The sequence below is a fragment of the Acinonyx jubatus genome, chromosome D1 (assembly GCF_027475565.1).
Source record: "Acinonyx jubatus isolate Ajub_Pintada_27869175 chromosome D1, VMU_Ajub_asm_v1.0, whole genome shotgun sequence".
Taxonomy (NCBI): Eukaryota; Metazoa; Chordata; class Mammalia; order Carnivora; family Felidae; genus Acinonyx; species Acinonyx jubatus.
The window spans coordinates 11659678-11720940 of record NC_069390.1 but is presented as its reverse complement, the minus strand read 5'-3'; the positions used below and the strand labels follow the sequence as shown (position 1 = coordinate 11720940).

General features: G+C 42.3%; 3 protein-coding genes across 3 annotated transcripts; all 3 read right to left on the bottom strand.

The window, feature by feature from the left end:
* Positions 1 to 1157: 1157 nt before the first annotated feature.
* Positions 1158 to 5409, bottom strand: MPEG1 (macrophage expressed 1). The gene has a single exon (XM_015085010.3). It carries the CDS (start codon positions 5267 to 5269, stop codon positions 3116 to 3118), a length of 2154 nt encoding a protein of 717 aa, XP_014940496.2. The 5' UTR covers positions 5270 to 5409; the 3' UTR covers positions 1158 to 3115.
* Positions 5410 to 22415: 17006 nt separating this feature from the next.
* On the bottom strand, positions 22416 to 23568 carry LOC106986786 (olfactory receptor 5A1-like). The gene has a single exon (XM_015084994.3). It carries the CDS (start codon positions 23512 to 23514, stop codon positions 22552 to 22554), a length of 963 nt encoding a protein of 320 aa, XP_014940480.1. The 5' UTR covers positions 23515 to 23568; the 3' UTR covers positions 22416 to 22551.
* A 24461-nt stretch (positions 23569 to 48029) lies between these two features.
* On the bottom strand, positions 48030 to 49338 carry LOC106986787 (olfactory receptor 1440-like). Its single transcript, XM_015084996.3, has one exon. The coding sequence runs from the start codon at positions 49104 to 49106 to the stop codon at positions 48159 to 48161; it is 948 nt and encodes a 315-aa protein (XP_014940482.1). The 5' UTR covers positions 49107 to 49338; the 3' UTR covers positions 48030 to 48158.
* Between the last annotated feature and the right edge of the window lie 11925 nt (positions 49339 to 61263).

Sequence of the window (61263 nt, the reverse complement as noted above, 5' to 3'; positions counted from 1 at the left end):
TTGTGAAGTCCTTGGTGTTGCTCTGTGAGAGGACATCGCCACCTGGTGCTCATGAGGTGTATGTGCAGAACAATAAATGGCAAATGAACAACCACAAATTGCTGTTCCCCTTCTGCTTTTTGTAGGTCAGGGCGCCTATGAGGCATTTGGGGCACCTCTCCGAGTCTGGGAGCAACCACAAGTCCTTCCACTGATGGGGGCAGGGGATTCCCTTCTTTCTCGGCAGCCCCCCCATATCTTTTCCACCCACACATTTGACCAAGGGACCTGACCTGACTGCTTGTTCCTCTCAAGAAAGAGACCGCACGGCAGGGGAAATGCAAGCAAATCTGTGGGGGAAAGACCGGCTTAAAAAACATGAATGTTTGCTTTTTACAGTGCCCTCCGCCCATATAGCATAGGTTTCAATAGTTGACAGGCTGTTGTGTCAAATACATGTGTAGTATTAATCATCCTGATGCTCACACAGACACAAACACAAAATGCAAACACAAAGCTGCCTTTGTCACCCACATGTGTCTCTATTTCTGAGAGTCTGGGGAGTGTGGTTTGGGTGGAAGCCGGGGTGAGCCTTCCCTCAACGCCCAGTCTGAGCTCACAGATCAGGAAAACAGCCTGTGAACTCCCCTCTCCAGGTGCTGACTTGGCAAAAGGATGATTGCAAACTGCAAAGCCCTGCGTTCTCATTTCCTGTGGATGAGCAGCCGGACAGTGTTCCTTAGGTCCACATTAAAAAAAAAAATTTTTTTTTTAATGTTTACTTATTTCTGAGAGACAGAGCATGAGTGAAGGAGGGGCAGAGAGAGAGGGAGACACAGAATCCGAAGTGGGCTCCAGGCTCTGAGCTGTCAGCACAGAGCCCAACACGGGGCTCGAACTCACAAACCATGAGATGATGACCTGAGCCAAAGTCAGTCTCTCAACCACTGAGCCACCCAGGCGCCCCTAGGTCCACATTTTTAATGCATGGTTATGTGCAATTCTGTGAGAAACAGAAGTTTGTGAAGAACTTTTATTTCCAAGGGCAGTTAGCACAAAGTCTGGCAGCCTGTAGCTGGACCGTTGTCTCTCAGGCTCCGTAATCTTCAAGGGGTTCATGGGGAATTTGCAGAAAAGTGGTTAGCTCAGCTGAAATTTACCCACAAAACACCCACAGGTTTAAGAGAATATTTTAATGCTTAAGAGGCAGGGTTCAGAGAAGAGGATGTAGAAATCAGTGCCTGTGGCTGGCGGTGGGGGGTAGGGCTCACCTTCTGTGTTTCGCTTGGTATTCACAGTGGGAGGCGGACAAAGAACCTCCTTCCCATCTTCCCACAGGCTGGGATCTTCAGGCTCCTCAGGATTTATGTGAACCTAAGCTCTCGACTGTGAATGTTAACGAGGTGAGGACAGATTATCCTTCATGGAAATGAGCTCATTAATGACATTGGATTTGGTGAAGAGTTGTGTAACTATTAAAAAGGTTGTGGAGAAGGGGCTGGCTCTGTCAGTAGAGCACGTGACCCTTGGTCTCAGCATCATGAGTTGGAGTCCCACATCTAGGGTAGAGTTTACTTAATAAAAAAGAAAATTAGAAAAAAAGATGTTGCGGAGAAGTATTAATAGACTCACCCTATTCATTATAATTCAGTAAGATTGGTATTAAAATTGGGCAAAGCCCCAAATGCCAGGTAACAGGCATGCATCCCTCTAGATGCCTGAGGGAAGTCAGCCTGGGACTGAAATACATGTGTCACAGAGGGTGCTGGGTGCCTTTTTTTTGCTTCATTTAAAAACAGGGATTTGATCATATCAGTCCCTTTTCTGCTGGAAAAACAAAAAACAAAAAACAAAAGTAGGATACATAATTGGTAGTTTCTACTCTGTTTTGGTTTTAGGGAGGAAATAATACTTGGGTGTGGGCTTACTTTGACTTTTTTGCATTTTTCCTTATCTCCCACCCCTAGAGAAATGCAGACTTTTTGTTGGAATGTGGTGTGTATGTGTGTGTGTGTGTGTGTGTGTGTGTCTATGGCTCTGTGTGTGTTTGGGGTGTGTGTGTGTTTGGGGGAGTTGGGAGTGGGGTTGTGTTTGGGGTGTGTGTGTGTGCTAGGAGGCCGGGGGAGGGGGGTTGTGGAGGTATGTGCACGTGTGTATTTGGGGATGTGTACACGTGATACAAGGACAGGAAGGGGAAGGACCACTCATGGAAAAAGAAAGGACGGTACTCTGGTAACAGAGACTGAGAAAATGGAATGCTTGTTTTACCCAAATCTGCAGCTCCATAAGCCAGGTAGGTGGTTATGGGTAAGAATTCCAGTTACCCTGAGCACCAGGATCTTTTCCAATTTTCACCCTTTCTTTCTTCATGCCTTTTCTCCAAACCATCCCTTTTCCCTTGACCTCCTAATAGAAGATTATAAATTAAAATCTGTTTTTGAGGACTTCATGACACTAGTCTGAAGGCCAAGAGTGGTCTGGTCGGAGTAAGTCTGAATTGTGGTTGGAAAGTTGGAAAACATGGACTTAGGAGAGACAACATCTTTCTGTTTAGATACAGTTGTAAGGACCCAGTCCATCAGTACAGAGCCCTCTATGCTGAAAATCAGAGGCCACATGGGACCTCCTGGGTCTTCCAGGGGATCATTCAGCCTCCAGGAGCATGGAATCCAGAGACATTAAAAACAAAACAAAAAAACCAAAACAGAACAGAGGGAGGGTAACACGTACAGGCAGAAATTCTTATAGCTCGTGAATTGGAAACTGTGGCTGACCTCAGATTAAACGCTGGTCTCCAAATCCAAATATTAACATGCTCCCTCCTCTCTTTTCACATATATTCAGATGAAGATAATCCATGATGCACACAGAGAAAAGACACCCTCTTTGTGTTTTAGCCCCTACCCCTGATGACTTTTGCTTAAAAAGTCACATGTGCTCTCCTCCCCCACCCCAACCCCTGTCCACAGAGCTCTCTGTTCATTTCCTGGCCCAGGGCCCTAAGGAAGTCACAAAGTTATACCTGCCTTTTGTTGCACCTGCTGCTGCAGTCCTCAGGCAGAAGTGGAGAAAGAAGGAAGGAGAGGCATGCTTGTGGTTCTGGCCAGAGATGAGAGAAATGTTTCCTGGGAGAAATTTAGGCTGGACTCTGCTCCTGCTCTCGGTCAGGGACATCTCCAGGTGCTGCCGTGCCCGCAGCCAAACTCTGCGTCTCGTCCTCCAATGCCTGGTATCCCCTCTTCTTGTATTTCCGGGTGCCGTAGATGGCCAGGGTGATGGTGGCTGCCAGGGCAGCAGTGACTGCCACTGTGACCCCAGCTGCCGCCCCTCCCGACAGACCGCTGCTGTCCCCATGGATGACCCTCATGGCCCTGCGTAGCTCTAACGGCTCCCCCAGCCTCCACTGGTGGGTCTGGGAATCCTTAATCCAGGAGCTTGCAGTCTCGCTATTGGTCACCATGACAGTGTTGGTGGCAGCCTGACTCATGAGGGGTGGCCTGGTGTAAGGTGGGAGTCTGGCAGGGGGCAGAGACCCTCCTGTGAACAGCCCAGCCTTGACACAGTAGGACACTTGGCACCCATCACTGATGAGGGCGAGATGTTGGCTGAAGCCCCCGGGACACTTTCTTAGAGAAGGTGACTCTAAATCTCTGGATATGGCAGCATTCACCAAGGGGTTCCCCACTGCACAGCTGAAGAACCCGCCAAAGGGGACTGAAAACCTATAGCCCAACTCATAGTCCTGAGAGGCACATACCTTGAGATTTTCAAAAAGTCTCAGTGGAAAATAGCCAGCAGGGCATGACTGTGCATTCGTCAAAGGGTTTATGCTCTTACCACTGAAGAGGCCCCCGAAAAGCAGTCCTGAGTTTTCTGGTATCTGCCCACTGGCCACACACCAAAAAGCCCTAAATTCAGCCTTTGCCACCCGGAACACATCTTCGCACACAGTCTTGCAGAAGATGAGGAGGGTGCACTTCCTCAGACACTCCAGGTGGTTGTAACCCTCCTCATGGATCTGGGACAGCAGGTGGACTGGGGAGTAGCCAGAGGGGCATGAGAAATCACCAGTGAGCGGATTCTTCTGCTCCAGGTTTTGGCAGAGTTGGACAAACTCCTTCCCAGAGAGCTGGGTGCATTCTTGATAAACTCCTCCGAAGGAGAAATTGGTCATTTTTCCCTCGCAAGAGCCATCATCAGTGTTGGCTTGGAAATTGAAGTTGGGTGAATTGACATCTGTGCACCCAGGGTAGGTGTTGAATGTGTAATAGTGTCTCACGGCAGCCTCCACCGTCCTCGACAGCTTCTTCACGAGTGGCCCCGGCAACTCGGGCAGCGTGTTGGGGGTGATGAAGAAATGCAGAGGCAGGCCGGCACGGTCGATGGCCACCAGGTGGTTAGTGATGCCCTGCTGCCAGGCCTGGAGGGTGATGCCTGGGTAAAAAGGAAGCCCTCCGATGCTCTGCACCATGGAGTTGGTTCGGTTGGAGAGGTAGCTCTTGGTGAGGGTGTTCTGCGAAGTGTAGTTCTCCTCAAATTTGAAGTTCACGACGTTCTGGAAGGCAGCACCGGCGGACGCGGTCAGGGCAGTACGGCTGCTCAGGCTGTCCTGCAGGAACGAGGCTCTGATGTGGTCCTCCTGGATGAGAGCAGCCCCAGCATCCATGCTGGTGATGACGTGGGTGCCGTAGTTGAGGACCAGCAGTTCTGCCAGGTAGGTGGCCATCCGTGTCTGGTTGTTCTCCAGGCGGTCAGAGATGTCCATGAGCTCTTTCTTAAAGCCCCAGCTGAGTTCTGAAGCTGGGTTGATTTTGACTGTGTAGATCAGGTTTCTCACCTGCACCCGGGTTGTTATGGCTTGGTCTTTCACTTGAAGGGTCTTCATCTTCTGGAAATCAGAGGAGAACTTGCCGTTGACCTTGGAATAAAGGGAGATCTCCAGGTTGATGGAGTAGGAGGTGCTGCTCTGGTAATTCACCCAGGACTCCAGGACTTCGGAGTTCATCTCCAGATTGGTCTGTTTCTGGGCGATGCTGATGACTTGGTCGGGGATGATGTACTGTCCATCCTCCGTGGTCCTGCAGCTCCTGTAAGTCAGGTCCATCACCCGTCCCATGTCCACATTCCGCAGGTTATCCCAGCCACCTCCTGGTAAGACTTCCAGAACAGGTAGTTTTAAGGTATTCTTGCATTTTTGAAATCTGGTCTCATCTGTCTCACCCAGAGACTTATCCGTTTTAGCCCACGCTGCCAGTGCCCACAAGAGGATAGCACCCCTGAGGCTGTTCATGGCTCAGAAGCCCCTGCCACACGCCAGCCCTAAGGAGCGGCCAGCGAGCTTGGTGCAAACCGAACAGATGGGAAAGAAGGCAGTTGCTGAAACAAAACACATACAGCAGCTCCCCTAAAGCCACCAGTTCCTCTTTGGGCTGATCTAATTGCAAAATGGGGAAATGAGAATCAAATGGAATACTAAGGTCCATCAGGACTTTGAGAAAATCATGTTGTCCTAGCTTTATCCTTACCAGTTAACCACCCTCACTGCCCCCACAGCCCCCAGTCCCAGGCTAGTTACTCTGCAGCCATGGTGGGTTCTCAGAAAAAGTGCGACCGCATGTCTTAGTGCTTCCTCTGTGGGAGATTTCCGGCTTTGAAAGAAAGCTCTCGTTTTGCTTTTTGCTCACTCTCTTGATGTTTTAGTTTCCTGAACTGCTCTCCCCTGGGACTCCAATACTAGTTTCCTTTTACTGTAAATGCAGAGGTGAATGGTAGCATCATCCTTGCTGAGACACACTGCCTCCGCCTTACCTAGGCAAGTAGCTGTAGGTCAAGGCTGAGGGCTGGGTTTCCCATTCACCTGAGGGTAAAGGCAATTCACACACAAGAAAAGACTGAAAATCTTGGACACAAGGACTGTGGAGTTCTACTGTTACAAGCCTAGTAGTATAGGCTTTGGAGGTGCTATTTCCTGAAGCAGAGCTGAAGGGACCTGAAGCGGATTCCGTGAACCTCCATCTGCATTGTCCTCAGCATTCAGAGTGAAGGCAAGTGGTCCCCACACTGTGTTGTTTCCTTTCAGGTAGAAATGTTAAAACAAAGAGAAAATCTATACTATAATCTAGATTTTGACCTATCAAAAGCAGACAGTGGCCAAGAAACATATGTGTATGTATTTACACACTTCTACATCCTCTGTGTGTGTATCGTTAGCAATAAGTTGGTACCTGTTGTTATAGTTTTACTTTTTCATTCTGCTGTTAAGTTCATGTGCTCAGTATACGTGCATAAAAAAGAATGTGGCTCTTTTTAAAAAAATTTTTTTTTCAACGTTTATTTATTTTTGGGACAGAGAGAGACAGAGCATGAACAGGGGAGGGGCAGAGAGAGAGAGGGAGACACAGAATCGGAAACAGGCTCCAGGCTCTGAGCCATCAGCCCAGAGCCTGACGAGGGGCTCGAACTCACGGACCGCGAGATCGTGACCTGGCTGAAGTCAGACGCTTAACCGACTGCGCCACCCAGGCGCCCCGAATGTGGCTCTTTATTACTCATTTTTTTAAAGCAACAATTCATTCATTCTATCATTAGGAGAACATAATTTCATGAATTTCCTTTTGTGTGCTAATACTATGTCTGTTAGACTCCATACTTTGGAACAGTGTTTCCAGACCCACTGATCTGGTAGCAGGATTAATCAAAGCCCAGCTCCATTACTTCTTTGAGACCAGTAAGGTGCCTCTTAGCACATTCAGTGGTAGCCAAAGGATCCAAGGGAACTAAGGAAGCTCACAATTGGACCCTCGTGGCCCCCAAAATCATATCACAAACCAGATGCAGTGCTGAGGTTGAGAACATCATGTTTCAGGGCACCTGGGTGGCTGTTGGTTGAGTGTCTGACTCTTGATTTCTGCTCAGGTCATGATCCCAAGGCTGTGGGATCGAGTGATGAGTTGGGCTCTGCACTGAGCATAGAGCCTGCTTGAGATTCTCAATCTTTCTCTCTCTCTCTCTCTCTCCTTCTACTCCTCCGCCTCTTGCTCTCTCTCTCTCTCTCTCTCATTCTCTCTCAAAATAAAAATAAATAAATAAATTTAAAAAGTATTGGGAAAAAAGAAAAAAAGAAAATGTCATATTTCAGTTTACAGGTATCACTACACTATCACCTGTACATGTCCTGGGAAAGGTTTCAGGGAAATGAATGACCATAATATTGCCGCTGATGCAGTGACAGGTGTCTTCAGATAGAATGAGGCCAGTGGTCTAGGTTCACAGGTTGAACTTCACTAGTTATTATTAAAACCTTGGTGATGCTCTGGGTTTATTCATGCCTAGGTTATCATACTTGGAGGAATTTACTTATATCCAAGAGGGATTAATGTATGAATGAGTGTCTGGTTTATATTTGGTCAGAGAAGAAAGCTTGTTCATGGGATGTCCTGGCTAATTTATAAATGAATTAGTTATAAATTTGTAGCTCAGTAGGGCGATCCTAGGACTAGAAAAATTAGAGCTGAGTGCCCTCAAGCATTTCTGGTAAGTCTGTTGAAATTCCCACACACTCCTCTCCAGACTGTCATGGGGCTAGTTCATCATCATGAGAAAACCCTCACATGTTACACGGTTTTGGAGACACGCTGACAATTTGTTACGTTCTGTTTGCCCAGTGATAGATCCTGTTGAGTTTTCACTCTTCTGCGATGAGAATACAAGCAAGGTGAATATAGATAATTCTCTATTCAGGTGTTCCTATATCTCGGAACACTCAGCCATCATGTGTTTGAACTGTCTTCTTCATTTCTACCATAGCAGAAAGTGGAAAATAGCTAAAAGAGCTGATAAGAGTGAAATTAGATTGCATCCCTATCACAAAATATTTTACAGCCATCATCATCATATTTTCAAAAACTTTCAGTAACATAAGAAATTCTTGTGCCGGGGGTGCCTAGGTGGCTCAGTCGGCTGAGCGTCCAACTCTTAATTTTGGTTCAGGTCATGATCTCACAGGGATTGAGCACTGCATCTGGCTCTATGCTGAGCATGCTGAGCCTGCTTGGGATTCTCCCTCTCTCTCTCCCTCTCCCTCTCTGCCCCTCCCCTGCTCATACTCTCTCTCTCAAAATAAATGAATAAACTTAAAAAAAAAAAGACATTCTTATGCCGTAAAGTGAAGTGATAAAAGCATAACAGACTTTCAGTGTGATCTCCACTATGTACATAGATACCATTTGAGAGATAATACATTAACCCATTGACAGCGATGATATCTTGCTGGTAAGTTTTATAGATTATGTAAAAATTTCCTTCTTACTTTTCTGTGTTTTTTGAGTTTTCAAAAATGAGCATAGCTTCACGTATTTGGTACATTTTTAGTGAGAATCTACCAAGTTCCAAACACAGGGATGGGTATTGAATAATTGTTGCTTTTGTACTCAGGAAAATAAGCAGCAAGGACTCATTTAAGAAACAAAAGATACTGATTATTTTTTTGGAATCTCTATATACCTGTAATGATCTAAAGCCTATGACTCTTTGCCGTGTTCGAGGAAGTTCTCTTTTCTGTTCACGGGGAAACAATGAAAAGAGAAGTGTAAAAGATGGGAATTCCAATACAGCCTGAATTTGCATGCTACCTTCAAGAATAGCTGCTCATGGTGGTCAGGTGGGAGGAAGTGGCCACGAGACTTGGACGACAGGGGTTCACCCATTCCTTTCTTGCTTTACTCTGCTCACCAGCAACTTCCTCTGCTTTTGCCTGTGCTGAAATGCATATGCAATCGCGGAAACTCTCCAGATCGCTGCTCTCCAGGGCCTACAAACACAACTTTGGTCTATAGAAGAAAAAGGAAACTTTTCTACAAAGGCTGGCATCTCTGTGCAGAAGAGAGATTTCACTTCCCCCAGAAAGAGGTAAGAGGGAAGTCCCACGTCTGCTTTCTTTCTCAGTTTGAGCACGTGCAACTTTCTGAGCCAAACCATGATTCATGTCTGAGCTTCAGTTCTGTGTGGGCTTGGAGCTGGTCCAGGTGTTTCCGACCTCTGCATTTCACCTGTGGTCTGACACGGGCAGGAAATTCTGGCTGTGTTTGCAGGGACCAATCCATTTCTTATTTTTAGCAGGGAGCCAGGAAACCAGCCAAATGGTCACCAAATGAACGGATCAGGGAACAATAACTTTTATACATTCTAGAATAAACTTGGTTCTGGAAAATCCAGGAGGTATCAGTTAACACAGTGACATTTTCTTTCCTGAACAGTTGATTGCTAACTTGATGTTTTGAGAGTTGCCTTGTCATCTCCTTCCCCTCTGGGACTGTTCTCACCAGCATTGTTTGTGGTCTGACCCCAAAATAAGAACACTGTGGTTCCTCAAATCCTTTTAATCTGGTTGATAAAAACAGAAGGCTCGTGTGAAATTCTGCATATTCCCACTGAAAGCTAGGCCAGGATTTGGCAGCCTATGCCATTTTCCTTCTTTTCTGTGTTGACACTCTTCCCTCCACTCTTCCGATTTTTCTAGTGCTTTTTATCCTCATCAACTATTCCCTTTCTGCTCTTTTTTCTTTGCCATTTCCATATGTAGGTTTGAGGGACACAGTCTGTGATGTAAGATGACATTTCCACTGCATTAAGAAGATACAAATTCTGACTCCGTCTTCAGGCTGTGCTTCCTTATTTCACATCATGGCAGACACCAGTCAGCAGTCACACCATCCATTCTTGCTGATCTCTGAGGCTGCCTCTGAATCCTTCCCTGCACAGTTTTCCAGGACATTCGAATGGAAGCTTGTTTCATCCACCCATTAAACAAACACTTATTGAGCATCTATTTGTCAAGCAATCTTTGTAGGCACCATATTTGGAGTAGCCAATGCCAAATTTGATGCTCTTTTAAGAGTCTGGGTGACCGAGTGAGCCCTTAGAGGTCCCCGCCCCTTTCCATCTCCTCTCCAAGCTAAGCTCTGCAGAGACAGAGCAGTTAGGACCAGCCCATTCTCCCTTCCCATCTGCCCTCGGGGTTCCTAATGACATCAGCCTAATATGAAGAGTACTCTTGTATTCTCCTTCAGCTGAAAGCAGCTTCACACAAAGGGCTTTGCACATAACAGGGCTGGAACACAGTGGGATTTCTCTGTGTCCTCAATTCTTAGTTCTCAACTCTTTCCTGTCATGTAACTTCCTCCTTGAGGAATATCTGAACAAAAGAAGTAACTGAGTGGCATTTGACCTGAGTCAACTGCTGGCAGATTTTATATTTCTCTATTTGTCTCATTACTTGTTAACACAAAACCAGTCTACCATTCAATCTTTCCCTCTTTAACCACACAATCTTCAAGTGACTTTGAACAGAGACATTTTTCTTTTTAGTTGAAATAATCATGAACAGGTTAAGGTAAAACAGGCAAGTTAGGTGAGGTGGTTCTTCCAGAATTATGTGGACTTGGGAGTTTGGGTCCTCCATTGAAATATTCCTATTGTCTCTCTACTATTTTTTTGGTGATCTAAATGTGACATTAAGAGCATGGGCTGTGTTGTGGGTCCATTCAATCTTTAGACTTTGTTGGGGTTTGTATAGTCACTCAAAGTACCTTCTGGATTGACAAACATGGATGTGAAACAGAGTTTTCAGACTTGAAATGTAGGCAACACCCTGGCTCCATATGTGACTGGGCAAGTTTGGGAGCCTCCCTAAGCCTCCATCACCTCTACTACGAAACAGAAACAGTAGCATCTACCTGTGTGTAACAGATGAAGTTGTAAAATCATCCATGTAAAGTAATCGTCCATATAAAGTTCCCTATGACCTAGGTAGGAGCTCAGTATGTATCTGCTTTCAGCTTTGTTGAGCTTGCTGCCATGTTCAGGTTGACACTGTAGTTCAAACCTTTCACACGGAAATAGGAGAAAAGAAATGTTAAAGCATCTCAGGAGCCTGACTTTCTTCTACTCATCCATTTAACAGCATGGGAAGTCATATTGACTCAGAGGGATTGCCTGAATATATTTTATTAATATCCTAAACAAAGACATGCATCACTTTAAGGAAAGCAATCTAGTAGCCATGCCAATCTGGATTAATGACACAGGTAATTAGAAGTGATTGGTTGCTTTGTCAAAGAATTCATCCTAGGGATCTTTTAGAATGGGGTTGACAAACTTTTTCTGTAAATGGCTAGTGAGTAAAAAATTTTAGGTTTTGCAACCAAATGACCTCTGTGGTAACTACTCAATTCTGCCCTTGTAGTTCAAAAGTAGATGATACATAAATGCATGGAAATGCTGTGTTCCAATAAATCTTTATTTACAAAAACAGGGGTGGGGGCTGGATTTTGGCTGTGGTCTGTAGTTTACTGATGCCCAATTTAGAGTCATAGAATCCCATAATTGGAAAGGACCTGCTCTCCCAGCCAAGGTTTGAGTCTTCTCCAATACAGTCTTACAATCCAATACAATGCAAACTCTGCTTAGATGCCTCCAGGGCAGAGTGGTTCCCTACCTACTATTTACAGACAGTTCTGATTCTGATTCTCAGAAAGCTTTTTCTTCAACTGAACCCAGATTGATCCATTTGACCCTTTGGTGACTGAGATCAGACTTTTGTGTTATGGTCATCTTGACAGTGATGCTGTATACCAGATCCAAGCAAGGGAAGGTGGTTGACTTATATGCTCACCATCCTGAAAGTCCTGTGGGAGTATGGCTAAGTCTATTCTGTTTACTGACTAATCAGAATGGGTGAAGACCATAGTTTGAGGGTCCTAGAGACCTCCTATTGGCCCAGTTATTCCTTTATTGGTGGATCATGGAGAATTTCAGGGTTTCTGGGGCAGGGACCACAGAAGATAGGGTACTTGGCAGGTTTGGAGAAGCATCTGTTAACCTACAAGAGGAATATATTTCAATATTTTAACAACCTAACCACACGAATACCAGTCTTCCCTAGAAGAGCATCTGACACATAGTAGGTCAGTAAATATTTGTTGGAAAAATAAGTGAATAAAAAAACAAGTATAGTAAGAAACTTGCAGTCTTAGAACTCTATTCATGAGATTCCGGAACAGTCATTGGCAGAGACCTACAGGCTCTGAGATGATGGAGCAAACAGGTCAAGACATCCCATTTAGGAGGGAAATCCAATGTAAGAGTCCACATCCCAGCAATTATTTTATGCCAGCATTTTGAGGCCTGTCAACACTGGGACTAGACAGACACCAAAGGACAAATACTGTATGATTTCACTTACATGAGGTTCCTGGAATAAGCAGATTCATAGAGACAGAAAGTAGAATAGGGTTTACTAGGGATTGGGGCAGGGAAGGTTGAAGGGTGGAAATATGTAAGAATTTTTTTTTTAATGTTTATGTTTATTTCTGAGACAGAGACAGACAGAGCACAAACTAGGGAGGGGCAGAGAGACAGGGAGACACAGAATCCGAAGCAGGCTCCAGGCTCCGAGCTGTCAGCACAGAGCCCGATGCGGGGCTCCAACTAGTCTACCACGAGATCATGACCTGAACCGAAGTTGGATGCTCAACCGACTGAGGCAACCAGGTGCCCTAGAAATTTCTAACCATGTATGTTTATTAGCGGGTGTCGTGGAGGCAAACTCAAAGTACAGAGCTGTCTTTTGACATGCTATATTGTATCTGGAGACCCTAAACACTACTGGACCCCAAAGGACTTTGGCTCCTTCTTCACTTTTGAGCTCAGCTAAAGCACTGGGCCATGGCCATGGGATATGGCTTCTCCAGTAGTTGGCCAGAAAATCTGGAAAATGCAACTCAGAAGTACAGAGGACTTCATTCCATGTGCCAGTGAACATGAATGCATTAGTGACAAGAGATAGGTGGGAATCTGACAAATCACTTTCTCTTCCTTCCACTGGACTGTTTGGAGGACAGGGGGCTTCATGTGGTCTGTCTAAAGATATATGCATGATTAAACAATTGTGTCTTTCCTTAAGCTGTGATCAGCTCAGTAACATACCCCCTTAGTTTGCTTTGTCTCCATCTCTCCCTTAGTTTCCTTGCCCCTTTACCTTGGCTGCCCTAGGATTGTACCTCCCAATGAAACGTTAATTAATGTAGAGCATTAATGTTTTTATTTTGTTTTTGAGAGAGAAAGAGAGAGACAGAGCCAGGGCATAAGTTGGGGAGGGGCAGAGAGAGTGGGAGACACAGAAGCAGAAGCAGGTTTCAGGCTCTGAGCTGTCAGCACAGAGCCTGATGCGGGGCTCAAACCTATGAACTGTGAGATCATGACCTGAGCCAAAACCGGATGCTTAACCAACTGAGCCACCCAGGCACCCCTGTCACTGTATACTTTAATGACCTTTTTGTTTGGCCTCTAGTCATCCTCTAGTTACCTCTAGGAAACTGTGAACTCTTTATGGGAAGACACTGTGTCCTTTTGCTTCTTGTTGTATTACAGGATCTAGTGCAGTATCTGATACATAGCAGGTGCTCAACCAATATTTGTTACTATCGGATGAGTAAATAAATAAATAAATAAAGCAGACAAAGGTGACAATAATTCTCAAACACGTCTCTGGAAAATCAGGCCACAAATGGCTGGGAATGAGTATTCAAGCCAGAGCAACATTATTATAGGACTTTTATTTCACTTTATACCAATATTTTTGAGCACTTACTCTGGACCTACTGTGTGCTATTAGTTCTTACTGTAAAATAATTTGGTGTTCTGATCTACAATTATATCCTGGGTGAATCTGGGATTGTGTGAGCCTAGTGTCCTACATAACAAATGAATTCTGAAAGCCCGAGGGGATGCTTGTATGGGCCAAGAGCTGTTGCCTTATTTATGTCTGAGCTGCTGTTTAGAGCTTGGGCCCTGTAGGGTTGAACCCATGTGAACTTCCATACTCCCCTTCACCCCCATCCCTGCCAAGTACCTGCAGCTAGTGAGGCTAGCCTGAAGGTATCAGGTCTCCCCACTCCCCTCTCCCTTTCCCCTCTCTTTGATCCTTATACACAGTGCACAAGCAGGGCCTGACTGGAGAGTGGGCAGGAAGGAGAAACTATCAGAACTGACCTGCCCCAATTCTGATGATAATTCTATCATGCTGACAGTCAGGACAAGGACTAAGGAAGGGAGAAGCAGAAGAGGAAAGAGAAACAGGTCAGCAGAATGCAAAACAAAAGACAGAATGGGGTTTATTTAAAATTTCTAGTTATCACACAGCCAAATCTGAGCTTGACTAATGAGAGCCGGGTCCTTGGTTCTGGGGCTTCCCAGGTCTTGAGAAGGTCTTTCTGTCCCTCCTTTCTCCTGGTCCTCTCTTGAAGCTACGATTTTCATGCCTACCTGGGAAACTAGGGCACCGTGGAGCAGCAAAAGTGGCACAGGGCTAGATCCGGAGTTTGGATTCTGTTCCTCATCTGCTGCTAACCTGCTGGTGGCCTCAGACAAGTCATTTCCCCTCTCTGAATCTCTGTTTCTGCATCTATAAAGTAACGGTTTGTGGAGTTCCTTTGCCACATCTGAATGACGCATAGTCCATGGCTCTGCAATTCAATTACCGTGCTTGGGCTGAAAGCCACAGTGGTGATCTTTGACTAATAAATGTTGGGAATATTCGGTCCCATATGGGTCACGGCTTGTACATTTGCCTCCTTGTTGTTCCTGCTGCTACTTCCTCTTGCTGCTGGCTTGTTTCCTCGTGTGGTTTGTAACTTATGACTCCTGAACTGCTTTCCCTCTGGGGCTTGCTGAGGGAGGCCAGTTTGCTCTGGCTTGGGAAGGAGTCTCTCCCAGGCGGTTTTCAGTCTGTCTCTGCTGAGGCCTGATACTCCTACTGGACCGGCGTCTAGGTTCATTTCTCGGTTTGCCATCTGTGTGAAGGCAGTCCCCACATTTGTGTGAACACAGGCCCAGGCTTCTGGTATCTTTTGGAAGATGGCAAGCATCACGACGATTTTCACAGGCAAGCGGGTGGCAGTCTCACAGGTGGTGGGGGAGACAGACCGCATCTCTTGGTTCCCAGCACTGCCTCCCCACCCCCTTGAACATTGTGCACCAACCCAGTGGCCTGGATCACCTCTCACAGTCCTTAATGCCCCAGTACCCCTGCTCGGAGGTGGGCAGCTGGGTCAGAAAGCCCCTTAGCCACAGCTCTTCTCCTCCTGCTAACTGCTCTGATTCCGAGTTCTCTTTCTGGCACTCAAATATTTCCCTTTCTTGGTTTTGAACTTGAATCTTTCTGTTTGGAGAAATGTATCTTTGCCTGTGTACCTAAGGGGGGGCGGAATGCCACCCAGGTTGACTCAGCTTGGCCAGCCACCTTCTGCCCCGTCGTGGCTATTCTGAGTGGTTGATTCCCCACAGACAGAGTGGGTGGCCACGCACGAACTGTGGTATCAGGCCCTGGGAAGCAAATTTGCCTGCTATCACACCCCTCCTCCCCGTGACAGAACTCCTTCACCCAAGTCCTTTCTCCAGAAGGAACAACGCTGTTTCCCCTGGAAGAGCACAGGGTCCAGGTGTGCCCTGCCTTTCCCTCTCCCCGCACCCCCGCAAAGATGAAGGACGGCTGGTCTCACAAAGTGACCACAACAGAACTTTTGCTTAGAGTGGGGAGAGGGAAGGAGAGCTGGTCACTGCACAAGTAGGATGGAGAGAAGGAAAGATGAGGCGCCCTGGGGTCCAGGGTAGAGAAAGGCCTGAGACCAACTTTACTGGTAGCAGGATGTTAACATCCGGTAGCCATCTCTGCCCCCCTTCCCTTCACTTCCCTTCACTTCCCTTCGCCTCCCTGGTGTGTGTATTTATAAGTTATGTGATTGTGTATGAGTGTGCGTGTGAGAGAGTATTGTGAGTGTGTGTGTATGTGTGAATGTATGTGAGTGTGCATGTGTGAGTGTATATGTTTGTGTGAGAGCGTGTGAGTGTGTGTGAGTGTGTGTGTGGAGAGAAAAGTGCATGGTCGAGGCACCAGGAGTCAGGAGACTTAAGCTTGAAAATCAGTCTTGTTATCGCCTCTCTTCCTTGGCCTCTCACCTCTTCATTCACAAAGTTAGAGGACTGTATTAAGTTCATGGATTAAAAAAAGTTGTTTTTTTCTAACGCTAATTCATTTTTGAGAGGCAGAGAGAGACAGAGCACAAGGAGGGGTAGAGAGAGAGAGAGACACACACACACACAGAATCTGAAGCAGGCTCCAGGCTCTGAGCTGTCAAAACAGAGCCCAGCGTGGGACTCGAACCGACAAACTGTGAGATCATGACTTGAGCTGAAGTCAGACACTCAACCCACTGAGCTCCCCAGGTGCCCCTTAAATCCACAAATTATAAATATAATATTACCAATGGAAACATACTTTCAAATGCAAGTTTACATGGAAGCTAATGTTTAAAACATGTACAAGGGGTGCCTGGGTGGCTCAGTGGGTTAAGCATCTGACTTTGGCTCACGTCATGATCTCGCGGTTCATGAGTTTGAGCCCCACATCGGGGTCTGTGCTGACAGTGCAGAGCCTGCTTGGGATTCTCTCTCTCCCTCTCTCTTTCTCTCTCTCTCTGCCCCTCCCCTACTTGTGCACTCTCTCTCTCTCTTTGTCTCAAAATAAATAAATAAACTTAAAAAAATAATAAAACATGTAAAAAAAAAAAAAAGAAAGAAAGAAAGAAAGAAAGGAGCTGCCTTGATGGATTGTGGATTGAACAAGGGCCAGGGCCCAGAGCTCAGTGGCTTCATCTCCTCCCCACCTCTTGGAAAAGGCCTGTGCAGGATCCCTGGGATCCCCTGGAACATGGTTTGCAAACAGCCAGGCCACACGTCTCTTCTCCAATTTCTTGCACTGAGGCATTATAATTATGATGGGAAGGAGGAAGGTATCCCTGGCCCCGAAATTCCTGCAGCAGAGCTGAAGTGGTGTGATTTCCCCGAAAACAGGACTCAGAGCTGCCAGACCGAAGCCCACACCTCGGTCTCCCTTAGAGCAAGCTTCTACCTCCTGGCTGAGAAGCTGCTGACAGGCAGCTGCCAGCTGTTGTGGAACCACAGGGAAGGGCTGTGGGGCTGGAAAAGGGACGCTTTTCACACCCTACAGCTGTGAGCCATTAGCAAAGGACTCCACCCCCCCAGAGCTTCAAGTCTTTGTTTGTGAAAAACGGGGAGTGGAATGGGTTAGTCACTGGTAGGTCACTTACAGCTCTCTAAAGGCTTTCTGGGATGTGGCCTGAGTATTAGCATCCTCACAAAAATTTATTGTGCACACAGGGTGTGTCAGGCATGGAGACTGTAGTCAAATCGGAAGACAGACATGGAACAGTGATGAAGGGTATGGAAAGGAAGCATGGAGTGCTAAGAGAACATACTAGCGGGCCTCAACTTGGACTAGGGGGTCAGGGTGGTCCTCCAAGACAGAGAGAGAGATACAGAGAGGCAGAGAGAGACAGAGACAGAGGCAAAACTGGGAGAATGATGGGGAGAAGTCCAGGAGGACGACAGAGGAGGGGGATGGGTGGGACTGGAGCAGAAGTCAGAGAGATCAGCAGCCTACGTGACCAATCCACTTCCAAACACACCAACCTGGTGTGTAAAGCAAAGTCTTGGGCATTTTTTCTTTTTTTCTTTTTAAATGTTTATTTATTTTTGAGAGAGAGAGAGAGAGAGAGAGCACAATCAGGGAAGGGGCAGAGAGAGAAGGAGACATAGAATCCGAAGCAGGCTCCAGGCTCCGAGCTGTCAGCACAGAGCCTGATGCAGGGCTTGAACTCATGGACCATGAGATCATGACCTGAGCCAAAGTCAGATGCTTGACTGACTCAGCCACCCAGGCGCCCCAACTCTTGGACATTTTTATATTCTCTTTTGCTCCCAAATATTTGAGCAAGCAGTTTGCAAAGATATATAAAATACGCATGGTAATAAAGAATGGTAAGAGACACAAGTTTGGGATGCAGAGGAGAGCAGGAATAAGAATAAAAGTGCATGCCAGATGACTTAAATTCTTCCTACACATGGGTCGCAGATTTTGCTCAGAATTTCTTAGCAGCCAAGGTAGCCAGAGTTCATGTTTCCTTGTTCAGTGATACAGTTCACCCTGTTGATGGGAATACAGAAAAATTGTTGCTAGGAAGGCGGTTGTTAGTCTATTTCTTCTAGAGTCCTCCAGTATAAATAATTCATTGTGGGTGATGATACAATGTTGTCTCTCTTCTTAACTGGCTTAATCCAGGACTAGATTTTAAAACATCAATCTTCCTCCTTTATCATCCCCTGACCCCAATGTCTTGATATTGCTCTCAAGACTGTTCTTCCTCCCCTGAGACCACAGCACAGATGAATATTTCTTTATCTGAACCTAGATGCAAATGCTCTAAGTTGGGAGGGAGCCTCATCACTACTTATACCTTTGAAAGGCATTACAAATTTATTATTAATTCCATTCTGTTTTTGTTTTAATATTTTAGTTTCTCCCTTGTTTCATGGTCACGTGTGATAATTCCGTTTATAAAACTGTTCCACCTAGAAATCCATTTTTGAAGAATGCTGTTCCAAATGAAGGTCATCACTCCTGGTATATAACATAAGTGATGATCTTACCAAAACTAGGCCTAACTATTTAACAGAAGTCAGTTCTCCTTTCTTCTTTTGCACTTAAATTATGCGTGACTTGAGAAAATAGTCAGTTTTTGACAGAATTTGTCTTAGTTTTCTGGGCAATGCCAAGCATACATATGAGAAGGTGTATTTTCAATTAATGGTCTTTAGTGTCATGTAGGTATGTACTTAGGATCTCCCTAACTTGTTAGTGTGTGCCTTTGGGTATGTTACTTGACCTCCTTCCTGAGCCTTACATATTTTATTTCCTGGATAAAAATGGTTAAGACCCCTATCTCATATGTGGTTGTGAGAACTGCTGAGAGTGTGTATAAAGAGTCTTTAGGTAGTATATAGTATATTGTATGTGAATGAAAACAATAAACAATCTTATCCAGTAGGATCATTTTAAGGATTAACAGAATACATATAAAGAGGTTATCAGGTAGGAAAAAAATTAAGTTTTGTTAATATCATCTTTCATCAAGGGTATGAAGAGATAGATGCCCTAGGAGGTTGCTGGCAGGAGCCTTAGAGAGAATTTGGCAGTGTCTATTAAAAGTTAAAAATATACAAACCCTTCTATATTAAAAAGGAGCCATACACTACTAGGTACTTATCCAAAGGATATAAAAATGCTGATTCAAAGGGGCACATGCACCCTGATGTTTATAGCAGCGCTATCAACAATAGCCCAATTACGGAAAGAGTCCAAATGTTCATCGACCAATGAATGGACAAAGAAGATGTGTGTGTGTGTGTGTGTGTGTGTGTGTGTGTGTGTATGTATACATATACATATATATACATATATGTATATATATATATATAATGGAATATTACTGGGAGATCAAAAGAATGAAATCTTGCCATTTGCAATAATGTGGTTGGAACTAGAGTGTATTATGCTAAGTGAAAGAAGTCAGTCAAAGAAAGACAAATACCATGTGATTTCACTTATATGTGGAATTTAAGAAACAAAACAGATGAACATAGGGAAAGGGAAGGAAAAATAAGACAAAAACCAAAAGGGAGGCAAACCATAAGAGATTCTTAAATACGGAGAATGAACTGAGGGTTGCTGGAGGGGAGGTGGATGGAATAGAGGTTGATGGGGCTAAATGGGTGATGGAGGGCACTTTTGGGGATGAGCACTGGGTGTCATATGTAAGAGATAATCAATGGGTTCTACCCTTGAAGCCAATACTACATCGTATGTTAACTAATTTGAATTTAAATTATATATATATATATATATATATATATATATATATATATAGTATGTGTGTATGTATAACATATATATGCACAAACCCTATTAATAGCAATTCAACTTCTCTGTTTCTACCAGAAAAATTGGGTATTAGCACGAAGAGGTATATACAACTCATATATTGCAACACTGTTAGTAATAAACTAGCAAAAACTGGAAACCACCTAAATGCCCATCAATGCACAATAAGTACATAAATTTTGATGTGACAATTCTATGAAATAATTTAAGACTGAGGTAGAGTTATATGTATAGCATGGAAAGAGCTCCAAGGAATCATGTTGAGTGAAAAAGCAAGCAGGGTATGGAAGGATCATTCAGTACAATACCATTTATGTAAATACACACAGAGCCACATAAAGCAGTATTACATAGGGGTACATATATGAATGTTAACACACAGACAGAAAAACTGTCAATTTACATACCAACATAAACAGTCATTACCTCTTGGGGGGAGCAGGAAGGAATTGAAACTGAGAATTATGGTCAAAGGAGGCATTTTCTTACCTATAGTGTTTCCTTTTTTTTTTTTTTTTTTTTGCAGCAAGGAATCTGTGTGTAAGCTATAGAACTGAAACAGAATTTTAAAAAACTGCTGAGCACAATGCCTGACATATAATAAGCATCCGATAAGTGTTAATTCCCTTCCTTTGGCATAAAATCTCAAAATTATCTGCCAAGTGCGTTTGAATTTTATTCATTCATTAAATGAATATGTATTAAGCACATAATTTTCCCCAGTTGTGTCTTACGTTTCCAGGGAGAGCAGTTTAGACAGAATGTTAACAACTCAGGGAGAAGACATATAACTAAACAAGGAAAAGTAATAAAGTGTCATAGGTGCTGATAGATGAAATAGAGAATGCTATGGGAACACATTGCAGTAACTCTTAACCTGGTTTGGAGGAGTCAAAGATCAGATCAAGAAACCCTTAACAAATAATCCAAGTGGTCAGAGAATAGATCAAATAGCAGCATGAATTGAAAGAAGGAGCAAAGCAAAGCCAGCTTTGGGGTGCCTGGTTAAATAGTCAACTTCAGCTCAGGTCACAATCTCGCGGTCTGGGAGTTTGAGCCCCGCGTTGGGCTCTGTGCTGACAGCTCAGAGCCTGGAGCCTACTTCCAATTCTGTGTCTCCCTCTCTCTCTGCCCCTCCCCTGCTTGCTGTCTGTCTCTGTCTCTGTCTCTGTCTCTCAAAAATAACAAACATTAAATGAAAGAAAGAAAGAAAGAAAGAAAGAAAGAAAGAAAGAAAGAAAGAAAGAAAGGAAGGAAGGAAGGAAGGAAGGAAGAAAGAGGCAAACTAGTTATAGCCAAAGTTGATATGGCTTAGGGATGGCTGTCATTATTCACCGTGACTTATATCCACAACCATTAAAGAAGCAGGACTTCAGAAATCTTTGTCTTTTGCTCAAGAACCATCTTGTAAAATAGGATCACAGGCCATTTAAAATCCACATTTATTTCTGCTGCAAACTCACTGACTTGGCTGTCCTATCTCATGTCCTGGAGTGGGGTTCCTTCTGAGATAATGCATAAAAATGAAAGCAAGGATGTCAGATCTGTGGGACAGGCTGTGGTCAAATTCCAGAGAGATGGGAGACAGTATACAAACTCTAGAACACAAAGTGAAAGTAAGTTGGGGATGGGGTGAGGACAGAGAGGAAATATCCATACAGGGCCAAGAGTGAGAACTGTCCAGGGAACAGATGCAGAATTAGAATATCCAGGGGAAGTCTCTCTTCCCTGATCCTGTTCCTTAAACCAAGTGGTCCCACCCAGTCACTAGGAGGCTTCAGTCATGAAAATGAAGCGTATGGGACCCTACTCTCCTTTAGAGTTTCTCACCTAACCTTATGTTTGGTTTTTGCTCACTGTGACTTCCCAACTTTGGATCTGCTGATTTGGGCTCCTATTTCTGGCCCAGTGGACTTCATGACCCCACACATGTGACCACTGGCTCATCTCAGACATAGTTTATAGGTATCCTATTTTCTCTTGGCTCTGAACAGTCATTGATGGACACAACTATTTAGGGCTCTCAGGTTCCTAAACCAGAGTCAGACTTCCTGTTCAGTATCAACCATTGGATAGGTACAAATCAAGGGCAAGGGGAACAGAAAATTTGTCCCAAGTAATGAATGGATTGGTATGAGCAGTGTTATATTGTAAAGAGGTCTGTGGTGGATGCTTGTGGTCCTGGAATTATGATCTAACCAGCTCTAAGGTATGGCATTCTGGACCCGGCATCTGATGTCATAAAGCTAAAGAATGTCATCAAAAAGCATATTTATTTTCTATTGCAAGTGACCTAAATTGAAACCATATCAGTCCATGACAAGGAAGGTAAAGGGAAGAAAAACCCTTGTTGAGCTTAATTGTGCAACAGACATGTAGGTTGGGGATCTTGCTTGACATAACTTCTTTAATTTATTACTTACATTCTGTGACCCATTTATTATAATGCCTATTTACATATAGCAAAATTTGATTTTTTTAGCAAACTTGTTTTAAGTCTATTTATTTATTTTTGAGAGAGAGAAAGAGTGAGCTTGAGTGGGGGATAAACAGAGAGAGAGAGAGAGAGAGAATCCCAAGCAGGCTCTGTGCTGACAGAGCCAAATGTGGGGCTTGTACTCACATGATTGTGAGATCATGACCTAAGCTGAAACCAAGAGTTGGATGCTTAACCAACTGAGCCACCCAGGTGCCCCAATTTAAGTTTTTTTTTTAACTTAGAGAACCATAAGACACAGAGGGAACATCTGCTTCTTCTGGTTCTTGAGTTTTTTCAATGCATCTTTGATCTCCTTGTTTCGCAAACTGTATATGATGGGATTCAGCATGGGAATCACAGCTCCATAGAGCATGGACACCACCTTCTCTTGGTCCTGTAAGTAGCCAGCACTAGAATGGAGATATGAGAAGAGACCAGAGCCATAGAAGAGAATCACTGTGGTCAGATGAGAGGCACAGGTGTTGAAAGCCTTCATCCGCCCTTGGGTTGAATGGATCTTCATGACAGCAGCAATGATGTAGCAATAGGACACCAGGACAACAAGAGCTGATGTCCCACCAACTGCACACACAACAAGATAGTTCACTACCTGGCTGAGGAAGGTACTAGAACAAGACAAGACTAGCAGAGGTGGCAGGTCACAGAAAAAGTGTTTAATGACTCGTGGCCCACAGAAATACAGCTGGAATATGGAGCTGGTTTGGACCAATCCCGTGAGGAATCCTCCAGTGTATGCTGTAATGACCATCCCCACACACATGGTGGGTGACATGAAGGCTGCGTAGAACAGAGGGGTGGAAATAGCAGCATAGCGGTCATATGCCATGGCCGCCAGGAGACAGCATTCAGTGGCCCCCATGCTGATGAAGAAGAAAAACTGAGTAGCACATCCCACAAAGGAGATGGTCTTCTGCTGCTTGAAGAAGTCACAGAGCATCTTGGGGGTGATGGAGGACGTGTATGAGATGTCAACAAAGGACAAGTTTCCAAGGAAGAAATACATGGGGGAGTGCAGGCATGACTCCATCCTGATCAAGACAACAAGGCCCAGGTTCCAAGTCAGAGTCACAGAATAGATCCCCAGAAACAACACAAAGAGGAAAGCCTGAAGCTCTGGCTGCTCTGAAAATCCCAAAAGGATGAAGTCGGTTGTTATGTTGATGTTCCTTCCCACGGCCATGTATCTTCTCTTTGCTGCCCGCAGGCCCCAAAATGAGATTCCTGGGGAGTGAAAATCCAGATGAAGAAACCACTTTGTTCTGTCACGGAATCATAGACTCCCTGAGTCACAAGAGACACTGGAAAGCAGGTGTTCTACCTCTTTCCAACATCAAATCCCCCTTTACAGCATTTACTGGGTCTTTTGTGGAGATCATTATCATCCTAATCTGATGCACTGTTCATGCAAAATTGACAGGCCCAGACTAGACTGGCAATTTTGTATTATCTGGATCACCACCTTCATTGTCAATGTTGCCACTTTACTGAAGGAAGTTATTAATACAACTTGCACCAAATACTCCTTTTTTCCCACTAGTTTCCAAGCATTGTGGTTGGATTCTTGGGCCACTCAGAAAAAAGATTTTTTCTTTTTTTTAATAAAATAAATATGTCAGAAATTGAAATACCTAGAGAGGCAATTCTGTGTTTCTTATCATCATAGTTTGTTCTGACCAGATTTTATGGGGTCAAGGTGTTTTTTCTCCTTTACTCAGTGGAATGAAGCACATAGAGGTGTAAAACACTGGCATCCCCTTTAGAGATTAAAGAAAGGAGTTAAAAATAAAAGTTCAACACTGAATTGCCAGTGTTCATTCTGTACAAATATTATCAACTGATCACAAACGTTGCACCAGGTTTGATAGACCTAACTGTAGATGATGTAAAAAATAATAAAACATTATTATCAGGTTCAAAATGTTCAACATAATACATGGGACAAACAGAAAGCAGATAAACCACAGCACAATGTGATAGGTGTGCCCAAGAGAAGTATTGTATAGTGTCCTGGATGTTGGGCATAGCAGGTGGAAGCTTCTGAGAGATGTGTTGCAACACATGAGGGTTCCAACAGTGAGTATGGGGTTACCAGGATGAAAATCTGGTGTGTGAGGGGGTTGGGTGACAGGTGGTTCAGGAAAAGCATTTGCAAAAGCAGAGGAGAGCATAGTACTCGGGATACTTTAAAAATGCCAGCATGGCAGGAGTGCAGCGTGAACAGGGTTAAGAGAGGATAACAGGAGTCTAGTTTTGAGAGACAGTGAGAGGTGGGAAAATTGTGAAAGATCTTTGAAACTCAAAGCAAAGATGGCAAAACATTTGTTTCATAAATACATGTGTATACAACTGCGTATGCTAGGTATATAATTGCATATGCTGTATATATAATTGCAAATATGTATTGCATGTTCCTATTTAATTTCAACCTTCTTTCCATTTCTGAACTTTTGTTCCACTGTACCCTGCTCTGTTCTTTTGATAGGATGCATCACCTTCTCCCATTGCATAGCATCGATTGGTTGTTGACACTGATTGTCTGTCTCCCTTAGATTGTAAGCTTAGGAAAACCAAGATTTGTAGGAATTTTTGTGTTTTTTGTTCATTGAAGTATCCCTAGCACCTACAGCTGTACCTGGCACATAGTGGGTGCTCAATAAATATTTTCTGGGTAAATACCATGCTAAGGGGTTTGACCTTTCTCCCATGGGCAAGAGGGAAAATATGAAAGTTTTGTTTTTGTCTGTTTTTAAAATTTTAATTATTTCTTTGTAAACAGGGAACTAGTTGTCAAATATGTGTTTAACAATATAACAGAGCAGTGTTGCTGTGTGGAAGCAGGTGTGGACGCTGGATAGGAGTGAAAAGGAACTGAGAAGGGAGACCAGACAGTTGCTTTGAGAGCTGGGAGGAAAGTTATTACTGATTTGAGTGAAGATGGGTAGGTTTAGAAGTGCTTGCACCCCTGAGATGTAACAGCACCATTCATTGTGCAGTGCAGTGGGGAGAAAGCCCATAAATGGCCACCTATTCCTTGCCCCCTTTTTTCTCACATTCACAGTCACATCAAAGGAATGTGTTAATAAGTTACACCACGATTCTTCCCCATTTCAACCCAGGAGTCTATAGTATACATCGATTACACTTTTAGTGTGTGATAAAAGTGAATTATCAATCATTTTGTATGATTACTACATCAATAACCTGCTTATCTTGACCTGAATTACCTGGAGATAAAAATACAGAAGTAGAGTATATGACATGTGTTAAATGTCTCTATAATAAAAAGTACATGTAATGTGTATTATATGAATATATTACACATCATATTTTATATGGATATATATGATATATATATAATAGTTTGCATGGTCTGAGAGCCACCACCACTACTTTGATAGCACTTTTGAAATGACACAGCAGTCCTACATCTGCTACCTTATCTGTGGGTATTAAGCAGGGCTCTGATGTCAGCCAGAGTCCATCTGTAACCCCATATACCCACCTGCAGGCTGTGCGGTCTTGGGCAAGCCAACACTCTTAAATCTCTTTTCATTTCCCTCAACCGCAAAACCAAGACAATGATAGTACTGACCACTTCACAGATCGTGAGGATTAAAAGAAGTAAGTTACATCAAGTATTGGAGAGAAAAAGAAATAATTCCTATTGCTTGACAAATGATCAGCCCTGTACGGATTTGAATCCCAGTCTCTCCATCCCTAATCTAGAGTTTGTTCTCCACTGCACATGCTGCTTAAAGCCAGGTGCACATGCTTGTACACAACAATGGCTACATTAACCATATACCCTTTGCTGGTGTTATTGCCAATAATTTTCAGCAATATATTGACTTAATTCATCATACTGTGTGCTTCCTTTTGTTTGCTGGCTTGTTCTGTCTACAGCCTTAACTATAAAGTCTGGGAAGACATTATAAGCTCAGTGCCCTGTATAGTTCCTGGCACATAGTAAACCTAAAATAATATTTGCTGAATGAGTTCAATCTACAATAATTTGGAAAGGCACATGTTACAGACCAGAAGCTCATTGAGGTTATAACAGCTAAAGCACTTAAGTGACCAAACCAAGCTTTAAATCACCAGTTCTTTGACTGCACAGCTGCTTCTCTTTCCTGAATGCTGTAAAAGAACTTGAGAAAGGGTCTGAGCAATCCACAGGACCATATTATAGGCATAGCTGCAACAGATATGATCCTTTCCCCATCCTGACTGATTAGACAAGACTGGATATGTGGAATCTGAATTCTGAAAATCACTGTAAAGAGACTTCTTCACGGCCCCCCCCCCCTCGCCGAAGGTCTGCTTGCCTTTTAACGAGGTTAAAGCCACATACCAAGATACAGTAGAATGAAGCTCTAATGTGGTAACTCCCAAATAAATTATATAACTGAGGTGCAGAGGGTATTTTCAGTTCAGATGACTTTGTAGGGTATGATAAAGAAAACCCAGAAAGATGAACTTGTAGGAAAAGAAATGTGTTTTCTGCTTTCATCACATTTTTCTTCTCATCTGTTGCAGTGTTGACACTTTATAGGTACACAGTAAATATTTGACTGGCTCAATAAAGACTTATAACATATTTACTATAAACTTGCCCTAATTCCAAGATCATTGGATCTGTGCTATTTTAAAGATTTTATTTCATTTTATTTTTATTTTTTGAGAGAGAGGGGGGAAGGGGCAGAGAGACGGGTGGGGAGAGAAAATTCCAAGCAAGCCCCACACCCAGCACTGAACCCATGTGGGGCTCAATTTCACAACCAAGAGATCATGACCTGAACCTGAAATCAAGAGTCAGATGCTTAACCAACTGAGTCATCCAGGTGCCCCTGGACCTGTGCTATTTTAAATGCTGCATGGATGTCCAGAAAGCTCTGAGCATATACTTAAAATAATAGAAGTAGAAACCATTTAGGCTAGCCTTTTCCCATTATAAATGATAAAACTAAAGCCAAAGAGAGAGATAGTGAAAGTCTGTACAGCTGTTTGACAGGAGAGGTGGAATTAGAACCTATATCTCCTTTTTTAAAATTCATTTATTTTTTACGAATATAATTTATTGTCAAATTGGCTTACATACAACACCTGGTGCTCATCCCAACAAGTGCCCTTCTCAGTTCCCATCACCTATTTTCCCTCTCCCCCACTCCCTATCCACCCTTAGTTTGTCCTCTGTATTTAAGAGTCTCTTGTGGTTTGCCTCCCTCCCTCTCTGTATCTATTTTTTCCCTTTCCCTTCCCCCATGGTCTTCTGCTCAGTTTCTCAAGATCCACATATGAGTGAAAACATGGTATCTGTCCTTCTCCGATTGACTTCTTTCACTCAGCATAATACCTTCCAGTTCCATCCACATTGCTGAAAATAGCAGGATTTAATTCTTTCTCATTGCCAAGTAATATTCCATTGTATATATAAACCACATCTTCTTTATCCATTCATCAGTTGATGGACATTTAGGCTCTTTCCATAATTTGGCTATTGTTGAAAGTGCTGCTATAAACATTGGCGTACATGTGCCCCTATGAATCAGCCCTCCTGTATCCCTTGGATAAATTTCTAGTAGCTATTGCTGGGTCATAGGGCAGTTCTATTTTTAATTTTTTGAGGAACCTCCCCACTGTTTTCCAGTGCAGCTGCACCAGTTTTCATTCCCATTAACAGTGCAAGAGGGTTCCCGTTTCTCCACATCCTCACCAGCATCTGTTTCCTGAGTTGTTCGTTTATATCTCCTTTTCTAGGAGTAGTTCTTTCTGCTTTACATTATTCTAAGTTTTTTAATGTTTATTTATTTTTGAGAGAGATAGAGAGACAGAGTGAGGGTGGGGGAGGGTCAGAGAGAGAGGGAGACACAGAATCTGAAGCAGGCTCTAGGCTCTGAGCTGTCAGCACAGAGCCCGATGTAGGGCTCGAACCACAAACAGCAGGATCATGACCTGAGCCGAAGTTGGACACTTAACCGACTGAGCCACCCAGACACCCTTGCTTTACCTTATTCTAAAACCTGGAAGTCTCATTGGCAACTAGAGAGTATCCAAGGAAACCTGTGATTTGTTTTGATGCAAACACACTTGCACATGCATACACTCATGAGCCTAGAATAACATGAAAAGCACTAGACTGAAAGCTTTTTTAAAAAATGTGAAGCAATATAAGTCATCCAGAGAAAGACAGATATTACATGATTTCACTCATATACAGAATTTGAGAAATGTAACAGATGATCATAGGGGAAGAGAAGGGAAAATGGGATAAAAACAGAGAGGGAGGCAAATCATAAGAGACTCTTAAATACAGAGAACAAACTGAGGGTGATGGGGGTGGGGAGAATGGGTGATGGACATTAAGGAGGACACTTGTTGGGACGAGCACTGGGTGTTTTATGTAAGTGATGAATCCCTCGGTTCTAATCCTGAAGCCAAGACTATGCTGTATGTTAACTAACTTGAGAATTTAAAAAAAAAAAAAAGTTGATTCAAGTCCTATTCTCCTACCTTTTTGCTGTGTGACCTTGGGAAAAATTATTTGCCATTCTGAGTCTTAATCTTCTTATCTCCTGTCTATATAATAAAAAGAGTGTTTTCTAGTCCACTTTCCTTCCTTTTTTCCACTTGTGAAAAGCAGAACCTTTTTCAAAACAAAATTTTCTGCAGAAGTACAGAATGTAAAATAGGTGAAGTCCAGCTCCTCTGGTTAAGGTCGGAGCAGTAGGGAGAGGGGAAGCCAGCATCCTGTCTGATCTATCTCCCTTCCTTCAAAAGTCTTTCCAAAACTCCCATTCTGTGATTGTGTAATTCACCATTCCTAAAGAAGGACAAAGGGCAGACTCACCTACAACTTCTTAAACTCTGGGCTTTGTTCAGATGGCTAAGACCAGACGCACAGAACTACGGTGAAAACCCATCTCTGCTAGCACCTGAAGCATTGGTTTTGGTCAAAGAGATCAGTAAAATATGGATGGAGCTACTTTAAATTGGCCACTAAGGGAAGGACTTCACAGGACTTTAAAGGGAGGCCAGTTCTCTCCCAAGTACTGGGTCTTTCTTAGCTGTGGGATTATGACATGTCCCAGGGAGCACCTATTGGAAGGTTGGCTGGGTGGTTGGCCTCAGGGGTAAAGAAGACGCCAGCTTTGGTTGGGTGGAGTTGATTTCCATTGGCCCTGCTTTCATCATATTCTTGGTCTCTGGTCTTATTCCAAAAAGATATACCCAAAAGCATTGAAAGCCAAGAGTGCCTTTTGGCTTCAAAATAGTGTAACTATTTCAAACAACAGCAATTACCTTTGTAAAGCACTAGATATTTTACAGAAACTTTCCAGTGTAAAAATATCTTTTGGATGACTCCAAGGGTTGGAACCAGGACTAAATGAGTAACAAGAGAGGGAGAGATAGAGAGACAGAGATTATAGGAAAACAATAGGCCAGTCCAAAGGTGGAATGGATGGTCTAGAAAGAGGTAGATTTTCCAGCACTGAAAGTAAGGAGAAAATAGTATACTTGACAGTGGTGGTCTCACCTATATGTAGAATTAAAAATGAACAAACTCATAGAAACAGAGAATTGGGGATTGCCAGAGGTGGGAGGTGGGGGTAAGGGAAATGGGTGAAGGTGTTCAAAAGGTACTTACTTCCAGTTATATGATAAATACCTCTTAGGAATATAATGCATAGCATGGTGACTATAATATTATACTTTATATTTGAAATTTCCTGAGTAGATCTTAAAATTCTCATCACAAGAAAAAGATTGTAACGGTATGAGGTGATTAATGTTAACTCAACCTACTGTGGTGATCATTTCACCATATATACAAATATCCAGTCATTATGTTAAACACCTTAAGCTAATGCAATGTCATATGTCAATTATATCTCAATAAATCTGATAAAAATCTGAAAATAGGCTATCAAAAAAAGAGAGAGCAAGAGAGAGTCAGAAATAGTTGACCTTATGGGCTCTGGAAAATTCTAAGATTCTAAGATTCTGTGAAGTAAAGAGAATGAGGAAAGAAGACAGGCATATACTATCACTTTGGGTCTGTGGATTGAGCTTTTTGCAAACTTTATTTCATAATATCCCCACAGTAGCTCTGAAAGGAAAGCATTCTTAAATGCATTTTCAGATAACAAAATGGAATTTTGGAGACATGCTTGCCAAAGGTAACAAGACATATTGAGGCAATGCTAGAATTTGTGCTCAGGTTTTCTAGAATCCAAAGTCCATCCTCGGTCCTTACATCCCACTTCATCCCAGAAGGACAAGAAAAATGGATGGCAATAAGAGGGTGGGAATCATCTGATAGACCTCATTTTTATCTATATGCAGGGAGTTTAAAAGTAAATAACCTTTAGTGGTTTGCCTACAGCATGATTTCCCTTGTGTACATTTTGTTTGTGATTTATCAAATATCCAACTTGAAGAGACTTGAATTCTATTTCTGTGTCCTTGGGAGGGACATGCAAGGAAGAGGAGGAAGTGGGCATTGTGCAAACCCACAGGACTTGTGGCTTCCTTCAAGGATTTGTGAGAAATGGTGGCCACACCCTGTTTATGTTGGCAGCTCTGCAGCTTGCATCTAGATGAGAAAAATCTGTAGTTTCCCTTCTCCACACCTAAGTCCCACCCATTTCTCTTCTACCAAGGCCATAGTCCCCCACTGTGAGGCTAAAAAATTTAGACCCCTTCTACAAATTCCCAGCACCTGACCTTATGCCTACTTTCTTGGGGTCTCTCTAAGGCTTGATACGGGGAAAAAGATCACCATTGCCATTGCAGTAGTTTGTATGCAATTAGTCTCTTCTAGATGAAAGTAATAAAAATAAAAACAAAACACTCCTTATTGCAGATTGATGGGTATAAAGATGGGGTGCTGGAAGACTGATTTTTTAAAAAATTCTTGCCTTTCTCCTTCCCTCCCTCCTCTCCAAGGCAAAACTTCAGAAAGGACTCTCTTTGACATTTGCAGAATAAAATACTATCAATAGAATCAAGGCTTCCTTTTGTGACGTCTCCACCCCAGCCCCCTTTTGTCAGTGGTTCTAACCTGATTGTTCATCATCAGCCACTGCCCCTCTAACTGGTCTTTCTGCCTTGAGACTCTCTCCATTTTAGTTCTTCCTTCTTAACTTGGAGGCGGACTTCCCCAGAGTACACAGCTAATCATGCTATTCCTTGCTCAAGAATATTCATTAGTTTGTTGTAGTTCATTAATAGCCTGAGGACATCCAAAGTTCTTGTCCTGATCCTCAGCCCTCACCACTCAGTGACACTTCGTGAATATGGTATGGAAATCAAAGAGGAGAAACAGGAACAAAAGGCCATTGGACATAACAAGCAGGAAGGAGGGTGTGATCAACACAGTTTCAATAGAAGCCCATCCATCTCAGATGGGGTACCTGGAGTGGGGACCAGGGAATCTGCGTAAAGCCAGGTGCTAAATAAAGCGAGATACAAGTTTGGTAGTTAAAGAAGAGAAAGAAATGAAAAGTAGGTACAATGGCTAGCAATGTCAAGTGAAAGAATCCTCAAGATTGGGGAAACTAGAACAGATTTGGAGACTTGGCCTTTGAAGGAAAGGCCATGGAGAGGGATTCTCTATAGCAGTTGTTCTCAATTGTGGTGGCTCCCAGATCACGACCAGTTGTTGGAAGAGCCATAATGTAAGCCTGTGCCAATCGGAAGAGACGAAGGAAGGCTGCATGAGAACACAAAGGTAAGCAGTAATGAGAAAGACAAGGAGCCCAGAATCAGGAAATGAGGGGTTACATGGGAGGAGGCATACAGAAGGCTGAGTCATAGGAGGCTGGTCTTGTCTGCCTTTGTAAATAGCTGTTTTAGCTCATCAAAAATAGCATAGAAGTTTATTTTTCTGGATCCAGGACAAGTGGAGAAGGTGGTCTCTTGGAATCTATTTTCAGTCTCAGAATAGATCTATAAACCATCAAGGTGGTATGATCTAGAAAATAGTTGCCCAACCACATATGTCAGGCAGATATGGCCCTCTACAGTGTCTACTGTATATTCTTTAAAGAGAGTCCGATATTCCAGTCCTGTTTGGAGTGATGGGATGGGTAGAGCTTCTTCTAGGAAGCCACATTGCTGTGTATCCCCTCCTGAGTAAGCCCACACCAGTCCCTTCCTAAAGAAGCGTTGCTAAGACCAGAATCTTTGACAAATATGGAGCCTTTGGGGATCATGTATCCAATTAAGTTCTGTTCATTGCCACACTGAGTTGTCCCTTAAAATAGATCTGATAATGATCCAGAGCTGATGTGACTTGGGAAATGTACAACCACCCTGAACTTGCTTTATCTTCGTACTTCTAAGCATTATGTCATTGGGGCTCAATTTCAAACAGAAGAGGCAGCTGTGATTAGAGGCAGGCCATTAGGCTGATGAATGTTTACTGGAGAGGACAATCCAGCTGGATCCCAGATGCTGGGAAAGGCCTTGTTATGAGGCCATAAAAAGCCAGACGAACAGGGGACACTTAAGTCTATGTGAATATTTATGTTTTGGGAAGGCAAGAGAAGAGAGGGGAAAACAGCTATTGATTATCAAGTATCTGTTTATTTCACTGGAATTATTAATTAGTCTTGAAAATCTAAAATTAGTCTTGAAATTCTGTCAGATGTAACAGATAGAAAGGTAAAGGGAAAAACTGAATAGTTTCTCTCTGTGCACTGCCTCTATTATATCTGATTGGTCTCAAGACACCAGTCTTCTCAAGTTGATCAACGAATGGGTTTGGGCAATCAGCTACACAAGGCTAGGAATGGCAAGGAATGATATGTTCTTCACCCATTTATTGCCTCTCCCGAAGACCAAATATCAAGCTCAATAATGCAAGAAATATTTCTAGATCAACTTCACCTCATTGTGATTATTTCATTCTTCTGCATGTTTCTCAAGTCAACATTTATTAAGCCCTTTATATTTAAGGGCAAACATAAAGATGAACTAAATGGTTTCAAGGTCAATGCCTCTCCAAATTCTCTAGCTTCACACTGTCTTGACCTCTATACCTCCACCAACTTGAAATTCTATGCCACCCCAGTCACATGATTTGGCAGCCTTCTCCCAGACCTCACCATAATGGGAAACTGCTTAATTTCAAAATCTAAAATTCTAAAATTTCCCTTTACCAAAACTTCCTGTTTTTCTCCTGTGCAACTCTCAGTCAATCTATTCTTGGTGACTTGCCGCTCCTTAGACCCTCCAAAATTCATGAGTCCATCACTCTGGCTCTGAGTCATTCCTACCACCACCCTTCACCACTTTCTTCTCTTTCCAGTACTAGTCCCAGATTATGTTGCTGATGGGATCAGCTATTTACAGGTGATCTCTAACTCCACAAAGACATTTACTGCCCCATGAAATCCTTCCTGAGCCTCTTGCTGATTCCCTATCATATACCCCACAGCCATTCCAGGATAACCCTTCTTGATACCCTCACCTAGATAGGATTTCTCCCTAACCTAAACTCTCATGGCTTATACATGTTATTCCTTTGTGGCTTCCATCACTTTCTGACTCAGATAATAGTTATGCATCTAATTGTATAATTTCTCTGAGGATTTTCAGACTTTTAACTTCTTCATCTTTGTGTTCCAGTGCCTGTCATCAAATAGATGCTCCATGATGTTTCCTGAATTGATACAGGACAAACTTTCTACAAAGGAACTTTTTAAAAAAGATAACAGCTTCATTGGGATATCAATTGCAAAGTTTAGAGGGGGATAGCTTTACAAAGAAGCAAACTAAAACTTGCCATGGGGATATTAGGTTTCTATTGTCTCATAATGAATTAATGCAAATTTAGCAGCTTCGACAATAGACACACTATCTCAACTTCTTTTCTTTCTCTTTTTTAAAATTTTATTTAAATTCAAGTTAGTTAACATACAATGTAGCCTTGGCTACAGAAGTAGAACCCAGTGATTCATCTCTTACTTATGACACCCATTGCTCATCCCAAAAAGTGCCCTCCTTAATGCTCTCACCCATTTAACCCATCCCCCCATCCACCTCCCCTCCAGCAACACACAATTTGTTCTCTGTATTTAAAAGTCTCTCATGGTTTGCTTCCCTTTGTTTTTATCTTCTTTTTCCTTCGCTTCATACTATCTCAACTTTTGAAAAAAAATTTTTAATGTTTATTGACTTTTGAGAGAAAGAGAGAGAGATAGAGCACAAGCAGAGAGTGAGGGAGACACAGAATCAGAAGTAGGCTCCAGGCCCCAAGCTGTCATCACAGAGCCTAATGTGGGGCTCGAACCCACAGACGGTGAGATCATGACCTGAGCCAAAGTCAGACGCTTAACCCACTGAGCCACCCAGGTGACCCTATCTCAACTTCTTAGGTCAGAAGTTTGAACATAGTTCAGCTGGGTTCTCTGCTTACTATCTTCCTCCTGAACAGGGCAAGGGAAGGTATTGGGTTATTTAGCTCCACCTATCTCTTTCTGCATCTTATGAAGTAGGGAGGGAGGATATTTAGTGTCCCTTTTGCAGATGAAAAGTGATAGGTGGAAGTCACTTGGAAAGAACTTATAGCTTAGTTCAAGGAAGAATTTTCTTACAGTGAGAATTTTCTTATCTTTACTGAAACATTAAAGAGACTGAAAGACTGCTGAATGCTTGGGATGAAGAGAAGTATCGAAGAGAAATATTCTTATCTCCTGGGCACAACACAGAGGTGGATGTATTCAGCCTCTCTTGGGCATGCATGCCAAGATATTTGAAGGGGTAATCCCAGCTAGAGTGGTAACTACTGGGGGGAAAAAAGAGTATCCTATCTGGCCCACTATGGCAGAGGTGCTAACATCCTGTCCCCTTGGGTGATGCTAATAAACACACTAGGTCACCTCAGCAAGTGGAGCTGAGGCTCTGCCTCCTCATTTATTAGCCAAGCTGTCATGAAGACCAAATGTTTGTGGATATTAACTGTGAAGAGTTACACACACTAAAGTTAGTATCATCACTATCACTAGTCAGACCTGCCTACTGCCCTGTGTTAACTTCTCAATCACTACAGACTCTTGCAATGGATCTCCCTCTACTGGTTAATGAAGGTCTAAGAAGATTTCACATTGTTAGACTGTGTTTGGTGTTGCGTTGTAATAGACATATCATACATATGTAAGAAATATACTTCATATAATATAAAATTTATTCCAGTTTACTTGCCACTTCATAATCATTGGTTTGTTTGGTCGTCTTCATAGCCATGTAATATATTCCTGGCAATCTATATGTAACTCTAATTGGCACAAGCCATATTTTAATTGCATAAAGAGAAAAATGGCTATTTCAAGAAATCTATGGTGAATCTCTTTATTTCTACTTCTGACCCAAGGGGCTGCCCCCCCCTCCTCCATTCTTTAATTGGCTCAGTTCTGTCCCAAGAGCATGGAGCTGTCCAGTATGTCTTGTTGGTGAATGATATATCTGTACCACACCACAGCACAACAGGTGGGGGGATTGCTAGGATCCTGGCAGTAGTAATCAATCATGGTTCTACCAGAGCCTGAGGTCTGAGACTCTGCAAGGCCATGCAGGAATCTAGCATGGTTTTAAGTGTACTGTGTGCCTTAGTTTAAGTGTGCCCTCTTATGTTGAGAAGGAAAGCTGGTAAAAGCAGATAAAAAAAAAAAGAGTCAGCTAGATGTCCATGGCTGGATACTCCCCTTGCATACTTTTGGCTTCTGTAATCTTGCTTGTCTCTTGCAGCCCACATAGCACAACCGATAAGTGCCCCCCATTTTTTCCTTGAGCCCCTGCAATCCCACCTACCTGTGCAGCCGATAGAAAGTTTCCAAGTACCCAGAAGCTGGCCAGGCATAAAAGTACGCCACATCAGGGCTCGGGGTTCAGCCTTTGGAGGTAACTCTGCTGGGCCAGCACCGGTGAGAAATAAACAGTCTTTTCTGATTCCCCAAGTGCGTGTCACTTGTCTCTTCCTGGGCACTGAGTATTTGCTGTAACAATGTTGATATAAGAAGGGCAGTTTCTTTTGTGTATGGTGACTTAGGAACAGACATGGGTTTGTATTTTACTTTTTTATTTTCTTAGGACCTTTAATTTCCATGGTTCATTTCCTTTTTCATTATTACCAAATCTCTACAGAATACCTGCCACAGAAATGGTGCCTTCCCAAGAATGTCACCTTTGGTCCTACACACTTTCCATTTTTGTTCTCTGTTGTTTTTTAAAAAACCTTTATTGGAGGGGCATTTTGGTGGTTTAGTAGGTTAAGCATCCAGCTTTGGCTCAGGTCATGATCTTGCAGTTCATGAATTCCAGCCCCGCATCAGGATCTGTGCTTACAGCTCAAAGCCTGGAGCCTACTTCAGATTTTGTGTCTCCCTTTCTCTCTGCCCCACCCCCACTCACTCTCGTGCTCACTCTCTGTCTCTCAAAAATAAATGAACATTAAAAAAATTTTTTTAAATAAAAAGGTTTATTGGAAATTCTGAAGATTTCATTAAAATGGAATCATGTCATATGTGGTCCTTTGTGACTTGCTCCTTCACTTAGCATGATGTTTTCAAGGTTCATCCATATTGTAGCATGTATCAGTAGTCCATTCATTTTTATTGTTGGAGAAATGAATAAAGTACTGTGCCAAAGATAGCCAAAGGAACTAAAACAAGCTCTGGTCTTTAGCTTAGAGACCCCTCTCCTGAGTCCTTCTTGCTCTGTTTGCCGAGCGCATGAAAACCCACCACAGATATGGAAGCTGACAACTATAAATTACCCTTTCCACTTGCATTTGGCCCTCAGATCTTTGGAGAAACAGTCTCCTCTGAGCCCACCAATGTTAAATAAGTCTATCCACCAATATCTCTGAATGCTGCTTGTTTTTTCCACCAGCGTTCCAGCCTGGTTCCATAACATATTTGGTTACCTGACTGGGAAATCCAACTGCGCTGGCCCATTGTTGACACCGGTTTGGAAGAATGGCAAGGCAGTGACAGAATGAGGAATCTCAAAGGAGAAGGCATGCCCTGCCTGAATTTCAGCAGTCTCCTATTCGTCGCCTCGGGTTAGCCCTGCTGCATCGTTCATGCTGGACTCAAAGAGACCTGGTAGGTGAAGACCTGGACCTGACATCCGAACTCGTAAGACTGGGGCCCCAAAGAAGTCAGGCCTACCCAAAAGGGTAAGAGGGACCTGATCACTCCCCAGAGACCTTAGTGGTCTCACAGGTAGAAAATTTTGCAGGACGGAATGTAATAGCCTCTCGTGTGTGTGTGTATGTGAACGTGTGACTAGGGTAGTCTTGCCAGTCTAGTTCGAGTTTGTGGCTCCACGGATGGGCGCCCTGAAGGTCCCCCAAAGTCTATGGAGTCTGAGTGGGCTCTCCTGTCTCACAATGAAAGGCATATGGTCCAGGGCATCATCGGATTAGACTCCAATTGCAAGTCACAAAGCTGAGTCTGCTACGGCCAAGCTTCATCTAAAGTTTCCCTCGGGAATGTGACCAATGGAGTATCTGATTGGTCCTCTCATCTGAGGGGATACCCTCCCTTTGTCTGTCTCCATGACACCAAACACGAGAAAAGAATTAATAATGGGATCAAAACAGAGTAAGCCTACGATTTTAGAGGTCATGCTCAAATATTTAAAAAATGGATTTTCAGGTGATTACCGGATGAAAATGACACCCAGGAAGTTAAGGACCTTTTATGAACTAGAATGGCCCATATTCAATGTAGGATGGCCCCTGGAAGGGACATTAGATGCTCAAATAGTGCAGCGGGTTTGGCTGATATTCACTGAGAACCCAGGTCACCCTGGTCAATTTTGATACATTGATTCCTGGCTTGGAATTGCCCAAAATCCTCAGCCTTGGGTGCAATTCATCCATAGCAAGCAGAGTCAGGCAAAGATTTTAGCTACCTTATCTGGAGACTCATCCAGGGAGCCAAAGAAGCAACCCACCACTTCCCTAGTGTTTGCAGGAGACCCGGAGGAAGATCCCATCTTTCCGCCACCTTATGACTCACTGGGCTCCCTCCCCCCTACCCCTGAGCTTGAAACTCCTCCCCATCTGTCTCTCCTTTGGCCCTGGACGTGCCGCCCATCTCTCTTCCACTCCCAGACCTGGAGAACCCTCCCCCATCAGGGCTAGAAGCCAGACTGCACCCCCGATCCAGACCTAATGCTCTCCAAATGCCTGTAAGGGAGATGAGAGAGCCTGAAAGGCAGAATAAGGACAGAACAGTCCAGCCCATCCATTCCATGATGTATTATCAATCTTTCTCTACAACTGACCTCCTCAATTGGAAACACAACACTCCATCATACTCTGAAAAGCCACAAGCAATGGTCGACTTGATGGAGTCCCTCTTCCAGACCCATCACCCGACTTGGGAAGATTGTCAACAGTTACTCTGTACTCTGTTTAATACAGAAGAAAGAAGAAGAATGAGAGAAACATGACAGTATCTAGATCACGCACCTCCAGGGATCAATAACCCTGCTGTCTGGGCTCTAACTGCCACACCTGAAGAATGCCCAACATGGGATTTCACCACAGAAGAGGGACAAGCCCACATCTGACGATACCAGGAAGCCCTCCTTCAGGGAACCTGAGCTGGACTCAAAAAGCCCATGAACATGACTAAAATATCATCAGTCACACAGCAGCCTGGGGAGTCTCCCAGAGACTACTATGAAAGACTATGTGAAGCATAGCATGTATACATCCCGTTTGACCCCGAGGCACCAGAAAGTCAACAAATGGTAAATACCTCCTTTGTGGCACAGGCTGCCCCCAGATATCAGAAGAAAACTGCAGAAGTTGGAGGGCTTTGCTGGGATGAATGTCACTCAGCTGATAGAGGTCACCAACAAAGTTTTCATGAACAGAGAAGTCGCAGCCAAAAGAGAAGTGGAGAGAAGACTAAAAGAGAAGGCCACCCTTCTCGCAGCACTAAAAGAAACAGACGCTGCAAAGACAGGAAGACCCCATCCGCCAAAAGGGGGGAAGCCCAGAGCCCCCTTAGCAAAGGACCAATGTGCATACTGCAAAGAGAAGGGACACTGGAAGAATGAATGTCTGAATTGGAGGGGGCCCTCAAAACCCAGCTGATATCAGGAGGAACCTCGAGGTGAGAACCTCATTGGTCTGGCTGGGATAGAATCGGACAGAGGGGGACCAGGCTATTTCTCTCTTGGCCCCCATGAGCCCACGGTCGAAATGAAAGTAGGGGGCTGAACAATAACTTTCATGGTTGAGACTGGGGCTGAACACTCGGTTGTTACTTCCCCAGTAGCCCCTTTCAGCCAAAAGACGGCAACCACACTTGGGGCTACTGGGACATAGGCGATACAACAGCCCTTCTGTCAAGCTCGACAATGTGAACTTGGGGGTCACAAGGTCCAACATGAGTTCCTCTACTTACCTGACTGCCTGATTCCCCTCCTGGGCCAAGATCTGCTCTCCAAACTTGGGGCCCAAATAACTTTTGAACCCATTGGACACACTAGCTTCCAATTAAACCCAAGGCAAAAGGAAACCCTGGTCTTGGCAATTACCCTGCCAAGGGAAGAAGAATGGAGACTATTCTGCACCCAGGCCCAACCCTGTAGCCCCTCAGAATTCAGGCTTATGTTCCCCTCTGAATGGGCTGAAGATAACTTACCTGGACTAGCTTGGAGTTAGGCCCCCATCATTGTTGACTTGCTCCCTGGAACCCAACCTCAGAGACAAAGACAGTACCCCCTTCCACTCAAGGCTAGAATGGGTATACAAGACCACCTGACCAAGCTCAGAGAAGCAGGTATTCTAATCAAGTACCAATCGGCTTGGAATACCCCGCTTTTGCCAGTCAAGAAGCCAGGAGGAGGATACCGACCAGTACAGTATTTGAAGGTCATTAACAAAGTGACTATTTCCTTACACCCAGTGGTTCCAAACCTGTATACCCTTCTCAGACAAATTCCAGGGTCAGTCAGATGGTTTACATGCCTCAACCTAAAGGATGCTTTCTTCTGCCTCCACCTGGCTCCTCAAAGTCAACCATCTTTTGCCTTTGAATGGACTAAGCCCATTACAGGGTGCCAGATGCAGATGACCTGGACACGACGTCCCCAAGGTTTCAAGAACTCACTCACTCTTTTTGGGGAAGCACTAGCTGCAGACCTCACCGACTTTCCGAGGGAAACCACAGGGTGTGTCCTTCTCCAATATGTAGATGACTCCTCCTTTCCAGCGACACCCAAGAAGACTGTATGAAAGGTACCAATGCCCTCCTGCAGCTCCTGACCTACTCGGGGTACCAGTCCTCTTGGAAAAAGGCACAGATTTGTCAGCAGCAGGTCCGATACTTAGGCTTCCTCCTCACAAAAGGAAAAAGAGAACTAGGACTGGAAAGGAAGAAGGTTATCACCACACTACCACATCCCCAAACAAAATGAGGCTTACATGAATTTTTAGGGGCCACAGGGTTCTGTCGCATTTGGATTCCCAGATTCTCAGCCATAGCAAGGCCCCTCTATGACCTGTTGGGAGGGCCAGACCGGGAGCCCCTCACATGGACTGAGGAGGCAAGGGCCACTTTCACAGAAATGAAGTTGGCTCTGGGATGAGCCCCAGCCCTGGGTTTGCCTGATATAGAAAGGCCCTTTAACCTCTTCATACATGAAAAAGAAAATAGCCCTTGGAGTGCTCACTCAGAGCATGGGGCCTTGGCAACAACCAGTAGCCTACCTGTCAAAAAAAACTTGATCCTGTGGCTGCAGGATGGCCACCATGCCTCAGAGCACTGGCAGCCACAGTCCTGCTCATCAAGGAGGCAGACAAACTCACAATGGTACAAACACTTAATGTTAAGGTCCCACACATGGTCACATCCCTCATGAGCACCCAATGATATCGTTTCCTCTCCAATTCTCGGCTGACACACTACCAAGACCTTCTCTATGAAAACCCAAGGGTCACTCTTGAAACAGTAAGAACACTAAACCTGGCCACCTTCCTTCCCACGGGGAAGGGAGAGCCCAACCATGACTATTCCAGAGTAGTGGATGAAGTCTATGCCAGCCGCCTGGACCTCCAAGACCAGGCTATAACAAGCGCAGAGATCATCTGTTCAGCGACAGGAGCAGCTATTTACAAGAGGGCAGCTGAAGAGCAGGATATGCGGTAACCACAACTACCAAAGTTCTGGAAGCCAAGGCCTTGCCAAAAAGATGGTTGGCACTACAAGCTGAACTGTATGCCTTAACCCGAGCCCTCATCCTTAGCAAAGGTATACAAGTTAACATCTATACTGATTCTCGGTATGTCTTCACTACTGTGCATGTACACGGGGCCATCTATAAAGCAAGAGGCCTCCTTACTGCTGCAGGGAAAACTATCCAAAACAAGGAAGAAATACTAAAGCTTCTTGAGGCCATATGGCTGCCAGACAAGGTGGTTATCCTACACTGTAAGGGACATCAGAAAGATGACCCCATAACTCAAGGAAATCATCTGGCCGAAAAAACAGCCAGAGCAGCCACCTGTGGTGACCCAGGCGAAGCTCCTGCCTACACTATGACTCTTGCGCCCCAGAAGGAAGTCTCCCCACCCCTGTACACAAACGAGGAAAGAAGTTGGGCCTCAACAGAAGGGGGTACACTAAACAAAGAAGGATGGTGGGTCATGCCAAATGGGCACATCTTTGTCCCGTCATCTGTGGGAAAACACCTAGTGAAGGAATATCGCCAACTCACTCACCTAGGGAAAACTGCGCTAGAGGCCCTCTGCAAAAAGAACTACTATATCAGCCAGCAGCCGGCATTATGCCAAGTTGTTGGTGAACAATGAGTAATGTGTGCCAAAAACAATGCTCAGTCTGCCCCACGGCCCCCACTTGGCACACAAAGGATAGGGACCACCCCTTTAGAAGACTTAGAGGTGGACTTTACCGACATACAACCAAATAAAGGGTTAAAGTACCTTCTGGTAGTAATCTGCACATATTTGGGATAGGTCGAAGCATTCCTGACCAGAACGGAATGAAGTAATGAGGTGGCCAAAGCTCTTCTACAGGGGATTGTGCCTCGGTTTGGTCTACCTTTAACCATACACAGTAATAACAGACGTGCATTTGTGTCAGACATTACACAGACCCTGACAAAGTCCCTCAACATTCCCTGGAAACTGCACACTGCTTACTGACCCCCGAGCTCCGGGAAAGTAGAGCAGATGAATCGCACCCTCAAGGAAACCCTGGCTAAGTTCCACCACGAGACTAATCTTCCATGGCCAGATTTACTACCACTGTCCCTCTTGCATTTCCGATGCATGCCTGGGGCACTAGAACTCTCCCCTTTCTAGTTATTATGTGGGTGATCCCTCCCCCCACCCCATGTTTAGGAAAACTCCCAGGAGACCTACACCAGATTAGAGACAAGGAAATAAGAGAACAGCTCCAGACCTTGGGGGCAGTCCTAAGCAAGTTACAGAGATACATCATAGAGAGGGCCCCAATTACCTTAGGGACGCCCATTCACCCCTTCCTGCCAGGAGACTCTGTGTGGGTCAAAGATTGGAAGAGGGAACATCTTAAACCACAGTGAACTGGGCTTCATACTGTTATTCTAACAACTCCTACAGCCCTTAAAGTTTCCAGTATCACCCCATGGGTCCATCATTCCAGAGTTAAGAAGGCCAACTCAGAAGAACCCACAACCTGGCGAAGTGATCCAGATCCAGCCAACCCACTTAAACTGACCCTCAAAAGGGACACAGGCCCCTGAGACCCCCAGCCCTGCTCCAGCCACACCCCAGAAGCTGGCTGGCCTGCGCATGACAGATGCTTAAGTAATTAATGCGTGAACCAAGCCCAGGGGTTTGGATGCAACTCTGCCAGCCCTTGCCCCTTACTGATGTCACAGCCCTGATCTTACTTCTTACTGTTGGGCTGATAGAGACTGCACCAATGAGCTGGACATGGGACAAAAGATGCATGCTGGGTCTCACATGCCTTTTCTGGATGAGAGGATTATTAAGTATTGCCTGCATATTATGATAACCTCTCTCACCCTCACAACTGCTGCTTACCTGCTTTTCTCCCAGGATTGTTATATTACAAAAAGGGGGTCAAGGGCATTCAGCACCTTCACCTCCCTCCACAAAGATTGCTACAAGAGAAAAACACCCACTGTCTGTCAGTCACCTGGTGCCCCAAGGACTAAGTATTGGACCATAGAGATAACCCAAAATGTCAGGAACCCATGTCACAACAAGGCCTCCAGAAAAGGAAGTGAGCTTGCTACACTTACCTTCCTCAATGGGGGATCTTGGACGGGGAAGGAATGCAAGATAGAGCTCTTCAAAAGTTATAAAGGATACCCAGGATAGGGTAATATAAGCCATAAAGGCAACCACTCCCTTGGCAGCCTACCAGGGTTTGAAACTTTCAGCCCTTAATCAGATGCTTACCAATTCCCCACTCCAGCATTGGGCCAAAACTACTCTACAAGTCTTCCATAAAACAGATAATCACACCCAAACCTGCTGGATGTGCTTGCCCTTCAGTTGGAGGGCTTACTTAGCCACTCCCATCCTCCCTTTGACCTGAGAAGCTCCTGAAAATCTCAAAACCAACACTTCTGTCTTAATTGGACCCTTGGCCACTGGGGTCTGTCTCACAAATGCCAACAATCTAATCTGTACAGTCCCTGAAGGTATGAACGGTACCTCTCTATGCGGAAGAAATAGAACCTTAAAGAGGAATGCAACCCTGTGTTCAACCCCTGGGGTGCTCTATCTGTGTTCTAATTCAGCCTACCGATGCTTAGAGGCCAACTGGACTCAGATATGTTATTCCATTTTCCTAACCCCAGAGATATCCGTATACACTGAAGATCAGTTCCTAACAGCCTTTAGCCCCAAATCCCAGGCTAAACCGGCAATCCTGCTGCCTGTTCTGATAGGCGCAGGAATTGTGACAGGAATAGGAACCGGATTAGGGAGCATAGGTTCATCCATAGGACTAAACAATAGACTATCTCAAGAGCTACATGAAGACATGGAACGAGTGGCAGATTCTCTGGTAATCTTACAAAGCCAAATAAACTATCTGGCGGCAGTGACCCTCCAAAATAGGCAAGCCCTCGACCTCCTCACTTCAGAAAAAGGAGGGACTTGCATCTTTCTGGGGAGAGAAATGTTGCTGTTTTGTAAACCAGTCAGGAATAGTTACAACTAAGGTTAAGGAACTCAAGGAAAGAATTCAATGTAGACAACAGTAAAGTATCAGTCAATGGAATGGATGGGATCTCATGGATTGGGCATCCTGGCTTCCTGCCCTGGTGGGGCCCCTCCTCTCCATAATTTTACTTGTATCCATCAGCCCCTGAATGCCATGGTATGTTTTATTGAAAACACTGTTGCTCGTCAAACTACTTCATGTATCTTACCCTTCTGAGAGTACCAACCTGTAAAACTAAAAGGTGATGCCTACTAAAAGTTTTTTTTTTTAAGGAATCAAAGGGGGGAATGTTGGAGAAATGAATAAAATACACCCAAGATGGCCAATGGGACTAAAACAAGCTCTGATCTCTAGCTTAGAGACCCCTCTTCTGGGTTCTTCTTGCTCCGTTTGCCGCGCACACGAAAACCCGCCACAGATATGGAAGCTGACAACTATAAATTACCCTTCCCACTTGCATTCAGCGCTCAGATCTTTGGAGAAATGGTCTCCTTTGAGCCCACTGATGTTAAATAAATCGCCAATCCACTAAGATCTCTGAGTGCCGCTTGGTTTTTCCGCCAGAATTCCAGCCTGGTTCCATAACGTTATGGCTATTATTCCACCACATGGATCTACCAAACCTCTTCCCTTTGCTTTTTTTTGGAGATTATAATTGATATGTAACATCGTATTAATTTCAGATGTATAATACCATGGTTTGATGTTCATATATTATTGTGAAATGATCACCATAATTAAGTCTAGTTCACATCCATGTTAATTTTTTTCTTGAGATGAGAATTTTTAAGATCTACTCTGTTAGCAACTTTCAAATATACAATACAGTATCATTAACTAGAGTCGCCATGCTGTCCATTACACCTCCATGATTTATTTGATAAATGGAAGTTCATTTTGGTAAGCTTCACCCATTTTGCCCATATTACACCCTACTCCCTCTGGAAACCAGCAATCTGTTCTCTGTATCTATGAGATTGGTTTTGTTTGTTTGTTTTAGATTTGACATACAAGTGAGATCATATGTTTGTCTTTCTCTGACTTACTTGACTTAGCATAATGCCTTCAAGGTCCATCCATGTTGTGGCAAATGGTAAGTCCTCCTCCATTTGATTCTCTTGTTTTCAGTGCTCTGAGTGGCCAGGTTTGAGACCTGTTCTCAGTATAGCTCCCTTTGAGGAGTGAGTATCTTCTTTCTGGGGGAGATTTAATCTGTTTCACCATGGCTGTTCTTAATTGTCTTATCCTCTTTACTGATAATTCCAATGTCTGAAGATTTTTAGGTCTGCTTATGTGGACAATTTTCCCCCTACTGGTTCTCAGTTATGGGGTCTTGACTCTGTATATAGGGTTGTGCTTTTATTTGCTATAACTGTTTTTTGGTGTTTTTGAGCATAATCTGTGGAAATTCTCACTAATTAACACTGAGGGGAGACTCCTCTGGGCTTTATGTACAGGTTTCTGTCTGAATCACCTGGAGCACGCCCTGAGTTTGGTCTTCTAGCCTCACCACCCACACAGTCTATGTAGCAGAAGCTCAGGGTCTCCAGTGTTCAGTAAGACTCTCCAAGAAGAAAGCCATTTTTGGCACTTTTTTATTTCCCTGGGTTCCTGGTTTCATTTCATTTGGGGGCTTAGCTTGTTCTTCCTCCTTTTCATTAAGCTAAGAGGAAATTCACTTAAAATGTTATTTTATTTCAAATCCAACATTTTAGTTGTTTTGATAGGGAAAAACCTGTTATATGATGGCCGAAAGGACTGATAAGGGAATTTCAGTCCCTGCCTGAAGACTTCCCTTCCGGGTTCTTCTTCCCACCCTGCTTGCCTCAGGCACCAAATTACTAATAATGAGGAATGCGTAAGTAACAGACTATAAGTTGTCCCCTCTGTTGATGTTCTGGACTCAGACCTGTGGAGAATGATCTCTGAACCCATCGGTATAAAATAAATCTCCTGACTTCCAAGATCTCCAAGTGCCACTTGGTTCTTCTGCCGGGTGATCCAGACCAGTTTCTGTAACAGTTTCAGTTAGGAGAATCATTTGGGTATAATTCACCACATTGCCAGATGAATAAATCCTCAGTAAACTTCATTTTGCTGGCCTTCAAAAGACATTTTAAGTTTTCCTTATTCCTGAACATATCAGTCCATCTATTTTGTATTTGTATTGAGACAGTGGCCATTCCTGACATCTTTTATTGGTGTGATGTGGCCATGTCTTCTTGGCTTTCACCCACAAGGTCTTGTTCCTTTGGACTTTGAGATTTGTGTTACCCAATTTTCTTTAAACAGTTATTTAGGAAAATTATTTGAGCCTGGGTTTAAGATTCTCTCTTAAGAATCTTAAATGAGGATTTGCATTTGTTTCTGATTGAGGGTACTTGAGGGTACTACCAACCTGGGATTACTTTAAAATAAATTCTCAGCTAAAGATTTCTTGAACCGCCCAGGTAGGGGGAATTCAGACCACAAACCTCTATTACAGCAGGTGGTTACAAATTCTTAGTTTACTTTTCCCCATACTGAGCATGAAAGCTGAGAGAGTCAAGATTTACTTTCTGTGAGACACGGTTTTTTTCCTTAATTTCCTCTCATACTGAAGTACAGTGATTGGACCCTCATGTGTATGTCTGGGTCTCCTATCTAACTCCCAGGCAACCCCAGGCTTGGTTTCTATTTCCCCAAGCCTCACATGCCTGTCAAAATACAGATCCTGTCAGAGTTCAGCAGATTCCCCCAGCATGAAAGCCACCTTTTGAGCTGTCTTTACTCTCATGATTCCTGATTTTACTTTATATTTGGTTCTGAAGGTTTCATCTTTTCTTGCCTGCTCAGAAATATATTTTTAAAAACAGTTTCTTAAAAAAAATGGTCTTGTTACAGCTTTGCAGTGATGGGTACATTTATGCTATCCAGTCTGCCATAATAATAATAACTTGGACTCCATTTTAGAGTCCAAATGACCATTTCTTTCCTTTGTAGTTTAGCTTTCCCAGATCAGGGCAGTACCATGGAAATCTCCTGTTCATTCACTTGCAAACTACTGATGCTGAGTTCTAGAATTACAAACCCAGAAAACAAACTCTAGACCAAACTCTCTATAACAGATCTCTCTGCAGGGAATTAGGTCACAGTCTAAAGTAATGTTTCTTTCCATAGCTCCACCTTATTTAACTGGAATTTTCTCAGACACCTAGAGGGTTTGGAGTCTGGGATGAAGTGGTCATGATGCTGATTGTGATGTTGTGTATGAGAAAGACCACCAGTCTTGTGTTTAGCCCTAATCACTCCAGCCTGCAGGCAGAAGTTCTGAAAGAGTATGTAAGGGCTAAACACCAAGGAACTGAAGGCTTATATTAATATAACAGTTAATATAGTTAACTTGTGATGTTATTATCGCTATACAAGAGAAGAGCCAACTGTCAAGTTGCAAAGAAGCCACAGGATTTGCATCCCAGTGAACCAGTCCTGGATTTAGATGGGTTGACTCACTTGCAATCCTGCCAGAGCATCAGTAGGATTGAATAAAGTTAAATGCATTTCTCTGCATAGTCTAGAAACTTCCAGTCACCAGGACCACTAGCCTGCCAGACCTTTAACTATGACAATGGGAAAAAGCTCTCTTCTTACACCTCTTAAAGGCGTCTTTGATTTCCTTGTTCCTCAGACTGTAAATCAAAGGATTCAACATGGGGATCACCACTGTATAGAAGACTGATGCCATCTTGTCATGGTCCAGAGAATCATCAGTGCTGGGGTGCATATAGACAAAGAGTCCTGATCCAAAAAAACAGATCACTGCTGTCAGGTGAGAAGTACAGGTATTGAAGGCCTTGGACCTGCCTTCAGCAGAGCTTGTCTTCAGGATGGTAGCAATGATATAACCATAAGATATCATGATGACTGAGACAGATATTACACCAAAAATCACTGCTATCACAAACTTCATGACTTTTAGGAAAGAGGTTTCAGAGCAGGATAGGACTAATAATTGAGGCAGGTCACAGAAGAAGTGGTTGATAACATTGGGCCCACAAAAATTGAGCTGAAGTAAAGCACACAATTGGATCAATGAACCAAAGACAGCAGTTATACAGGCTCCAACCATCATCTGTACACAGAGGGTGGGTGACATGATGGCGGTGTAGAGTAGAGGATTACAAATGGCAGCATATCGGTCATAAGCCATGGCGGCCAGGAGACAGCACTCAGTCAGACCCAGGCTAGAGAAGAAGAAGTTCTGCATGGTGCATCCCAGAAAGGAGATGGATTTAGGCTTCTGGAAGAAGTCTGAGAGCATTTTCGGGGTTGTGGAGGTAACATAGCAGAAATCCAAGAAAGATAAGTTACTGAGGAAGAAGTACATGGGTGTATGTAGGTGAGAGTCCATCCTAATCAGGATGATGAGGCCCAGGTTCCAAGCCACTGTCAAGAGGTAAGAACCCAAGAATACTACAAAGAGAGCGATATTGATCTTGGGATAATCTGAGAATCCCAAAAGGATGAATCTGATGACTATTGTACTGTTCCTTCCTCCAGCCATTGTCTTGAAGTTTCTTCAATCTGCAGAAGGATCCCTGGGTTAATGATAGACTATCTTAATAGTATGCAACATACTTGTTTTAAATATGTTTTCATGACTTAAACAAAAAGTTATCCATAGTAAACATTTTCTAACATAAAAAATTATTTTAAAAACCATTGGAGATTCCATTTCCCAACTACTTTTGATAGTTTGCAATACATTCTTGCAAATATTTTAACACACAGAGACACAGACACACACAGACACACACAGACACACACACACACACACACACACAAATTGTTGCCAAATTGTTATCTAAAATTGGTACCAATTTACACAAGTATCAAGATTTTATGACAATATCCCTGGCCATTCTATTGTCAACATTACCCATAATGTTTTTTTTTAACTTTAGTCCTCAATAATCTTAGATGAAAAAATTATTTCATTGTGTTTAATTTTGCATAAACTTTACTGATTTGCTCATATACCTTTTTTGCTTGTTTGTCTAGTTCGTTGTTCATTATTGATTTGTAGGAGCTCTTTATATACCAAGGATAATAACACTTTTGCCCTCATTTTTGTTGTTAATTATTTTCCAAGTTTATTATTATGAACATTGTTTATGTTGTATTTTGTTAAACATATTTCTTTTATTTCTAGGTAGTCAATTTTCTGTGATATACAGGGTTCCTGCCTTTGGTCTTATACTGAAAAAGATTTCTTTGCACAATCCAAAAATTTTTTCTTATATTTTCTTTTTGTTCTTTTGTATTTATATCTACATTTAAATTTTCTAGATGATTTTAGTGCATATGTGAGGTACAAATCTGAGATTATTTTAGTTTTGTCTTCCCAAACTGATTGCCACTTGTCTCAACATAATTAAATGATTTCTCCACAGATTAAAGTTGCGTCCATGACGACATTTTTTTATAGATTCCCTATTCTGCTCAATTTTTTAAAGTTTACTTATTTATTTTGAGAGGGGGGAGGGGCAGAGAGAGAGGAAGAGAGAGAATCCCTAGCAGGCTTCATGCTGTCAGTGCAGAGCCCAACTTGGGGCTCCAACTCATGAACCCTGAGATCACGACCCGAGCCAAAATCAGGAGTCAGACACTTAACCAACTGAGCCAGCCACCCAGGTGCCTACTGCTCAATTTTTAACCTGTCAGTCTGTGTGCCATCTGTCCAGTCCTGTACACTTTCTAATCACCTATAATCATATTTTATTAATAAGTTATATAATTGTAGAGTAAATAATAATTATATAATACATTGATAACGAGTAAGAAAAAGTTCTCTCATTTTTTTCACTCTGAGATTGTTTTGATGGTTCTCATATTTATGCCTTCAGAAGATCTTTATAATGAATTCATCATATAAATAAAATAGTATTTTTATTGCATTTCATTATTACATTAATTTGGAGAAAAATAAAAGTTGTCTATTTGCTAAGGTGTTGAATTAAGTTATATAAGAGATAACACTAAACATTCTTATAAATAGTATAATGTTGGGGCACTTGGGTGGCGCAGTCGGTTAAGCGTCCAACTTCAGCCAGGTCACGATCTCGCGGTCTGGGAGTTCGAGCCCCGCGTCAGGCTCTGGGCTGATGGCTCAGAGCCTGGAGCCTGTTTCTGATTCTGTGTCTCCCTCTCTCTCTGCCCCTCCCCCGTTCATGCTCTGTCTCTCTCTGTCCCAAAAATAAATAAACGTTGAAAAAAAATTTAAAAAAAAATAGTATAATGTTAAGACTATCAAACTTGACAGAAGCACCTGGATCTAGTAACAGACATGTTGGATTCCAAGCTCTGTCCCTATATTACTATACCTTCTCTGTGTTGTCAGTTTCCTTATCTGTACAATTAGATCATTATTGACATTCTCTTTGTATCACAGGGACTCTATAATGCTTGAGGAAGCAGTAATAATGGCAGAAAAACACAAAGAAAAGCGACCCATTATTCTAGAACATTATTAATCTGATTTTAAATACCCAAAGAAGAGGAATATTTAACTACCTGGAAGGGAAAACTGTCCTGACTACATATTATCTATCAGTGACCCTGATGACGCCACAAGATCCAGACTATGTTGCCACAAACCTATGATCTGAATCATAGGTTTATATGCTTAGAACACCTTCAATAGAAAGATTCCATCAGCTAAGTTCATAATGAATTTATATTTCAAGAAACTTAGAAAAGGTTTCTTTGGAAACACTAGTTGTTGTGGTATTTCTTTTTCTTTTTTTTTTTTAAAAAGATTTATTTATTTATTTATTTATTTATTTATTTATTTATGTATTTATTTAGAGTGAGAGTAAGAGCGATCATGAGCGGGGGAAGGGCAGGGTGGGGATAGAGGATCTGAAGTGGGCTCTGTGCAGACAGCAGAGAGCTCAGTTTGGGACTTGAACTCATGAACCATGAGATCATGACCTGAGCTGAAGGCAGATGCTTAACTGACTGAGCCACCCAAGCACCCCTGTTGTGGTATTTCTATGGTATATTTTGTCATGTCTGTTTTGAAGGTACAGTGACCTAGCAATCCTGAAACTGTAAAGTTACTTTAGAAATTATAGGAAATGCTTTCGGTGAAGTTGATTTAAGTTTACCCTTTTATATCACTGACATATTTTAAATAAAAAGTGTTTTTAATGACAAGATAGAAGCAGTAAAATATACATTACAATACACTTTTTCTAATTTACTGATGAGAGAAAATGAAATAAAGTATTTAGATAAAGATGATGATTAAAACCCCCAGTAGGAGAGAAAGGGTATATAACTGGAAAATGGAATATTTCACATTGATTCCTAAAGTTAGTTTTAGTTCTTTTCCTTTTATGGTTGGTTTTCACTTCCCATTGTTCGTTCAAGACCAACATACAACAATCAAAATCATTGGCTGTGATTAGAAAAAAAAGAGCCCAAAATAGTAGTCGCAGTACTGCTGCTCCCTTACTTTCCTTCAAGCATATGAAATGTTTAAGGTGGCCAAGCAGCCCTGGTGATCTTATCATTTCTGATTTCAAAGGGATGGCATCAAGAACAGTAAACATACTGAATTCTTCTAGAATATTTTACTATGGAAATTAACTGCAAACACATTTTAAGAAACCCATGAAAAAATAAAACTTAGGTAAAAATAGAGTTAGAAGTTTGAAAATAAAGGCAGGTGAGTGGTTGTTCATAAACTTCTGGAGAACCAACAAACAGCAGTAATAAATTATTCATATGTTTACAACCCGAGGGAACAGTACAATGTACCAAGAGCTGTTTAACACTCAGTTAAGAAACACAATCATTTTGAGGTACCTGGGTGGCTCAGTCAGCTAAGTGTCCAACTCTCCCTCTCTGTCTCAGTGCAGGTCTTGATCTCAGGGTCATGGTTTGAGTTCAAGCCTTGTGTTGGGCTCCATGCTGGGTGTGAAGCCTTACTTAAAAAAAATAAAAGAAAAGAAATAAAAGAAACAGTCATTTTTCTGTTCTTGCTTTCTATCTTTCTCCTTTAATACAATATTATATTTCCCAAATAAAATTTTATATCCCATGGGCTAAATGTTTTACATTTATTTCTCTTTAATAATAAAGCTCAAATTAAATCACTATTCATGAGCCACAGAGAATGTTTCTCTGCAGCTCAGAAAATAATTTGATGTTCGTTGAATATCTAACATCTGTAAGGCACCAAGACTATCATTTGGGAAGCAGTAAAAGAAGGATTAAATAAGTATTTCATATGGCTCTTGGGACAATTCATTACAGCTCTTTTTACATTTTCAGAAAGGCAGGCAAAGAAAATAGGTGATTTAGTAGGAAGAGAGAAATACACAATGTATAAAGAAAAGCATATTTTCTTGCCTACTCTGGAAGGCTTTCCCTATTATGAATGTGAATTCCTTCTTCTAAACTCCCACTGCACCTATATTTTTCTAGTAGAGTAAGAATTTCAATGTTTTTATTTTACTTTTATGAGTTTTCCCACTTAGACCTTGGTTTGTGCTTTTGGCCAAGAATAAATATTTTTAATACTTAACACCGAATATATCAGTTCTATAGGGCTCTGTAACAAACCAAACTTATTGGCTTAAAACTCCAATGATTTATCATTTCTCATGTTTCTCTTGGTTGACTAGTTTGTCTTACTGACCTCACTTGGATCCCATGTGTGACTACATTCTTCTGGTGGCTTGGATGGGGCTGGATGGTCTAAGATGATCTCAGTCACTTGTTTTGGGCCTCACCTGTGATGGCTTAAATAACTGGGAGGGGCTGAGATTCTCTCTCTATGTGGGCTTTCAACCTAGATTCTTCTAAGTGTAATCACCGAGTTCCAAGAGAGCCAGCGCCAGTGACAAGTGCTCATCAGGTTTCTGCTTGCATCATATGTCTGATGTTTCATTGGTGAAAGCAAGTCACATGGCCAAGCAAAGAATCAATGTGGAAGGGGACAATACAAGGACGTGAATGTAAGGAGTTGTGTTTCATTGGTGTCCATTAATGTAATAATATACCACACCTAGGTTGAGGTCATTGGCTGAACCAAACAATGTATGTATGCATTAAATATTTGTGGAATTGTAATTTATTCAACTACCTCTTCTGGAACAGTGTAGAGAAAGTACTTGTTCTCTCTTCAAGCAACAAACTAGAATGTGTCTTCAATCTGAAGAGAAATGAGGCAATGTCTCTAGAATAGACAGAACCTAATTAATTGATTGCTCTTGGATCCTGAAATGGAAGAATCCAATATATTTTACCACTTAGAAGTCTGTAAGGAGACTGAGTAGATCAAGAAGTGGTAGAGTTAGTTGATAATGTATGAGCAACTGCTCATTGCAGTACTTATACATTGCAGTACTTATACTGCAATACTTATACATTGCAGTAAGTATTTTATACTCACTTTTGTGTGTAATAAATCTAAGCCATCATTTAGCAAACACTGCAATCTCCATTTTACCTAAATACATTTTTTTGTTTCAAAATCAAATATACAAACAACACAAAGCTAAAGAGTTAACAAGTAAATTTTGATATATTAATGCTCTTACCCTAATAAACTTCATAAGAGTAATTATCCAAAAACTCATAATAGGCTATAAACATCAAAATTATGCCTAATCCTGGATGTTCATCAGTAACAAACTGATATGTTTATCTAATATTTAAAATATTTTAAAACATACCATTTTCTTCAGATTTATAAATATCTGTTTTTGGCAATAAGCCAAGGCATAAAAACATTCATATCCTTTGATGCAGTTCCTTCTATAGAAAGCTCTTTTTAGGGCCAAAATATTGAAAAATATATATTATTTAAAAATAATTTCAAGCACAAACATATGCATTGTAATGTAATTCATTACATTTTAGTAATAGTTTATTAATTTTCTATTAATTAGCTCCATTCTACACAGTAATTGTATTTCATCTTCCTGCAAACTTCCTGGTGTCTGAGTTTTCTCATCCCATGAGTGCTTGTCCTATCTGCTTACATAATAATCACTGTCATCATATCAATATAGAAATCAGTATATAGACCTGGGTAAATTCCAGGTACTAATCTAACCCAGGTTAACTTTCTTTTTCCAGTGAGTAAACAGAGAAGAGAAGAAACTTTAGTTTGAGATCTTTCAAATACTCTGCAGTATAACATCAGATATTAATAACGTGTACTTAGCACAAACTATGTGTCATTGAAATGAAATTACATTAAAGTATTATTAAAGGACTTCATGTATAAATTAACTCAATTTTCACAGCAAAACAGGGGAGCAGATGATAAACAATAAATATAAATAAGTTCTATAGTCTGAAAATGAGTGGAGCAGCAATGAGTTGAGCAGGATGAGGAGAGTCAGGGCATTGGGGAGAGGGATAACAGGTTGCAGTTTAAATAAGGGGTCAGGGTAGGTGTCAGTGAGAACTGACAGTGGAGTAAAAGCTTTGAAGTTGCTGAGAGAGGTGTATATAACTGGGGAAAAGCATTCTCAGCAGAAGGAACAGCCTATACAGAGGCTGTAAGGTTCAGAATAGCTGAGGTGTTCAAAGATGGTAAGTGTGGTTGGGACAAAGTAAATAGGAGACAGAGATTAAATTAAAGGCTATTGCTTCATCCTGGTCAGATCCTATAGATATTTTAATGATTGACCCCAAATAATTTCTTAATAGATAAGACTCAGATGATGGAAAAACAAAGAGATTTGAGAATGGTCTCAAGAGTTTTGGCCTGAGAAACTGGAAGAATAGAGAGTTGTCATGAACTAAAATGGGAAAAGGGGGAGTGGGGGGCAGATTGAGATGGTGGTGGAAGAGAATCAACAGTTCAGTTTCAGACATGTGTAAGAAAGTTCTATAGACATCTAAACACAAATACTGACTAGGTGGTTTGATACAGAAATATGGCACGTAGGAGAGGGGTTTCTGCTAAACACTGAGAGTTTTCAGTATCCAGGTGATATGAAAGCTGAATGAGATCACTGAGGACATGAATGTGGAAACAGAAGGAAAAGGACCAAGTATTGAGCCTAGACCCAGGGTGCTCCAAAGATAAGCAGTCAGTAGCAACAGAAAGAGTCAGCAGTACAGGCTGTGTGGGTTGGAAGCCAAGTGAGGAAAGTGTGTCCAAGAGGAGGGAGTGGTCAGTTGGACCACATGGGGCTGGTGACCCATGAAACAAGGGTTGGTTACTAGACTTCGCAGTAGGGACATCACTGGCTATCTTGACAAACAGATGCAGTTTTCATGAAGTCATGGGCTAACAGCCTGATGAAGAGCGTTTCAAGCGAGACAGGAGAGAGTTGGTAGTAGTATAGATGCTCTTCTAAAGAACTGTTACTAGAAAGGGAGCTGAGACATGAGGCCATGGCAGACAGAGCATCTGAATCAAGAGAAGTTGTTTCTTAAGATTATTGAAAGGACTGAATATTTTTATTCTGTTATCACTGAATTAGACTTTTATGCATAAAACATATGAGGTTTTACTTAAATGCATGAAAAAGCTAAATCATTTTATGTCTCTTATTTTTTATCATATTGAACATCCCTTCAAACGCCTCTGGAAAGACAAAATGAAAACCAGTCAGTTAAGATTTAAGGAAGGACTTTGGCTTCAAGAAGATGAACTAGGAGGATCCAAGATGGCAGAATGGCATGGAAGTTTTTTGTGTGTCTCGCGTCCATGAGATACAGCTAGACCAACACTAAACCATCCTACACATCTAGAAAACTGACTGGAGGATTAACACAACAATTTGCACAAACTGAACCACAGAATTCAGCAGGTATGTGGTGTGGAAAAGTGAACTTGGGGAGCGAGAAGGTGCAGGAAGGGAGGTGCTTTTGTGAGTGGAGAGAGGACAGAGACTGGGGGGAAGGGGGAGAATACAGGAAAAGCACCCCTCCCCAAAAGCAGCTGGAGAGAAAGTGGAAAATTGGAAACAGCTGCAGTGACTAAACTAAAAAGGGAGAGAGGAGAAAGGAGAGGGTTTAAATTCCACTAAGACTGTAAACAAGGGGAGCGCAGTCTGCAGCTCCACAGCTCGATACCTGGTGGTGCTCTGGTGGGAAGGGCGAATCCCCAGGAGCAGAGTGGGGTCCGGGAGGTTCTTGGGCCACACGGGGAAAAGCGGTTCCACTGCTGGAAGGATTCAGTAGAGACTGTTGAAGCCACCTGGTCCCAGCAGACCCCAGAAAAAGGCCACATTCGCTGGTGCTGGAACAAGGTCGTTAAGGGTGAAGTCTGGTGCCAGATGTGTGTTGCAATTTTCCATAATCCCTGAAACACTGATGCTACACTGTCAGGCATCTTTTTTGGGGGCGGGCTGGCACCTGGCTGCAGTCTTGGGACACCGGCAATAGCATGGTCCAGAGGGCATTCCTGGGCGCAGCCGACATTCGGCCATGGCTCATTCAGCCATTGCTCGGTGACACCCTCCCGCAGAGGGGTGGAACGGGTCAAAGCCACAGTCTTTTGGAAGTAAGGGGCTGGGGAAAACATCTGCATCTGAGACAAAATTTGGGAGGGAGGTACTGCCTGGGGCCTGGTCATGGAGAGTGAAAAAGTGGGGAGTGGATGAGAGCTGAAGACAGAGGACGGGTGCGTGATTGCTGATCTGGGAGAACAGATTGGGTAGCTGGGTGGCACCATTTTCACCACTCCCGCGCATGCACATACACACCTATGAGCGCCGCAACAATCCACCCCAGGAGGCTAGAAGTGCCAACTAGTGGAGAGCGGAGCCATTACACTAAGCCCTGCCCAACTGGGCCAACTTGGCTCTGAAGAACACAAGTCTCACCGCTGGCTTAGTTTATGGACTGAAAAGCACTACATGGACTGACTACTAGGGGAAAATGAAATAATTTCGGTCCTACTTCAATCTGTTAGCAATTCCATCTATTCAATTTTCTTTCTTTCTTTCTTTTTCTCTTATACACTTCTTTTTCTTGAATACAGAAAGAAAAGAACCTCATTTTTATTTTCAATTTGTATTAAAAATATTTTTCTTTAATTTTTATTACTATATTTTTTACTTTTGTGTAGATTTTTTCAAATTCTATTTTGCTACCATCGTTTTAGTCTACTTCAGTGTATTCACCTTTTCAAATTTTCAAACAATTTCCTTTTCCTTTCTTTTTTTCTTTCTTTTTTTTTTCGTTTCTTTTTCTTGAATTCAGGAAGAGAAAAACTTCATTTTTACTTTCAATTTTGATTAAAAATTTTTTTTAATTTTTTTACTATATTTTTTCTTTTATGTAAATTTTTTCAAATTCTATTTACTTCCATTATTTTATTTTAGTCTACTACAGTGTATTCACTTTTTCAAATTTTCAAACGATTTCCTTTTTAAATCTTTTTTCTCTTTTTCGTTTTTGTCTTTTTCTTGAATACAGAAAAAGAAAAGATTCATATTTATTCTTAATTTTTCTTAATTTTATCTAATTTTTTTCTACTTTATTCATTACTTTTGGGCATATTTTTCAAATTCCATTTTACTCCCATCATCTTATTTTAGTCTACTTTACTGTATTCATTTTTCAAATTCTCAAACGATTTCCTTCTTTTAAAAATTTTTTTAAATTAAAAAATTTTTTCTCCCCCTCTTTTTTTCCCTCTAATCTCTCAAGCCACTTTCAACACCCAGACAAAATACACCTAGGATCTAGCATCATTTATTTGATTTTTGTGTGTGTGTTTAATTTTTTAACCTTAATATTTTTTAATTTTAATTTTTTTAATTTTACTTTTTCTACCTCATTAATTCCTTTTCTCCCCTCAAAATGATGAAATGAATGAATTCACCCCAAAGGAAAGAGCACGAAGAAACGACAGCCAGGGATTTAACCAACACAGATACAAGCAAGATGTCTGAACAAGAATTTAGAATCACGATAATAAGAATACTAGCTGGAGTCAAAAATAGATTAGAATCCCTTTCTGCAGACATAAAAGAAGTAAAAAATAGCCAGAATGAAATAAAAAAATGCTACAACTGAGCTGCAATCATGGATGGATACAGCGGCAGCAAGGATAGATGAGGCAGAACAGAGAATCAGCGATATAGAGGACAAACTTATAGAGAACAACAAAGCAGAAAAAAAGAGGGAGATTAAGGCAAAAGAGCACGATTTAAGAATTAGAGAAATCAGTGACTCATTAAAAAGGAACAACATCAGAATCATAGGGGTCCCAAAAGAGGAAGAGAAATAGGGGTAGAAGGGTTATGTGAGCAAATCATAGCAGAAAACTTTCCTAACCTGGGGAAGGACACAGACCTCAAAATCCAGGAAGTACAGAGGACTCCCATTAGATTCAACAAAAACCGTCCATCAACAAGGCATATCATAGTCAAATTCACAAAATACTCAAGCAAGGAGAGAATCATGAAAGCAGCAAGGGAAAACAAGTCCCTAACCTACAAGGGAAGACAGATCAGGTTTGCAGCAGACCCATCCACAGTAACTTGGCAGGCCAGACAGGAGTGGCAGGATATGTTCAATGTGTTGAATCAGAAAAATATGCAGCCAAGAACTCTTTATCCAGCAAGGCTGTCATTCAAAATAGAAGGAGAGAGTAAAAGTTTCCCAGACAAACAAAAATTAAAGGAGTTTGTGGCCACTAAACCTGCCCTGCAAGAAATTTTAAGGGGAACTCTCTGAGGGGAGAAAAGATGAAAATAATTTTTTATATTTATATTTATATTTATATTTATATTTATATTTATACCAAATGCAACAAAGATTAGAAAGGACCAGAGAACACCACCAGTAACTCCAACTCTACAAGAAACATAAGGCAATAAATTCATATCTTTCAGTACTCACTCTAAACGTCAATGGACTCAATGCTCCAATCAAAAGACATAGGGTAACAGAATGGATAAGAAAACAAGATCCAACTATATGCTGTTTACCAGAGACCCACTTTAAACCTAAAGACACCTTCAGATTGAAAGTAGGGGGAGGGAGAACCATCTATCATGCTAATGGTCAGCAAAAGAAAGACAGAGTAGCCATACTTATATCAGACAATCTAGACTTTAAAATAAAGACCGTGTCAAGAGGTGCAGAAGGGCATTATATCATAATCAAGGGGTCTATCCACCAAGACCTAACAGTTGTAAACATTTATGCGCCAAATGTGAGAGCACCCAAATATATAAATCCATTAATCACAAACATAAAGAAACTCATCAATAGTAATACCTTAATAGTAGGAGACTTCAACACCCCACTCACAGCAATGGACAGATCATCTAATCAAAAACTCAACAAGGAAACAATGGCTTTGAATGACACACTGGACCAGAGGGACTTAACAGATATAGTCAGAACATCTCATCCTAAAGCAGTGGAATATATATTCTTATCCAGGGCACATGGAAAGTTCTCCACAATAGACCACATCCTGGGACACAAATCAGCCCTCAGCAAGTACAAAAAGATCAAGATCATACCGTGCATATTTTCAGACCACAATGCTATGAAACTCGAAATCAACCACAAGGAAAAAATTGGAAAGGTAACAAATACTTGGAGACTAAAGAACATCCTACTAAAGGATGAATGGGCTAAACAAGATGTTAAAGAGGAAATTAAAAAGTATATGGAAGCCAATGCAAATGATAACACCACAACCCAAAACCTCTGGGATGCAGCAAAGGTGGTCATAAGAGGAAAGTATATAGCAATCCAGGCCTTCCTAAAGAAGGAAGAAAGATCCCAGATACACAACCTAACCTCACCCCTTAAGGAGCTGGAAAAAGAACAGCAAATAAAACCCAAAACCAGCAGAACACAGGAAAAAACAAAGATTAGAGCAGAAATTAATGGTATCGAAACAAAAAAATTAACAGTAGAACAGATCAATGAAACCAAAAGCTGGTTCTTTGAAAGAATTAACAAAATTGGTAAACCACTAGCCAGTTTGATCAAAAAGAAAAAGGAGTGGACCCAAATAAATAAAATCAAGAATGAAAGAGGAGAGATCACAACCAACACAGCAGAAATAAAAACAATAATAAGAGAATATTATGAGAAATTATATGCCAATAAAATGAGCAACCTGGAAGAAATGGACAAATTCCTAGAAACATATACACTACCAAAACTGAAACAGGAAGAAATAGAAAATTTGAACAGACACATAACCAGTAAGGAAATCGAATTAGGAACCAAAAATCTGCCAAAAAACAAGAGTCCAGGGCCAGATGGCTTTCCAGGGGAATTCTATCAAACATTTAAGGAAGAGTTAGCACTTATTCTCTTGAAGCTGTTCCAAAAAAATAGAAATGGAAGGAAAACTTTCAAACTCTTTCTATGAAGCCAGCATTACCCTGATTCCAAAACCAGACAGAGACCCCATGAAAAAGGAGAACTATAGACCAGTTTCCCTGATAAACATGGATGCAAAAATCCTCAACTAGATATTACCCAACCAGATCCAACAATATTTAAAAAATTATTCACCATGACCAAGTGGGATTTATACCTGGGATGCAGGGCTTGTTCAATACCCACAAAACAATTAACGTGATTCATCACATCAATAAAAGAAAGGACAAGAACCACATGATCCTCTCAATAGATGCAGAGAAAGCATTTGACAAAATACAGCATCCTTTCTTTACAAAAACCCTCAAGAAAGTAGGGATAGGAGG

Excerpts from the sequence above, each read along its gene's own strand:
- LOC106986786 (XM_015084994.3), bottom strand. The coding sequence starts at position 23,514 with ATGGCCGTGGGAAGGAACATCAACATAACAACCGACTTCATCCTTTTG.
- LOC106986787 (XM_015084996.3), bottom strand. The coding sequence starts at position 49,106 with ATGGCTGGAGGAAGGAACAGTACAATAGTCATCAGATTCATCCTTTTG.
- MPEG1 (XM_015085010.3), bottom strand. The coding sequence starts at position 5,269 with ATGAACAGCCTCAGGGGTGCTATCCTCTTGTGGGCACTGGCAGCGTGG.